The sequence below is a fragment of the Coptis chinensis genome, chromosome 7 (genome assembly GCF_015680905.1).
Source record: "Coptis chinensis isolate HL-2020 chromosome 7, ASM1568090v1, whole genome shotgun sequence".
NCBI lineage: Eukaryota > Viridiplantae > Streptophyta > Magnoliopsida > Ranunculales > Ranunculaceae > Coptis > Coptis chinensis.
The window spans coordinates 77,115,583-77,184,577 of record NC_141462.1 but is presented as its reverse complement, the minus strand read 5'-3'; the positions used below and the strand labels follow the sequence as shown (position 1 = coordinate 77,184,577).

General features: G+C 36.8%; 4 protein-coding genes and 1 pseudogene across 14 annotated transcripts; 1 reads left to right on the top strand and 4 right to left on the bottom strand.

Annotated features, from left to right (window-relative positions):
• Window positions 1-15,298: 15,298 nt before the first annotated feature.
• Window positions 15,299-38,114, bottom strand: LOC147489019 (zinc finger CCCH domain-containing protein 1-like; annotated as a pseudogene).
• LOC147489020 (helicase SEN1-like) lies at window positions 24,817-31,072 on the bottom strand. Of its 11 annotated transcripts, none has more exons than XM_086572195.1 (9): window positions 30,748-31,072; window positions 30,044-30,173; window positions 29,837-29,971; window positions 28,392-28,495; window positions 27,362-27,997; window positions 25,939-27,144; window positions 25,474-25,801; window positions 25,064-25,135; window positions 24,817-25,030 (listed from the first exon to the last, which is right to left on the bottom strand). In XM_086572195.1, coding segments are annotated over exons 6-9 (1,572 nt in total). In that variant the 5' UTR covers window positions 27,109-27,144; window positions 27,362-27,997; window positions 28,392-28,495; window positions 29,837-29,971; window positions 30,044-30,173; window positions 30,748-31,072; the 3' UTR covers window positions 24,817-25,028. The 11 variants fall into 11 exon arrangements, with proteins under 11 accessions (XP_086428321.1, XP_086428322.1, XP_086428311.1 ...); XM_086572196.1 differs by having other exon boundaries at window positions 24,817-25,135; window positions 25,939-26,000; window positions 26,166-27,144; XM_086572185.1 differs by having other exon boundaries at window positions 24,817-25,135; window positions 30,748-31,069.
• Window positions 38,115-46,384: 8,270 nt separating the features above from the next.
• Window positions 46,385-50,124, top strand: LOC147489018 (protein NRT1/ PTR FAMILY 8.3-like). The gene is made up of 5 exons (XM_086570414.1): window positions 46,385-46,698; window positions 47,350-47,455; window positions 47,534-47,751; window positions 48,206-48,762; window positions 49,239-50,124. The coding sequence occupies exons 1-5, from the start codon at window positions 46,645-46,647 to the stop codon at window positions 50,059-50,061; spliced, it is 1,758 nt and encodes a 585-aa protein (XP_086426540.1). The 5' UTR covers window positions 46,385-46,644; the 3' UTR covers window positions 50,062-50,124.
• A 3,462-nt stretch (window positions 50,125-53,586) lies between these two features.
• LOC147489017 (cytochrome oxidase assembly protein) lies at window positions 53,587-54,440 on the bottom strand. Its single transcript, XM_086570415.1, has 2 exons — window positions 54,201-54,440; window positions 53,587-53,976 (listed from the first exon to the last, which is right to left on the bottom strand). The coding sequence occupies exon 2, from the start codon at window positions 53,947-53,949 to the stop codon at window positions 53,752-53,754; it is 198 nt and encodes a 65-aa protein (XP_086426541.1). The 5' UTR covers window positions 53,950-53,976; window positions 54,201-54,440; the 3' UTR covers window positions 53,587-53,751.
• A 570-nt stretch (window positions 54,441-55,010) lies between these two features.
• On the bottom strand, window positions 55,011-55,924 carry LOC147489016 (dehydration-responsive element-binding protein 1F-like). Its single transcript, XM_086570413.1, has one exon. It carries the CDS (start codon window positions 55,903-55,905, stop codon window positions 55,246-55,248), a length of 660 nt encoding a protein of 219 aa, XP_086426539.1. The 5' UTR covers window positions 55,906-55,924; the 3' UTR covers window positions 55,011-55,245.
• Between the last annotated feature and the right edge of the window lie 13,071 nt (window positions 55,925-68,995).

Here is a 68,995-nt window from a genome sequence, read left to right as displayed (position 1 = left end):
AATTCAAAATATCATTCTAATATCCAAAAGACACAAGTTCAAGTCCTACATTCTACTGCTCGATCTAGTTCCCTTACTGTTGAAGCTTTCTCATAAGCCATGCATACTGAAACTGAGGATTACTGATCCCTAAAAAGACCTTCAACAACTGCTCATTCTCTCCCAACAAATCAAAGGCCATTAACATGATATCAGGTTCCATGTTAGGAAGTGCTTCTAAAGCATCAAGTAACAAGGTGGTAGGCTCAATAGGATTGAAGGCACTCGTTAGTTGACGCATTGCCTCCGTCAACTCCTTGAAATCTGGGGGTGGAGGCATGGCCTCAAGACCAAGACGAGACCTCTTGCGCTTCACTAAAGGAGGGGTAGTAATGCGACGACTCCCAGCTTGTGAGGTACAACCAGCTACAAAGCTTTCACCACCTTGTGAACTATCAACATCATTTACATTAGGATGTGGACTTGGAGGCTGACTTGACCCTTTTTCTATATTATCTACCCCTTTATCTCCAACTTCTTCATCTAGAATCACTACTTCCTCATTGTTGTGTCCAGCATTGCCCCCTTCCCTAGTTGCCACATCACTTCCAAATACGACACAAGCTTCCTCAAAATGAGGAAATATCTTCTTTCGTAGGGGCCTTGTTGTAGGATGGGCCTATAACAATAAGCAATTGCTTACAAGATATAATAATAATACCTAGTAATTTAGAGTTACAAGATAGTATAATATATTACCTTGCAATACTCTTCCCATGCCACATGATCAGCATTTATACCTTTGGTTTGTTGGTTGTACGAAAAACCAAAACCACTAGCCTTGACAACCGCCTTAGCAACGAGGTAATCTTTCTTCATTATTTTCAACCGAGAACGTACATTCTCACTCCCGATTGACATATTTAATTGTTGATTCACAGCCTCAGCAACATCTTTTAAAGTCTCGGGCTTCCACCCATTGTCCGTCTTCTTATCTAAACCATTTAGAGTCTTTTCTAACAAGACCTCAATTAAGATCTCATCCATCAAGGGATACCAGTGGACTTGCTTTTGCCTCGCGACAGGTGGTTTGGTCACCTCACACTCAGTCACCACACGTTTACCCTTGGATGAGTTATGACCTTGCCTATCCATAACTGTTGGAAGTATCATTAAAATACAAACAAATAAATTAAAAAAAAAGTAATATCACATTTATTAATAACTAACAACCTCTAATAAATATTCATTAAACAAAATCATAGATAACCATTCAATTTTATCCAGTACAAACCATAATTAATACAAGCACCAATTCACTAATAAAAATTCACATTAAAAAGACAACGTGAACCATTATAAAATATAATTAAAACACCATCACATATTTAATGTGGTCCCATGGTATCTTGCCACATCATTAAAGCCAGAGCATCTCTCCAATTTGTCCAACCGTGGGCAGGTACCATATCAATTTGAACTTGTTGGTCTTCATTACCATTACTGTCATCCTCATTAATGCCTGCATCCCTATTTTCCTCGAGATTAACATACTATCTGGGTTTTTCTCCCTCAAGAAGTTATGGATAGCACAACATGCAAGGATTACTTTCGTGTATACACTCGTATCATAATGAGAAGCATGCCTAAGACATGTAAAACATTTCTTCAACAACCCGATTGTTCTCTCAATAACCATATGCAATGACAAATGCCTAAAATTATACAACTCTTTGTAATCTTGAGAATCCTCTGTGCATATGTCACGGAGATGATATCGTGTGCCACGAAAGTGTGTGAGGAATCCCGGGACTAATACGAAACCAACATCCGCAAGATAGTACTTCGATCCTGGGACGGTGTCATGTTAAGTTTAGTATATGACATTTTCATGTGCTAAGATAGATTACAATTATAAACCTTGACATACCAGTGGGTAGAGTAAGTTTGTACCCAGGGCGAGATACGACACTCCTCAAGACTCGATCATCATGGGTAGAACCCTCCCATCCAGCAAGTACATAAGTAAACTTCATGTCAAACGTACAGGCAATCAACACATTTTGGCTGACGACACCCTTCCTATTATGATATCTACCCTGGTCTTCCACATCTACTTTGGTAACAATGTGAATACCATCAATAGCACCCACAATGTCCTAAAACCAAAAACATTTGTTAACGACAATTTTATAAGTCAAAAGTTTAATAGGATGGACATCTCTCTAACCTGAAAATACTGATGCCATTCTTTTGTTTCCGAGCATTGCTGAGGAGAGTTTGCAAAGGTAACATTATTGCCCACTTCTCTATATAACCTCAAAACCACTTACAATACCACATGGAAATAATGATGAATTGTTTCACATGAGCAGAAGAATTACAACTCAATATTTCGTTGTCGCATGTCATGCTTGATTGTGTACAAGAAATACGCGACTTGCTCCTCGACTGACAGATATTGACTGTCATTTAGACCAAGTCCGCGCAAACGGAGGAAGAAGCAACAAAACATTTCTCTATTCATCCTCAACATGTTATGACAATAGTGGTCACTGTCCATATAAAACCTCCTCAATACAACACTCCGTTGCAGATCCAAATTCCTACGCGGAGCCCTAGGTATGGGTGTAGGTATAGCTCTAACAACCCTACGCCTAGTCATATATATCCTATACCACCAATCGTAGTATGCCATCATAGCTTGAGAAATAATAACAACCACTAAAGTCGCAACTGCCCTACACTCACGTGTAGTTCTCCTCATTCTACACAAACCCATAAAGTGTAATAATAAGTAACAACTAAAATATCCACAAAGTCGAGATACAATTATATATAAAGTAGTAAATTCTCAGTATTGAACTATTGATGAAAACCATTCACTGGATTCCGTATGTGTCATAAGAATGGATCAGATTTTAGAAATTAAAATGAATAGATGAAATTATACAATCTTGATTCCGGCTAACAAATCTTGTCCCAAATACAAAACTACTAATAAAAGAGAAACATATTAACAAAAGTAGATAATTAATTGCCTGAAGTTAGAATAAGAGGGAAGCTCTCCTATTCACAATATATTACTTGTAGAATAAGAATAAGGATTTAAAGGGGGCACTGAAGTAAGAATAAGTGCCTATAGATGTAAGAGGACTTTTTAACCACAATTGTTCTAGGATTCTATCAAGACCCACAATGCAATAAGAAGGAAGCTCTCCTATTCACAATATATATTACTTGTAAGCAACAGCAGAATGTGTACAATGAAATGAATTTTTCCTTCACATATGCAAACCTGGACTCTGTTTCAGACTTTGAGTAATATGGTTGTTGTATTATACTTCACTTCTTCTTTCTTGACAAGTTGCATATAAGTTTGTTCATAGGAAAGCTATAAGACCGATCAATAGAAATTAAGGTGCTAAAAGTCGAATGCAACTTAATCATCATTCATGATTCAACAGAGATGAAAACCAAGTAATAAGCAAATTCAACCCATATACTTGAACAACGACATAGATCAAATTTCATTCTCACCAGTACTAAAATTTAGACAATTTTATTTGGCCTAATAATATTACATACGATGTCATCATATTAGATTCTCAATAACAACTTTCTACAATTCCATGGTGACTTGAAATTATTATTTTTTTAAAGTATTCCCCTTTCATTAATGGTTAAAGTCATCATACAGTTAGCAGTTTCTACCAAAAAAAAAAACTTTTCCAGCAGTTTCATTCCAATGTCTCAAACTCTCAATTATATCAAACTGGATGATATAATTACTATTGGACTTCTGCACAAAATTGAGATAATATTTATCTTCGCGTTGAAGAGAACATCTCACGTTTCACAATTATGCATTAACGAGAAAGTGGACTAAACATTTTGTGTAAATAATATTAGAAAGAAGAGAAAATAGAATAATACAAACATGTTTAACGAGATGAGCATATTTCTCCTCCTCTTGCAGGAACTATCGGTGCTTGAGAGAGAGAGTGTGTGTTTGAGAGAAAGCAATTTTGATTTGCCAAAGTTAGGGTCGAAGCGAGAAAATTTGGGTCATTTTCCTCTAGCAAAATATATCTAGCTCCCACATGGATATATTTTTACCGCATGAAGTGAGAAAATATGGTCACGTGCTTGATTTGCCGGCAAATGTTTTTTTCTTTTTACCGGACCCATGTTTAGCAACAAGCAGCGGTAAATGGGCTTTTAAATGAGAAAATATTGATTTGCCAGTGGGAAAACCTGTTATCAAGTAGGCCCTTAGAGTACAAAAAGGAAAGAAAATGGTTTACTTTTCTCTTGTACATTTATACCCTTCAACTTCTTTGTTAGTCCCACCATTCCGGAATTGATAAATAAGAAATTAGATCCCACACTCTCCCATCCGGAGTTATAAGCCCACTACTCATCCGGAAGAGAAATTCCTTGTACTTGTTGAAGCCTAACTTCATACATCCTTCCCTGAATTCCTTTCCTGTGTCTATTTGGATAGCTCCTTCTAATTGTTAACACTATATAATTCTCTTTTGACGTCCATTACCACATCAGATCTATAGTTTGCCCCATTGACAATTTCTCAAAAAGTAAACTTGATATTATCAAATTTTGAGCGCCCCATCCATTGCAAATATTCTTGCTGCCGTCCACTTAAACTTCAAGGTGTTTACTTCTTGTTTTTGAAAGTAACTCGTTTCTGCACTGTTGATTAATTCCATCGAAGAGAAAACATTGAACTTGAACGTTGGCTCCAACAACTTATTTTGTTTAAAGATTCAATTTCTCTTTCTCTTGGAAACCACCATTAATGGGTTGTTGAAGCCTTTGGTCGTCACTCAACACATCTTGTTTACTAATCAACGCTTTTCTCCTTGCATTAGATCGTCCTTCTTCAAGTTTGAACTAAAGGAAATTGAAGCATTGAGTGACAATAGCCACGCCATCCTCTTCAAGAACTTGAATGTTCAGTTCCGATTTTGACAATTGACTGCACACTACCAATTTCGATGACCTCGCCAATCCATTTTGACTTTTTCAATTGTCGAGGCAGTTTCGGATATGTCAAGTTACAATGCAATTCGGATAGGCCGGGTACTGTAGTTGACAATGTAGTTTCGGATTCTTCCATCCACAAAACAGTTTCAGGTTTGTTACTCGAGAGAGCAGTACCGAACTTAGACTTCATGTGTTCCTTATTAGCTAGGAAGTTGAAATTCTGAACGTGGAGTTCCAAACTTAGACAAGTTCCGAATGTGGAGTTCCTAACTAGCTATTCTAGGAAGTGGAGTTCCGAACTTAGACAAGTTCCGAACGTGGAGTTCTAGGCAAGCTAGGAAGTGGTGTTCTGAACTTGGACAAGTTCCGAACGTGGAGTTCCTGACTAGCTAGGAAGTGAAATTCCAAACGTGGACAACTTTCGAACGTGGAGTTCCAGACTACCTAGGGAGTAGAGTTCTGAACGTGGAGTTCTTGACTAGCTAGGAAGTGGAGTTCCGAACTTAGACAAGTTCCGAACATGAAGTTCCAGACTAGCTAGGAAGTGGTGTTCTTTTCTCCTTATTTGCATAAATATGTATACACAGATGCCCCACTTTTCTCTCCGACGACGGTCGCACATTCGACCGTTGAGGAAAAATGACAAAAGTGTCGAATTATATTTTATACAAATTCATATTACAAAGGTTAGAAAAACAAGGTTTTGTACGAAAATAGGGTTTGCCCCTATGTTAATTCCTATAAATACATTTAGTTTTGTTAAGAAATAAGGCTTTGTAGGAACGTAGGGTATGTCCCTGTATTATTTCATGTAAAGTCCTTAGATGATCTGGTATCTAATGCATAAATCGACACTTAGCTTATAAGCATAAGACATTAGAGCTGCTCTTAGGAGGATAAAATCCAAGCTAAGTTAAACTTTCTCCATCACACAAGGAACAACACATGAGATCTTTCACTCATCTTCTAGATTATCTCTTTTTCTTTTTGATCCAATACTTCTCATTGTTCTTTGATTATTAACAAAATATTTGTATTTATAGATTAGGAAAAATCATCGGGCAATTGGCGCTGAAGACAAAATAGCACATACCCTTTGTCCAAATAGAGTAGTAAGCTCGGAAACGGAAGCAGAATCGATATCGATTAAAGACATGTCCTGTCTTGTTGTCGTCGCTAAAATTACTAGAATAATGACTTTGTATTCACACCTATAAAACCCTATTAAGCTTGCCAATGATTAATGGAGAGAAGAGAGAATGAGCATGGGAATCAAAAAGATAACCAGCATGTGTTGGGTTTTATATTCCCAATATATAGGCATAAAAGGAGATATGGTTGTTGTTTATCCGGATCAAACTTGAATCCTTATCCAACACACATGTGGACGTACAGCCCAAGTCTTACATCTCCCACTCGTCCATGGTGGTACTATTATACCATTCACTTATCTAACTATAACATTGCAAACTTCATACAGAGAGATAAAGCGTGCGACCAACAAAAGCTTGCTTTCCTGAGAGAGTTTCAAATCAAGTCATTCCCCAACTGAAATGGCACATCACATCTCTAACAACTCATAATTGCCCTAGACTTATTTGGTCACATTTGGTTGAATATTTTCTAATCCCTAAAGAGTCTTAACTCAGATTAATATTCAACCCAGTACGCATGTTTGAGTTCCCAAAAAATAAAAATAGATCATATAAATAATTATAGATATGGATATCATACTATAATTAAAAATCATGAAAAAATCAAGTAGTTTTGCCGACAGGAACTCAAAGCCAATGCATACATATTGCCTCCAGAATGTGTTACCAAATAGTCATCCTCAATTCCTCATGTCATTTAGTTTCAGATTAATTGCTTTCCCAGACATGTTCCATAGGCTTAATTATGCTTAGCCATAGTCACAAGATAGAGTAACATACATCAAAATTTACTTCATGACACAGTCATTAGTCACTGAGGGCATAAAACATAAATATGCTCACACAGTAAGTAAACAAGGATCAATTACTTACTCATATTAGGTCGAATAAGCACATGTAGTATAATTACATGCTACGGTGGAGCTCTTAAAGAAGTCGTCAACATCGACACCATACGAATCTTAGTTAAGTCGCTTACCAAGCGCCTCACTTGAGTTTTTCAATCCAATTTCTTACCAAAGGAATTGATTAAAGTCTCACATCTGGCTAACAAGCTTTCGTTATCATTTGAAAAATTAATAACTCATCCCAACTATTTTGAGGCGATAATTTGTATGTACCAAGCTCACCACATCCATTGTGCCATGGGATTATTAAAATCTAATCAAACTTTCTTAGTTAATAGATTTTAACTCATTCATACATATCTCATCTTGCTCACATTCCAAGTGCCAAGGTGGTCTCCGTGTGAGTGAACGACCAAAGCCTTATGACGAATATCCATATAATCTAACAACAAAAAATATAGAAACAATGTGTGCATAGAATAATTTCATGTAATAAAAAAATCCAATGATATCAAAAAACATGAATAACTATCAAAGTCATAAGGTCATTACAAACATAAATTAAAACCTACGAAGTCCTAAGCTCCTAACATGAGCCATAAATGAATCCATTGGGATTGCCTTAGTAAAGGGATCTGCCACCATGTCCTTCGTAGATATATGTTTGAGGACCACCTTTTTACGTATAACCATATCACGAATCTAGTGGTAACGAATGTCTATGTGCTTGGATTTTCCATGGTACTTAGGATCTTTAGCGAATGCTAATGCTACCATGTTATCACAATACACTGTGATAGGGTCTTTGGCATTTTGCACTACATTTAGTCACTTAAAGATTCTTCTTAACCAAACTGCTTCCTGAATAGCAGCACAACAAGCAACATACTCGGACTCCATCGTGGACAATGCAATGCAGGCTTGTTTCTGACTACTTCAAGAAATAGCACCTCCTGAAAGTAAGAATGTATAGCAAGACGTGGATCTACGCTAATCCAAGTCACTAGCCCAATCAGCATCACTATACCCATGAAGGTTTGCTCTTGCTCCTTGATAGCAAGGTATATAGTCTGAAGTCCCACGAAGGTATCTAAGAATCCTTTTCACTGCCTGCCAATGAGAATGTCCAGGATTACTCTGAAAACGGCTCACTAATCCTACTGCAAAGCAAATGTCTGGTCGAGTACACATCATAGCATACATCAGACTCCCAATTGCATATGCATAGGGCACATTAGCCATTTGTTCCTTCTCTTCCTCTATCTTAGGGCAAATACCAAGATGTAAAGTATGACCCTTTTGGACAGGAGTATCAATAGGTTTGCAATTTTGCATTCGGAATCATTCGAGAACTTTCTTAATATAAGTCTCTTGAGATAAGCCAAGTAACCTCTTAGAACGATCTCGGATAATCTTTACCCCCAATACAAAATTTGTCTCGCCCATGTCCTTCATATCAAAATTAGAGGACAACCACTTCTGAGTGGCAATGATAAACTCCTTATCATTTCCAGCCAACAAAATGTCGTCAACATATAATGACAGTACAAGAAAACTCCTATCATATCGTTTGGCATACACACAATGATCCTCCTCAATCATCTCAAACCCATACGAAGTAATGGCTCGATGAAACTTAAGGTACCATTGTCTGGATGACTGCTTTAATCCGTAGATAAACTTTTTGAGCTTGCATACTTTGCACTCTTGTCCTTCTACCTCAAAGCCTTTGGGCTGATCCATATAAATTTTGTCATTTAGACCCCTATTAAGAAAAGTGTCTTAACATCCATCTGATAAAGTTCTAAGTCAAAATGTGCGACAAGTGCTAAAATGAAGCAAATTGAGGTAAATCTCACCACTGGTGAGAAAGTTTCCTCGTAGCCTATACCCTCTATTTGGGTAAAACCTTTCGCTACCAATCGGGCTTTATACTTATCAATAGCTCCATCTGCAGTTCGCGTAACTTTTAGAACCCATTCGTTCTTAATCATTTTGCGCCCTTGAGGAAGATTAACAAGTTCCCAAACTTGGTTCTTCTTCATGGAACTTATCTCATCTTGCATAGCAGCTAACCATTCCTTTGAAGCAGGTGATGACAAAGCCTCTTGGTATGACCTAGGCTCATCATCATCAATAGCAGCACACATGATTGTCTTGATCATCTGAGTCATCTAGCGATACACTCCCACTATCCTCAACGATCATTGGAACGTAGGTGGAGTTACCTCTTCTGTAGCCTCAATTGGTTCTACCATCTCATAGAACTCAGTTGACAATCGAGCTTTCTTCCTGCTTGGAAAATTATTTTCCACAAAATCAACATCGCGTGACTCAATTTCCACCATCCCACCATTATTTTGTTCATGAAGAAAGACATAACCCTTAGAGTGCTTAGAGTATCTAATGAATATACATTTCTTAGCTCTCATGTCTAACTTTCTGGTCTGTGAAGACGGGGTATGAACAAAACCATTAGAACCCCATGGACGCATATGACCTAACTTAGGTTTTCTGCCAGTCCATAGCTCATAAGGGGTTGATGGGACAGACTTAGAGGGCACCCTGTTGAGAATGTAGGCAGCAGTCAGCAAAGCATCACCCCAGAAGGTCGTGGGGAGGTTTGCTTGTGCCATCATCGATCTCACCATATCTAAAAGGGTTATATTCCTTCTTTCAGTAACACCATTTTGTTACGGAGTTGAAGGAATAGTAAACTGTCATCGAATGCCCTTTTGTTCACAGAGCAATCTCACTTGCTTAGACAAATATTCACGCTCTCGGTCAGTTCGGAGAGCCTTAATACATCTCTCCAATTGATTCTCAACTTCAGCCATAAATCTTTTGAAGTAATTAGAAGCATCAGATTTATGCGAAATTAAGTAAACATAACCAAATCGCGTATAATCATCTATGAATGTGATGAAATAAAGTGCACCACGACAGACCCTCACATTAAATGGTCTGCATATGTCGGAATGTATTAACTCTAGTGGAACAGATGCTCTTAGCACCTTTCCAAACAGTTTTCTAGTTGACTTCCCAGCCAGACAGTGTTCGCAGTTCGGGAGATTGACTTTTACAAGAAGACTCAGAAGTCATTCCCTTGCTAGTCTATTCATCCTGTCCTGCCCAATATGTCCTAATCTAATGTGCCATTTCACTGAATTTGAAACGACATCATCATCCATGGAAGTCAAAAAAGAATCAGCTGAATTATAATTACCAAAATTAATATCCAACTCAAATAAACCATTCGAAATAAAACTCGTCCATACAAAATGGAACCTAAAGAAATAGAAACTGCTTCTAAGCTGAAATTAATAGCAAAACCAAGTTTCAAAAGACAAATAACTGAAAGTAAACTGCGTCGAACTCCTGGCGCATAAAGAACATCATGGAGTATCAGCGTGCCACCAGTGTGCATCCGTATATGGTATGTGCCAATACCCAGTATGTCTTCACTAGAACTGTTTCCCATAAAAATTCTTTGATTGCCACTAAGAACCCGACGAAACTCCACAAACCCTACTCTGTCCTTTGCGATGTGTTTGGTTGATCCTGTATCCACAATCCAATTAGGATCACATGAATAATCAACAAGCACCTCAGTGCAAACAAAGTAATCAGAATAGTTAAAAGTGTTTGAGTTTATCTTCTTCAGCTCAGTGCATTCACGAGCGAAGTGTCCAAGTACACCACAGTTGTTATATGCCATCTTAGACTTGTCTTGCTTTTTACCAACTATATTACCACTGCGGCGCTTATTAATGTTCCTTTTAGGCGCAAGTGTGTTGTTTTGAGCCCCTATACCTACTTTACCATTTTGTTTGTGCTTGAACCTTGTCCCACGCTTTCTTGGTTCAACAAAACAAGCAGTGGTAGCACTGCTATTAGTCCTAGCAGCTTGTCGCTCTGCCTCTAACTCCAAATGACGCGATAACTGAGAAAGGTTGGTTATATTCTCATTATGCATCATTATGAGTTTCATCTGTTCCCAACCAAAATTTGTTGCTCATCAGTAAGAACATTTCCAGCAGCTTTTAGCTCACGTATCATCTGGGACATCTTCCTAAGATGTTCAACCATAGTGTCATTCGAAGCCTTCTTATAAGTTTCGAATGTCAAAGTCAACGCACGCAACCTAGTAGTTGTGGTGCCAGCACAACTCAATTTTAAAGCATTCCACATTTCCTTGGCGGTTTTGTAACCCTCGAACTCGCCAATCAGGTTGTTATGCATGTTGCTTAACATAGTAAAGCGCGCACAACGATCCTGTTTTTGCCAGTTCTGGTACACCTCCAAGCTATGATGGTGTTGAGCAGTAGTGCTGATAAGATCCCAAAACTGTAGTTTTAACCCCCTAACAATAATACTTTTAGACCAATTATGCGAGTAATAAATAAGAGTTAATGTTGATTACGTGCTTTTATGTATTTCAGGCATTTGAGTCAATTATGTACAGAAATGTGTTACTTTGACGAGATGAAGGAGCAAGGGTTGGTTACTAAGAAGTTCTGTGATTAAAGGCCAAGATTCAAGGAGAAAAAGCCTTTAAAATGCCCGGTCAAAGCTGAAAAGTCAAAGTCAACGCGGGCAGAAACAACGCATAAAAATCATTAGAACTTCCGAAGGCCATATCTTTGGACTCAGACCTCGGAATTGGGTCTACCTTATGTCAAAACGACCGGCTCGGAAAGAGCTTTCTAATAGTTTAAACCTTGACCCAATCAGAGGAGGATAAGTGGACAAAAAGTCTGCTAAAGTTAAATTTAACTGAAAAGGCCTCTGTGGACTGAAGAAATTGGGCTTTGGGCTCGATTTTCCGGCCCAAAACATGGCTCCTCAGCTCATGCATGAAAATGTGGATCTGGTCTCCTCCATTTTCAACACACAAAAAAACTCTTAAGATTCTAGTTATGAGGTAGCCATTAGAGAATAGTTTTAGATATAGATTTAGACTCCATTAATTAATTAGTTTTTACTATCTTGTTTTAATTTAGTTATTGAATCAATTGTTATTTCTTCATTAGACCCAATACATGGCTCCTCAGTATTCCTCATTAGTTTAACATTGTAAATTTAGACTCCTTATGAAGAACTCATTAGATTCATAATGGAGTTTACTATCGGCCAATCAGAGTATTCCTCAGCTAGTTCTTCATTAGTTTAACATTAGTTATTTAATTTACTATCGGTTTTCATTAGTTCCGGCCCAAAACATGGCTCCTCAGTTTTGGGCTCTTATTTAACTCTCATATTTGCTTGAGGACAAACAAAATGCTGTTTGGGGGTGATTTGATAAGAGCCCAAAACTGTAGTTTTAACCCCCTAACAATAATACTTTTAGACCAATTATGCGAGTAATAAATAAGAGTTAATGTTCATTACGTGCTTTTATGTATTTCAGGCATTGGAGTCAATTATGTGCAGAAATGTGTCACTTTGGTGAGATAAAGGAGCAAGGGTTGGTTTCTAAGAAGTTCTGTGATTAAATGCCAATATTCAAGGAGAAAAAGCCTTTAAAATGCCCAGTCAAAGCTGAGAAGTCAAAGTCAACACGGGCAGAAACAGCGCACAAAAGTCAGCAGAACTTTCGAAGGCCATATCTTTGGACTCAGACTTTGGAATTGGGCTGACCTTATGTCAAAATGACCGGCTCGGAAAGAGTTTTCCAATGGTCCAAACCTTGACCCAATCAGAGGAGCAAAAGTGGACGAAAAGTTTGTTAAAGTCATATTTAGCTGAAAAGGCCTCTGTGGACTGAAGAAATTAGGCTTTGGGCTCGATTTTCCGGCCCAAAACATGACTCCTCAGCCCATGCACGAAAATGTGGATCTGGTCTCCTCCATTTTCAACACACAAAAAAACTCTTAAGATTCTAGTTAGGAGGTAGCCATTAGAGAATAGTTTTAGATATAGATTTAGACTCCATTAATTAATTAGTTTTTACTATCTTGTTTTAATTTAGTTATTGAATCAATTGTTATTTCTTCATTAGATCAATAAAGTTAGTTAGTTCTTCATAATCTAGTTTCATTTTCCATTAATTATTTTAGTTTCAATTCATAGATTTAGTTATTTGTCATTACTAGTTTCAATTAATTCTTGCATTATTAGATTTCCATTTGAATTCAAATAAGCAAATTTAGAAGCTTTATATCATGTCTTATTTAAATTCAATTGGAAATGATAGTTTAATGACTCTAGGCTAAGCCTCCATTAGAAGGGTTTGAGGAAGCCTTGATGAAAGTTTGATTGTTGTTAGAGTAGAATAGTCGTAATTTTCCATTCCAATCTAGAAAGAATTAGTTCACCATGAAAATGGGTTTGATTGCTTCACATGCTAGTTGTTAGTTGGTAGAGATTACCATGAACAATTAGGGATTAGGAACACCCAATTGCTATGCGAAAGTATTGCAATTCGGATTACGACAAAACTTCGCTAGTTAATTAAGTCGAGTTAAGGTCGAATCAATCCCCTAATTCCTTATCATAGTATCAAATTAGTATTTGAATTCCATCATTTCGCTATTTGCATATTGTTTTCTAGTTCCCATCGTAGTATAATTTCGTCCATACTCTGATTGACTTTGATAGACCGACAATCTTAGGAAACGCTAATTTTAAAGAACTTGGAGTGGAACGAACTTTCTACTCTAAACGTATTGCATTGATAAGAGAGTAGAAAACTTTGATAAATTAGACACGAAAATAGTTTTAGTTTTACTTGCGTTTGAGTTTAATCACTTATTCATAGGTAAAACTATCATTTTACATTTATCAAGTGCCTTCCTCAGGCAACTCCATATTATTAGTCAGAGTTTTTAGGACATTTTGCTCCTCTAGGAGGTACTGGATCTTATGGTGCCAAATATCATAATTCAGACAGTCCAGTTTCGATAACAATTCATATTCAATATTACAAAAAAAACATTAAAAACTATTCTACTTTATATCAACAGTATCAATTGTACTGCCGAACTTGTCAATAGTACCTCCTAGTTATATATAATGACAAGTTCTCATATGCATGACAAGTCATATCTAGCAAATATATGCTAGTAATACCATGTGCACAGCAAGTAATACTAATAGAACCCAACCCATAGTACCATGTGCGCCAACAAGAAGGCATAATAGAACCCAACCCAATATACGTACTGAACAACCAAACTGTAAATACACATGATTCATGCAAGATATATTATATGGCTTGAAAACTACTAACAACTGTTATATGAATTAGTCATGATGTTATGTCAAAAACATCACCGAATTGAACACATATGTCAGAAACATCATCGTACCGATAACCAAATTGAGCATGAAATTTAAACCAAGAAAAAATTGCACCTTTTGGATATTCATTCATGCAATTACAAAAAAAACGATCTTTAACCGGCTCTAATACCAATGAAGACAAAATAGCACATATCTTTTGTCCAAGTAGTAAGCTCAGGAGAAGTGGAATTGGTATCGATTAAAGACACGTCCTGTCTCGTTGTCGTCGCTATAATTACTAGAATAATGACTTTGTATTCACACCTATAAAACCTTATTAAGCTTGCTAATGATTAATGGAGAGAAGAGAGAATGAACATGGGAATCAAAAAGATAACCTACGTTGGGTTTTCTATTCCCAATATATAGGCATAAAAGGAGATATGGTTGTTGTTTATCCGGATTAATCTCTCTAAGTGTTTTAGATACACTGGAGACTTGAGTCCAACACGCATGTGGACGTACAACCCAAGTCTTACAAGCGTCGTCTGTGGGGATGTATCCACTCATAAGATACCCTGTCGACCAATTGGTAAGAAAGCAATGTCCAAGAATCATCACTAATGAATGTGCTTGGTATCATGCATACAATTGGAGGGCATATATAGATCAACTATGATATATAAAAAAAGATTCGGACATGTTCTATAACTTGTGGCATTCATAAAGGAAAATTCAAGAAATTGTCACCACTAGTAGCCATATAAATTACTAAGATAGTGGAGGTTTGATAGTGGAAGCTTCTGCCTAAATACATAAATAACCATCAAACTCTGTTCAAACCTAGCATCTTTACTGCAACATTTTGCCTTCCTACTTTTGTGCAATAATCAAAATATACAAGTACAATATTCAAGAAGTGGGGGAGGAATAAAAAGAATATCTTGCTCATATCACGTCATATATTGCTTCTTTGGTCAGGAAATCCTACCATTAAAAAAAATGTATGAATTGTTTCCACATGTAATGCATCCATAAGAAAGATGTGTGACAGTGAAATTACAAGAGATTGAAAGGACTTCATCTTCATTTTCCTTCAGCCGCCATCTTTTTCCTTTTCTTGTGAGCTGTGTTGAAAATGCCCAGAGTAGGTTCGTTGCACACAAAGCACCTCTGCTTGTTCTTTGCATGACGTTGTGGACAGGAAAATTTTAATCAGAGATTCAAAGCAATGAAGTCCAAAGAATATTATGTTGCTACTGTTCATCAGGAAAAAAAAAAAAAGAATATTTTGAGGTTCTATAGAAAAGGGATAACAAAATAACAATATCAAGGCTTGTGTTTAAGCAAGGGCAGACCAACAGAGGCCCCCAATTTCCTTTAAAAAAAAGTATATATAGTAGTAAAAAAAACGAGAAGTTTGACTTATCGATACAAAAGAAGACAGACGAGGATAGCAAAAAAAATACACAGACTTTTCACTTTTTCGGACTTCAAAACCCTGCCTTGTTTCTTCCCTCTCTCTCATTTAGCCATTGAGGCATTGAGCTCGCGGCACACCAACACCAACCTTCTTACCTTCGCACACCAACCTTCTGATTGTCGAATTGCGAAATTGTTGAATTGCGCGCACCAACTCCACATTGTTGATCACTTGATTCATTGATTGTCGAATTGCAGAATTGTTGAAAGCGCTTAGAGGTTAGTTCAATTATGATTTTTATTATTAGTAGGGGTTAAATTTATATTCTTATGACTTAATTGAATAGAAAAAAAAATTGATTTGTGGGGCTGTGGATAACTTTACAACATCATAACACTACTGTCTACTACACGTCTACTGCCTGCACCATTACACCAAGCATCTACTTATTTATACTTGTATGATTTCATGTTTGTTTATTACATTAGAACTCAAACTCGAAGAATAAATTGAAAAAAACAAATAATTTTATGTAAGTCAATCCCTTTTCTTTGAAGTGTATGTATTAATATATAGAACCAATTTATTAATAATGATCTACTATCTTAGGTTACACAACACCAAGCGCCAAAGAAAACAAAAACTCTATTATCGTTTTTTAAGCATAAAGCTGCTACATCGGAAAGTGATGAAACTCTTATGCCTAATTTTGATACTTCAAGAGTTGATGGCAATGAGAAACGTCCTTCCAAAGTCCAAAAGGTTGTGATAGAAGAAAGTGAACCTTCTCTTCAAGTCCAACCGGTCGTGATCAATGAAGTTGAGCATTCCCCTCAAGTCCAAAGTGTTGTGCTTCAAGAAGTTGATGCGACTTCTTCATTTGAACAAGATCCGGGTTTACGTGTTCCAATTTACGAATACCCGGTTGATCAACAAGAAGTGGTTAGAATATATTATCTCTCCAAGGGGCCTACACAACCTCGTCTATAGGAAAAAGAATATCCAAGCACTAAGTTTGGAAAGCAAGGTCGTCAGTTCAAGTATAATTGGTTCTCACAATTTCCTAGGTTATAGTACTCAATAAAGAAGGATAAAGCTTATTGTTTTTCTTGTTTCATTTTTTAAACAAATCCGCCAAAGCGTCCAGAATTTTCTATTGAAGGTCTTACAAACTGGAAGAAGGTTAATGATGGAAAGAAGTGTGCTTTCTTACAACATGAAGGAGTCCATGTTCACCACATAGATCGGCCACCTTGTCTTGTGAGAATTTTATGAATTCTTCTCGACACATTGATAATATGTTTAAAACACATTGTCAAGAAGAGCTTGCTAATAATCGTTTGCTAGTCAAAGTTATTGTTCAATGTATTCAATTGCTTGCGTTATGAGGGATTTCTTTTAGAAGTCATGACGAGTCAACCAAATCAAATAATAGTGGGAATTTCAAGGAAGTGTTGAAGTTTGCGGCGATGTTGAATGAAAAAGTTGTGGAATTAATAGGTGGGACTCGGAGAAATGCCAAATATACCTCACCTAAAATTATAAAAGAACTTTTGAATATATATGCTGAAAAAGTGAGAAAGAGGATTCGTGAAAAAGTTGGTGATGTAAAATGTTGTATCCTTGTTGATGAAGCCCAAGATAGTTCAAACAAAGAACAAATGGCGATTGTCATAAGATTTGTTGATAGTGGTGGTTTTGTTAGAGAGCGGTTTTTGGGCATTGTCGGCGTGAAAAACACTTGTGCATTGATTTTGAAAGAATCTATATCCAATGTCCTTGCTCGTCACAATTTGGTTGTTACAAATCTGAGAGGTCAGGGGTATGATGGTGCTAGCAATATGCATGGTCAATGGAATGGATTGCAAGCATTGTTTCTTAAGGAGTGTCCATATGTGCATTGCTTTGCATATCGTCTACAACTTTCCTTAGTTGCGGTTTCTAAAGATGTGTCGGATGTTTGGTTATTTTTCTCAAAGTTGGCTTCTATAGTTAATCTTCATGTTTCACCAAAGCGTGAAGCTGAGTTATAGGAGGCTCGACAAATTGAGATTGATAAGTTGGTAGCTAGTGGTGAAATCATTAGTGGAAGAGGGGATAATCAAGTGTCCACCTTGCAACGAGCTGGAGATACTCGATGGGGTTCTCATTTTGAATTGGTTAGTAACTTGATAGAGTTGTTTGGTGCAACTTGTACAGTTCTTGAAAGTGTCATGGATAATGGGTCAAGTAACTATATGTGTGGGGAAGCTAAAGGTGCTTTAATTGCAATGAGAAACTTTGAATTTGTCTTTCTCTTGCATTTATTGCACAAGATAATGGGAATCACTAATTTATTGTGTCAAGCTTTGCAAGTAAAGTCTCAAGACATCTTAAATGCTATCAGTTTAGTCTTGAGTACAAAAACACTTCTTCAAGAACTAAGAGAATCAAGTTGGGACACTTTCCTTAGAGATGTGATTTCATTTTGCGAAAGATATGACATTGCTATGCTTGATATGGGTGCTCATTACATGGCCGGTACAGGTCGTTCTTGTCAGCAGAGAGATTACATTACAGTTGAGCATCATTACCACTTCGATATTTTTAAAATTGTAATAGATTACCAGTTACTGGAGTTAAAGAATAGATTCCCCAATGAAGCAACGGAGCTTCTTTCTCTTAGCTCAGCTTTGGATCCAAGTGGTGCTTTCAAGTCTTTCGATATTTATGATATTTGCAAACTCACCGATTATTTTTATTGTGAAGACTTTACTAAGCAGGAGATATATATTTTGAGAAACCAACTGCAACATTACAAGATTGATGTGATTAATCATGCTCTTTTTCAGAAAATGTCTACAATCTCCGAGTTATGTCAAGGATTAGTTGAAACAAAAAAGTCAAAACACTATTTTTTGATTGATAGATTGATTCATCTTATCTTGACACTTCCTGTTGATAGGGTTATATACTAAAAGCATTACTTTTGTATTAACTCTAATTCTTTATATTTTGAATGAAAATCATATGGACAAATATTATGCATATTATATATGTTATTAGTTATATGCATGTGTCTAATACTTTATGTTGTAGATGATATGGTGTGTGGTGACACACAGAAGATCATATCATCAGTACCTTATAAAATATAAGTAAACGTTCACAACCTAGATGGATTTGGACAAACCATTGGTACGATTGTAGTATAATCTGGTATTAGTCTATCTTGACTACAGGATTATACTAATACACTTTGTGTGTATTTAACAGGACCAAGTGAGGTTATTTCTCTTTATACTGACTATATAAGAGAACAAACACCTCTGCTATTATGGATGCTTGTCTTACTTAGTCCGGATATAATAAAGGGCACTTACGTGCATCGTACATTGCTTTAAATCATCAATGAGTGAGATTCATTTGTGAATCAACAAACTCGATGAATTGGGTAATGACATTGTATGTAAGGTGTGTTGTTGATTATAGAAGGAATCTGTGACCCGCAGGAAGTCGGGCTGATGATATCCCCTTGAGGAGCTAATAAGGATTGTCATGTAAACCCTGCAGGTGGATTTCAATCCGACATGACAATAAGGTTGAGTAGTACTACTCAAAGACATAAGAAGTTGATTAATGTAGTTGTCAGTAACTTGACTTGATCAACGGGCATTCAATATCTTAAACACGGGAAGATCAACGAGCATATATTATGGAGCCCATACACGTAATTTGGGATTAGGGCAATAGTGCAACAATGGCCTTTAGTGGAATAAGCTATTTGTTGACGGACTTGGGCCGTGTGTTCTGGGCGAACATGGGAAACCCAAGCCCGTTAGGAGACCTAACCCTAATTTCTCCTCATGGTCCCTGTTGTAGCCTATATAAAGAAACCCCTCTCTTTCTAGCCAAAATACTGATTGATTGCTCAAGCAAGATTAGTTCCAAAAATTCGGTTCTGACCTTGTGAGTGAGAGAGGCCAAGAGATAAAGAAAGGGCTGGAAAATCGTTGCCCACGCAACGTCCATTCTAAAGATAGGAACACAACAGAAGATCAAGAGGTTACTGATTCGTAGAACTTGGATTCTCAGAGATATCACAGCTGATCGAAGGTATGATTCTAACCAAAATCGTGAACACCCTTTATTCCCCTTCGCATGGGTTTTCACGGTTTGTAAATCATTACATGAAACCATAACGGTTCCTACACCTGTTTCCACGACAACTATAGAACGAGCATTTTCAGCTATGAAAATCGTCAAAACACAGCTTCGTAACAAGATGGGGGATGTGTTTCTTGCCGATTGTATGACTGTCTATAATGAACGAGAGTTTGTTGAAGAAGTCAATTTGGATGGGATAGTAGATGAATTTATTAAGAAACCACGTAAGGCAAAATTTCACTAGTGCGATACTTTGTATTTTGTTTAAATGTCTTTGTTATACTTGTTTAGGTTTGTAGTGACGACACTCACTCTTTTGTCCATTTTGAGTATTATAATGAAAATAACGACTCTTTTGTTTACAATGTTAGTTAATTATGATCTCAAAAAGATATTCGCGTGGTTTCGTTTGACACAAGGAGTAGATGGAATGGTTTGATTTGATTGGTTCTCTTAAGAAAAAAAATCATAGAAGTGAACCTCAGACTACTCCCCATATATTAAATCCTGGCTTAAAAATTTTAATTCAAAATACTGGCAGGCAAGCACAATAATAGAAGTAAATTAGTCTACCACTCTACCTAATATGTATAGGTGATGATGGCTCGCATTCTATTTATTTTTATTTTTCCGTGAGTGAAAATGATTTTTCAAAAGAAGACATAAAGTACTACAAAAGGTCCTGAGAGCAATTCCATAGCCAACTTGATCATCAACCATAATTTATTAACTAAGTATACCGAAACCCAACAGCATGGGAAATAGGTAGTGACTTAGTAGGCTGTTACAAAGAGAGCCTAACTTTTGCTAAATGATGTATCCAAAACGGTGTGCTAGCTAACCAAATGACTACCTAATGGTATGCTAATGATGATGTACTGAAGCTGAAGGGCAAGCTATTGCATGTGTGTACTGTAGGTGAGTACAGATACATTACGAGGTAGCAGGTTAGATACTGTAACCCATAGTACAAAATATCGTGATAAATATCGAGATTTTAGTAAAGGATACGTAAATATCGCGATATGTTTAGAGATATATACAATTACAAATATCGATGATATTTCGATAATATTATCGATATTTTGTGTAGATAACAATTTTATTTAATATTTATTATTATATTTCAAATAAATATAAATTATATATCATTATATATTAAGAAATATGTACAATATTCACGATATTTATCGATATTTTAGATATATCAACGATATTTGCATATGAAACAATGTCAAATATCTCCAAAGAGAAGGATATATCCACGATACATATCTATAAATCAGAAATCGATATTTTGCCATATTCTGATATTTTGTACTATGCTATAACCTATGCAAATGCACTCTCACTACGTCAAAGTGTCAAACCAAATCCTTTTCAACCTTCCCCTACCAACTTCTAGCCCACAATCTCCACATTCTTTCTCAAAATGTTATTCTTGGTCTACATAGCAAATGAACAACAGGCTCAATGTCCTTTTATAACCTACATGTGATCCTCTCCATAATCACCATATTTGGTGGTTTATAACGACATTGATTATCACAACCACCTATTAACAAAATACCTTTGGAAAGTCCAACACTCTTATTCATCATAAAAACCCCATGTGCTTGAAGATTGCGTGAACCAGAAATATTGCATCTACATATTCAGCATTAATTTATGTTGTCTTATTGAGCTTGAATGCAGATCAGTTCATTAATCTGTTGCTAGAGGGTGGTGTAAATTAAGAGATTGTCAACTTATAAAACCAGTGATGTAACAACTAATCGTTTCTCAATTAACATGCGCTGAGACATTTTCTTCTAATATGTCTTGGGCCACGTCCTTTACGACCTCTTGGGCCTCTTCTTTCTGGCATAACATTAACAGCCGAATGACTTAAATAGGCAAAAGGAAAACGTACCTTTAATGCACAATGTTCACAAAAGTAATGCTTGCACTTGGTAACAACATGATCAACAGGCACTTCACGGCAAAAATTTTTTTTTTTAAATAAAAGGGAAACACTTCCAAACTAGGAAGTGCTCCCTAGAGAGTGCATACATAATTCAATCAATGTCCTTGCAGTATCAGGGTTTAAACTATAGTGTTGGGGGGGCGCATTCCCCTAGCCGCTAGTGCATCAGCTACAAAGTTTGAGTTTCTACTAATATAATAGAAGGTACAATCATCCAAAACAGAAATACTGGCATAAATGTCATGAGCCACCGAAGTAGCTCCCCAAGATAGGTTTGTCCCTCTACTCTCCAAAATCTCAGCAAGTTTCTGGCAATCCGTCAAAATGGCGATGTTCCGGATCTGCATGCGTTGTAAAAACTCTAGGCCTCCTTTAATGGCTCGAGCCTCTGCCTCTTATGGATCAGCACTTCTGTCTCTGTCATGTCCTGCACCAATGCAATAACCAAAGTTATTCCAAATAGCAAAACCTAAACCTACCTGTTTAGTATTACTATCCCACGAGGCATCTATAGTAAGGTAGCAACAGTTATCAGTTATATGAGGCCAGGCATTTATATGTTTGTTTTTAGCAAACGGCTTCTCAGTGTTAGTGATAAAAGTTGAAGCTTTGGAGATGACGCCAAAAAAATTTGTTTGTTTGTTGTTGAAGATAATATCATTCCTGCTAGTCCATATGGAGTACATGATTGAGGCGAGTTCACTTAGGGTGTCTTTAATATCATTTTTAAAATTTAGCATAGTGGTGATATTTGTGATGATGGAAATTATAGAATCATCACTATTCCAATGATCAGTTCTGATAGAGAGTTTAGAACCATACCATATGTGTCTGAGCATGACACAATGAAAGAGTGTGATGAGTAGATTCCACCTGATTACTGCAGTGTGGGCAAGTAGCTGAGGAGATGATATTCTGATTTATCAGATTTTCTCTTGTGGGCAAGCTGTTTCTGATTGCTTTCCAAAAGAACAATTTGATTATCTCCGCTGTGTTGAGATTCCAGATGCTTTTCTAGAACTGCCGATTTTGGTTTTGATCTGCATTTGTGCTTTCACTGAGGTATTTGTAAATAGACTTCACTGTTAATTCTCCATTTGTTTCCTCTAACCATCTGATAAAGTCATTGTGTTCTTGTCGACAGAGAGGCACTTTCAGAATTTCCTTGACCGTGGTTGGGAGAAATATGGTATCCAAAACATTTCTTTTCCATGAGCGGTTTTTTGGATCAATGAGGTCAGCTACGCACCTATTGGGCCTACAGGTGGCAAGGGTCCCATGGGTTTGTTGTATGGTAGAGTTGGTATCCAAGGATCGAGCCAGATATCAATGTCATTTCCAGTCCCAATATGCCAACATAGCTTAGGGAGGATCTCATCTCTTGCTTTAAGTATACCTTGCCATATCTTGGATGCCCCTCGTCTAGGGCACTTTACTCTCAAGATTGAATTTCCACGAACGTACTTCTTTAGAAGCTTTACCACCCAAGATTTGTCTGGCTCTTTAAGGATTCTTTAGCTTGAAGAGCGATATTGTGATGGGATGCACGCCTTATCCCCAAGCCCCCACTTGATTTTGGTAAGCATATTTTGTTCTAGGAGATATAGTGTACCTTATTTGTATTGTCTTCTTTTCTTCCCCAAAAGAAACTAGCATTTAGAGAATACAACTTGTTGCATGTAGATGTTAGCAGTTGGAAAACTGACATCATGTAAGAGGGGATGGCCGAAGTAACTGCTTTAATGAGCGTTAATTTTTCGGCTTGGGAGAGAAGCTTAGCTCTCCACCCTTCCATTCTATGAAAAACTCTTTCTAACACTTCATCAAAATCAATATGACTCTTGCGCCTGAGGATTAACGGAGCTCCCAAATATTTTTCATGGGTGATTGTTTTCCCAATTTTCAGAATTCTTTTCATAATGCGTTGATGACGATAGTGGGTGTTGTGATTGAAAAAAATACCTGACTTCTGGAAATTGATCTTGACCTGAAACATTTTTAAAGAGCTCCAAAATATCCTTGAGATGATGTGTTTTTGCAATATTTGCTCTGTAAAAAATGAAGTTGTCGTCTACAAAGAGAAGGTGAGACATAGGAGTGTCACTCCTACTGATTTTAACCCCATGGATTTGTTTTTCTTTTTCTGCTTTGGAGAGAAGGCGATAGAAAACTTCCATGCAGATAATGAACAGAAAGGGTGACAAGGGATCTCCTTGTCTGATACCTCGTTCGGGTTTGAGGAAACCCATGGGTGATTCATTTATCTTGAACGAAAGAGAAGTGGTAGAAATGCACTGATTAATCCAATTCCTCTATTTCTCGGAGAAACCAAAGGCTTCCATAGTTTCTAGAAGGAAACTCCATTCTACTTTATCAAAAGCTTTGCTCAAATCTAGCTTGATGGTCATACAACCCGATGCACCTTTTTTTCTTTTCAGAGTACGAACTATCTCATGAGCGAGAACAATGTTGTCAAAGATCTGTCTTCCCTTTACAAAGGCACTCTGGGACGGAGAGATAAAAATGTCAAGAAGAGGTTTTATGCGATTTGCAAGGATTTTGGAGATGATTCTGAGGCTTACGTTACAAAGGCTGATAGATCAAAATTGGTCGAGATTTTTTGTCACTGGCATTGAGGTATTAGAGTGATGTTGGTGTGGTTTAGTTCACTACACCATAACAGGCTATTTGTAACGGCAAAAAAGCGTTGCTAATAATTTTCGCAACGCTTTTTAAGCGTTGCAAATATGGCGTCGGTAAAGTGTTGGAAATATTTGCAACGCTTAAAAAGCGTTGCAAACAGAAATTTCCAACGCTTAAAAAGCGTTGCAAACAGAACTTTCCAACACTTATGATAACTATTTCGTACACATATTTAAAACCTTTGCAACGCTTTTTTATTTCACAAACGCTTTTTAAGCGTTGGTAATTTGTTCAAATTTTTACCAACGGTTTGTAACCGTTGCAAAGTTGTTAGTTAATTTTAAAAAAAATAATTTAAAATTCGTTTGTAACGGTTATAAACCGTTGCTGATGGGTTGCTAATAAAAAAAAAAAAAAAATCTCATATTTTGTAGCGAGACCAGCTAAACCAATTAATTGAACAAGCATATTCAACATAAAATTCTCAAAACATCAAGTCATTCATTTCTCAAAACATCAAGTCATTCATTTCTCAAAACAGACATAAAATTCATTCCCCTCGATTCTAAAACAACTACAAAAACAATACCACATATTGCCACGTTCAATCAATTAAGAAGCAGCAGCAGCTCCCTTACTCCTGGCATGTATATTCCTGTTCTACAAATTGAACACGGCATGTATATTCCTGTTCTACAAATTGAAGACACAAATTTCGAGGATCGTACCCTTTTCCAACAGATACCTGCCAAAAGTAAAAGAAATTAAGTCAGATAACTAGCTTGTTTTCCTTTAACCAAGCATAAAACAATAACTAAATTCCTAAGATTCGAAAACGGGTAAGAATTCTTGGAAACCAAACCCATTTTTTCACTCTGCCTATAACTTAACCGAAAACGTTTTTCGTAAATGGAAAAAAGAATTAAAATTGTTACACCAAGTGATAAAGAAAGGGAAAAAATTAATATAGGGTGTAGTTTGTAATATAGGGTGCAATATGAGCAATATCAACAAAGTAAACTAAAATAGTAACATGGATCCACAATCACGGATGTACGCACTGAAAGGAAAAAAAAAACATACCTTTAAAAAGATTCTGCACTATTGTCAATACAACAGCTACTTCCATCAAGTTTCTCCTGCTGTGACTCATATCATCAAATTCTTCTTTTCCATTGGAAACACTTATGAAGGAATAAGGACCAAACATAGGTCCTGGGAGACAATGTTTTTCATAGTTATGGTCCTTAACGTTAGGAGCATCCAAGATATCACTGAGATAGAATATAGAATTTGGAAAAAAGCTTATTTCAGGGTGCATTCTGAACTGCATATTCAGGAGGTGCTTTGGATGTCCCGCTGCACTCAACCTCTCAAATAGACTTCTGCCAAAACCAGCAATCTCAGAAACCTGATCATATAAGGAGAAGATACAATTATCTTTTAGCAATTAAAGAGATGAGAGTAAACTACAGATATATAATATTCGAAATTGAGGGAGACCTTAAATGCTTCAAACACATATCCAAGTAGTACAACTAACTATACCTCGCTATGTATCATTGCTGGTAACTGGCACTCGTCACCAATTAAAAAAACATGCTGTATGCCTGAAAGTTGCAAAGGTATTGTTGATTCACTCTCTTTCAATTGAGCAGCTTCGTCAATAACCACCAACTGTGGTTGCTTTGTTACCACCGAATGCAACTTAAACGAACTAGAAGCAGTGCAGAAAATAAGAGAAGCGGTACTAAAGCACAAGTCTCTTATCTCACCTGTATCCATATGTCCGGGAAGATTGAGATCATTAGAAAGCGATTTTAGAAGAATGAGGGATTCACATCTGATCTTATAAAAAAGGTCTAAACTATGGCACTTTACTGTTTCATTCCCAGATAGACCCCTGGAGGAAAGTGATGCATTCTTATTTAGAACTTCTTCTGCAAAGAGTTCCTTTAGTTCTTCCTCAACCACGTCATCTCGAGATAACACACATTCAAAAGAATCAAGCAAACCGAGAAGAATGCTCATGTTTTTGTAATTATGCTGTAATAAGAAATCTGCAGTCAGACAGGTGCCTAAAGTAGTGATACACCTTTTCAGTGGTAATGCAGCATCAGTGAAGCGTTCTCTTATGAACTTGAGAAATGAATGACCTGAACACCTTCCACTTCCACTTTCTTTCACGGCTTCACTTTCACTTTTTGACGCATTCTCCATAAAAATATCATACTGTGAAACACAATTTTCAAGAACATCTATCAAACTGATAAAGTAATACTTCCAACTATTTCTACCAAGAAACTCAGCAAGCTTATCCACACGATAATCCAAAAAAATCTCCTTAAGATCCCCATCCAGTTGCAAATATTCATTATTTCCAAATAAGAGCAGATCTCCCAAAGAATAAAGTGAATTTCTCATTCCAGGGTCCAACTCATAAGGCTCTTTTACCAGCTTCAGCACTCGTGTAGATAGTTCAGCAATTGCTACATTTGTTGGGGCACATGCAACTATATTGTAGTTCATTTTGAGGAGGACGCAGAGCAATGTACTCACAGTTTTCGTTTTCCCAGTCCCAGGAGGACCCCTGACAAGTTTTACAGTAGATCTGTGTTCGCACTTCATTGTGGAAATACAGCTAAGAACAGCATCAGCTTGAGAGTCATTCAGAGAGGTTAAGCTTACACCTAACCTCTTGGTCTGAATCTCATCCATCTACATGGAAGAACAGAGTTTGCATGTTTCCTTAATCTGCAAGGTTATTAACACCAACATACAAATTGTCAAGTTATTAATCCTGATCACTTGCATGGAAAGCTTAATATGATAAAGGGAGAAATAAAAACTAAAACTAAATACCATGAAAGGATATTTTAATTTTGTCGTATACATCACAAACATAGAAAGTTTTTGCATTTAAATAGTGAGGCACAGTAACAAAGAAAAGTTTGATAAGCCTATCTCATACCATGGTAACAGGGCTGAAAACCTCCTTGAGAATCTTCATGCTTCCTATCTTGTGCAACGAAATCCATATTCTACTGTTTGTTATTACATTTATCAGAAAAACTATAAAAACGGATGTCCTCATGCCCTCCTCTCCTATAGTAATGGCCTTCGAAGATTTGACATTAAACTTTTTATGATTGGCATTAATGTCATCGACAACATTAGAGTCATACGTACTAAGCTCATCTTCAGGACCTTTAGATTTTTTCCTTGATACATCAAAATCAGGAACTCAAGTAACCAAAGCAAAATTCCATGTCCTTCCATGTTGCTCTAAATCAGAAGCAAGTTCCGGTACTGCATCTGACACTAAATAAATATCGCCAGGTTTAGGTTTATATGGATCTTTCCCACCTTGACCTAACCTATTTCTCCAAAAATCACCTAACCTATTTCTCCAAAAATCAACTTCAACATCATAAAAGTGGGAGTCATATGGCTTAGATCTTTTTGATGAGACTAATTCAGCATAAGGCGCCTTCGAGATAACCTCCAAGCTTGAACTCAATTCGGCACGAGTTTCTTCTAGCAAAGGACAAATATAAGAGCTAAGATATTGATATTCAGACTCAAATGACTCGGGAATTGTTTCCACCTACAAAGAACAAGCAGTAAAGAGAGAGAAAAGAGTGATTAATTTACTCAAATAAATCATAAGACTATTTATCTTATAATATAGTGCAGCGCAATACAGATAGTGTACCTGTATTTCCATTCTAAGAAACCAACAAGTAACATATTTGTTTTGCATTTCATGATTTTTTAATTGAAATGTGTCAATAGTGCATGGCATGCTGAATTGATCAACTATCGGAAAAATATAATGCAAAGTAATTAATGGCATTCCATAGGTTTAAGGTAGGTGTGTCAAGTGAACTCAGTTATAACGGTGAATGCAAAATGTTGCGAAAGGATTAAGGATGCACAAAATCACACTGACACACACAGTGTGTATTTTTAAGAGTAAAGAAGCTAGCAAAGACATGGACCTTATCTCTGTAAAGCTCTTCATTGGATATATCTTTAAGAGTCCAAGAAAACAACTGACGGATCAAACCAGTTTCATGTGTTTTCATCGTTTTTCACTCTGCCTCTGCAAGCATCAACAAGCAAACAAATGAAAAAATGAGTCCCGTTAAAAAAGAAACAGTTTCCATCAAAGTTTGTTTTTATAGTAAACCATCCGAGGGGTATGATACCAATTAACAAAAAAAGAATACCAGCGCATAGTGATAATGCCAAGGGAATGAGAGGTGTTAATGCCAAGGGAATGAGAGGTGTTGTTTATAAGTTGAAGTGAAGATAGAAACGAATAAATCTTTTGACTTAAACAAAAGAATTTGATTCCTCACAACAAAAGCAGCTTTCAAAAAAGTGTTCAGCTATGCATTTATGATAATTCCTTGAGTGTCTAGGGGCATTTCAGTCTTTAGCCTTGTTAATTCCGTTTTTAGCTCTAATTGGAGGGGAAACTTTCCATTTTAAATGGGTTGACTGGCTCTTTTAGCCGTTGACTGAGGCCACCAGGGCTCCTCTCCGTTCTTTTAAGCAAGTCCTTGTGGAGAAAGCCACGCATTTTTGTCCATGGGGTAAGCCTTCATGGATATCTAAATGGAAGGCTTCAACTAGAACATACTTCAGATTTGACTAAGGGGAGAACTGGAGAACGGAGAAGTACTGATGAAGTTATATACTGGAGGCCTACCTAGTAGGGTTGCAAGCTCACTTCGTCGGTATAGATTTTTCATTTTCTTTATGTTTCTTTTATACTTTTCCTATACTTAATAAAATTCACAGCTCACTTAGCAAAAAAAATCCAAGGGGTATGAAAAAAGCTTACATAAAATCAAACATTTGGACAACACAAACATTCACATTACCACATACCATAAAACGCAACACTAAAGAAACCACTCCTTGATCCTCAAAGCAACCAATATAATGTGTGGAGACCTCCTCAGTAAACAATCTTAAAGAGAGAAAACCAGAAGTTTTGCCAATTGTTGATTTGGCAATAATGCTCAGAGGCACTCCCCACACATGCATGCACGAAACATGCAAGGTGATATCAAAACTGAACTATTCCGGCATGACAAAGAAAATGCCCGTGATGTTAAGTATAATAACATGGAAACTAAGAGAGTGAAGCTGCAGTTGTGCAAGAACAAATCCATTCTGAGGTAGAAAGCTTTCAAATTTTGAGTTTCATGTCAGCAGTAGGGCGGGTGATGCAGTGTGTACAAGTGTGTAGTACGTGGTTTTGGGCTGGTTTTTAATGCCATGTCATGACATTTCGACTGCTTTTTCTGGAATTTTATAAATGTTTTTGCTCTATAGTCGGACCGTGCACCAAATTCAGTTGTTTTAAGGTTTTTTTCGATACTACGCCTTACTTTCATCTGTACTTACTTATAATTAAGCTTCTGACTGTTACCTTATTTCATGACTCGTGTTCGTTTGAGTCGGTTTTGTTTGATAGTGTCTTAAACTCTTAATATGCTTGATTGCTGTCCTAATTAACAGCAGATGATCAAACAAATCAGACTCCGAAGGTGTGGCCTCAACATAACTGCACATAAGTCATTAAGACAAAAATGCATTCAATTTGTAAACAAACTAAATTTTAAAATGAAATTCTAACCTAAAAGCTTTCCGCAGTTCCTCCCAGACAGACTTTCCCGCTATCTCTGGATTCTTCTTTACAAAATGGAGACAGTGCAAGGTAATAAAGATTGTCCTGACAGCTTGTTTGTAAGCAGACCTAAAGAAGCCTAAAGATATTTGGTATCAAAATTTAGTATATTTTTTGATAATACTGATATTTGGTATTATCAGAGATATTTGAAAAGCAAGAGCCTAAAGAAGCAATGTTAACAACCCCAGCTAGTATTGGGATTCAGAGCCATCAATTATACCAACAAGATTGAATATTTTGGGAAAAGGAATGAAAACTGAGTTCCATAAGATGTAGTTTTCTCTATTCAACTTAACTGTAACAAAGTTAGAGATGTTCTGTATAGCTAATGAAGGATTTTGAGTGAAAGAAGTTGATGTTGAGTAATCTGTGTTATTCATCATTGAAGATGGAGGTTGAAAAGGAGCTGAAGGATTTAATGGAGTTTGATTAAATGGATTCAATGGATTTCGAGTCGAGGGATTTTGATTTTGATTACTACGAGCCATTTACTCGTTTTAAGTGTAGAACAACAAGTATCAAAGATAACAGATAACAAGATCAAGAATTGATAACAAGAAATAATGATTTTTTACCTAGATTGATAACAGATGAGTAGTAATTGAATCAACTGAATGAAAAATTGAAAGATTTGATGAAATTAGATTGACCTGATATTGCTTTTAGCAAGGTTTAATATCAAACTGCAAGAAATGGATTCTTCTTCTTCTTCTTCTTTCTTTGAGAGATTCGATTGAGAAGAAGAACAATTGTTTGTGATCGTTGGTTTTGAGAGAATTGATTGAATGGCGGGTGTGTCACTTCAATGCGGAGACTTCAATTGAAAATCAGTAGAAGAAGCACAAGAACTCACTTCCCATTCCAATTTTACTGAATCTGAAACTTAGGTTTTGAGGAGTGCGAAAATAATGCGGCTGTGAGAGAGAGAGGAGAGAAAAAAAAAGTTATGTTTTATATTTCGATTTTTTTCGTTTCTCTCTGTTCTCGAAATTTTTAAGTTTGTAACACTTCTCCAACGCTTTTTAAGCGTTAGCAATTAATTCCGGAAATTCACCCAAATAAAGCAACGCTTTACAACATTGCCAACGCTAAATAAGCGTTGGAAACTTACTAACGCTAAATAAGCGTTGCAAATCAAAAAAGGTGCGTGTTGCAAATATCCTATTATGGTGTAGTGGTTCTGCCAAGATGTGATCGGAGTTCATGAAGCTTTTGATGGTGTTAAGGAGGTCAAAAGAAATGATATCCCAATACTTCTGGTAGAAAAGAGGGTAAAACCATCGGGACCTGGAGCTTTATGGGGTTCCATAGAGAAAAGAGCTTCCTTGACTTCTTCTAAAGTGACCTCTCTGGTGATCAGGTCATTATTTTGCTCATCAGTGATGACAGTGTCAAGAATGTTAAGGTCTCTAACATGAGTTTGGGGATTTGAAGAGGTAAAAAGGGTTTTGAAGTGCTCCACAACTGTATCTCCAGTAGCACTTCGCTCTTCAACCCAAGACCCATCCACTTTTCTAATCTTATTGATCTCGATACGATTTCGTCGAACAACAGTGGAAAGATGGAAATAGCGGGAGTTGGTCCCATCACAGTGGAGCATTGTATCTCTAGATTTGTCTCTCCATAATTTTTCTTCAAGATGGGAAGCTTGATTAAGATCCTGTATCAAATTGTTTTCGACAGTTGGGTTTGTCTTTGGATTGAGCTGGCACTTTTTAATCTCCTCTCGAATGCTCTGGATGCGGAGCTAAATATTTCCAAACACATATTTGTTCCATTTTTTAAAGTCATTCTTGACTTTCTTGAGCTTATTGCAAAAGCGATATGATTGTGAACCTCGGTATCTGGTATTCCAGACTTTAGATATTTCATTTTTGCATTCTGGTTCATTTACCCACATCGATAGGAAATAGAATTGCTTCTGTGTCGGGGCAGGAGGAGGCTTCAAGTACACCATTATGGGTCCATGATCAGATTTAATAATAGGGAGATTTATAGTCCTTGCATTCGGAAATAAAGTCATCCATTCTGTATTCACGATATGATAGCTCTGTCTAAATGCTTCTTTATGAGGTCAGCTCCATTATTTTTGAATCTCTTATTTGTCCATGTGAAAGGAACATTTTTATATCCTAAATCCACAAAATCTGTAATGAACATAAAGTCCAGAAAGTGGGCTGCTTGAGAAAAGCTTAAAGGAGTTCCGCCACTTTTTTCCGCTTGACATGTGGTCTCATTTAGATCTCCAACAATGAGCCACGGAAAATTATGGTTTGTGGCAAGATCCACGAAAGATTCACAATTCCGGCCTTTGGCTTTTTTCCGAGTGGCCATAACTAAAGGTGCATAGCCATTCCGTGTCAACCGGATTGTTTTTTACAATGGCCACAATATAACGCTCGCAAGAATAAATAATCTCGAGGTCTATGTTGTTGTTCCATCCGAGACATAGACCCCCACTTTGTCCATTTGCAGGAAAGTTCGCTGAGTTTTAAAAACCAAGATAGGAGAATCTCTGCAGACTGGTAGACGCATCTACCCTTATCTCAGAAAGAAAGCAAATATCTGATTTAAGGGTGGTTATGTGGGGTTTAACCTCTCGAATTGTCGCGGATGTACGTGGCACTTCCACGACAATTCCAAGCAAAGATACTCATTGCGATCGGTAGGGAGCCATCCTTTGGCCGGCCGCCGATACAAAGTAACAAGTCTGTGAGGAATGGGATAGACTCCAAACCATCACACCAGACAAAAGAGGATGCATATATTGAGTGTGGTGGAAAGCGAATTGTGTGTGCACGGGGTGCAGAGACAAAAAGGTGCAAAGGTGAGGTGAGGCAAAAATGTGAAACCCGAAGCTTATACCTCTAGGAGAAAGATAAGAAAAAAAGACCGACATCTTGAAAGGTTCCTCGCATTTAGGGCTAAGCGAAACACATACTTGAAAAAACATTTTAGATTTCAAAGAACGAACAACATAAATTACACAGCATAACAGGTTGTAACTATAATAAAAGATGTATACAAAATTATAAGAGCACATACAAATAAACGAGGAATTATACATATAATAGATATGATAATGAAAGCAAGAGGTGTATGAGTTACAACTTTGATAAAAAGCTTCAAGTAAGCTTTTGCATATAAAAGAAAAATGGCAGCATGCAAACACGACAAATTGACCATTAATATGCTTATTTACAAAGTCACATGTTAGCACCAGAGTAAACTAGGTTGTAGAAATGGGATACCTTAAAGAATTGAGAAACAAAAGGACAACATATAAACAAACCATAAACCAGACAAAGACAATGTAATTCTTCTTTAAAAAAACATTGGTGGCATCTTTGAGTAGAGAGGACCATAACTTTTTAATATGAGGCCCAGGGTCAAAAGTGAGTCTATTATGAGCGTTTATTAACATAAGCCACAACATATTCATGTCCCAAAAGCATATGGACGAACTCAAAAAAGATGTAGAATTGCATGCATTAAAATGGAAGGACATAAAATATGGAATTAAGGGCAAGCAAACCTGAGGTCCCAGCTTTAATTTTAAGTAGGTTCGTTTCTCTCCTACCCCCACAATGATGTCAGCTCCAATATGCTCCTCATGTGTATCTCCATTATTCATATGTCCCCTCACAATTGGCAAAAGATAATTATAACGGCTTGGACTGCCCACTATTCCAGTGTGAGCCATATCTATTGGACACGCAAGTGGGGTGATTTCCCATGTGTTGTTCTTTCCCGGTGTAACAAGGAATCTAGGGGGTCCTGATGATGGTGTCTTAAGAGTTTGATGGAGATGATGCGAGTCAAAAGGTGAGAATGGTGGAGATTTTTTAGATTCGATGGGTTGTGCTAGAGATGTGGAGAAAGAGTTTGAGTCCAAACTTGAGAAAGATAAAGGGCTTACCTGATTATTTGGGTTGTGCTCAGGGATATGTCCCATCTTTATTAGGTTTTGGTACCATTTGGGCCCAGGGCCCTTAGTCTTGATTTTAAGAGTCTTGGTATTGTTGGACTCTGCAGAGAAGAAAATTAAAGCAACTGTTCTCCTTAGTTTTTGGCATACATTACCTTTTCCTTGGTCAAAGCACCATTTGTCAAGGAGACGTTGTGAGAAGTCTCTGTTAAGTCAACTACCTTTTCTCTCACTTTTTCCGTGTTGAATCCCACTTTGCCATGTGTCCCTTTAGCAAGTACTAATTCACATGTGACTCTTTGACTATCCTAATTCTGCACAGCATCCTTAACAGACGCCTCTGTTTCCTTAACATGCGCATATGCCTTCAACGTCTCTTTTGACAAGGGTGCTATCTGGTGCTCCACATCTATTCTTGCTATCTTGCTACCTTCGTTGTTAGCTGCCTCATCTAGATCTATCAGAAGAATTCTGACCACTAATTGGGTTGTTGGCGACCCCTTTCCGTTGCCATTCTGCTGGTCATGCATCTTTTTCCAGCGAAATGCATCGACTTGTGGAGATTGGATCAAGTTTGTGGGTTCTCCTGTTAGGAACCTCAAACATCCCTTTGGGTTGTTTGCTGCCTCTAGTTTTTTGCAATCAGCTTCATAGTGTCCTAGCATGGCGCACTTGAAACATATAGGTCCAGCTTTTTCGTAGCGAAAAACCACCATTTTTTCCTCGCCATTTGGAAGTTTGGAGTTATTTCCAAGAACAAGAGGTGCAAGAGGGTTCATCATAACCTTTATCCTTGCATAACCAATGCAAGCTTGGTAGATTTCTTGGAGGATTTGTCTGGCTTTGGCAGCGATTGCAGTGACCATTTTTTTACTCCCAACAAGAGCTGGGGGAAGTTGATGGAGTTGGACCCAAACTGTGGCAGTATCGAATTTGATCTTCTCTACATCAGTGAGAAGATCAAAATAATTCTTTAATAGAAGGAGATGACCCATAACCGACCAAGGTTGTTTTTTGACGACCTCAGAGAGTGTTGCTTCATCTTGGAATTGTGCGAGAAAGAGAAGATCTTTTTTGTCATAATGACCTAAAAACTGCAACCTCAAACCTTTTGGGATTTCCCAAAAATTTCTTATGAGTTCCATAACCTTCTTTGGTTGCGCCTTGCTATTTCCTAGTAGTCTAACAGCCATGGTGTTTCTACCATGCTCTACTACCTCTTCCCAAACATCTTTTGGGAACTCAGTTTCGGCGACTTTTGCTCCTGGGAGAGAGAGCACTCTCTTAAAAGATTCCTCAAGATCGACAAGTTGATCATGGTGTTGTGCCATGGCTTGAGTTGGAGGAATTTTCAAAAAAAAGAAAAGATGGAGAGGATTAGGAGGAAGATGGTAGCAAGAAGAAAATAAAATGTAAAAACCTGTAGAAAAGAACTTGGAGGGACGGTGAGTTTTGAGATGAAAGGGACAAATATGTCTCTTGTTTAGGTGATGTTTAGAAAAAAGATGAGTTTTACTTTGATTCTCTATAACATTTTAGTTGAGATTCCACAAGATGAAATGAGTTATTGGTTTGATTCCATAATCTGACGTGGCAGAGAAGAGACTTTGCTCACCCATGAAACTAACTATTGCGACAGTCACAGATATCCACTTCACGGCAAATAAAACACGCAAATGGCAACTTATCATCGTCACTTCCTCCACCCGCTCCACCTTCCTCGTCTTCATCCTCCACTATCCCCATAGCTAAATTCCTCATCCTAACCTTCTTCACTTCATTCCATTCCCTCCCCATTTTCCACCCTGACTTGTAATCCCCTCTATCATGCATAAACTTATTACACGCATCACAAAACCCACAAAACCCACAATACCCAGTCTCTTTAAAATCCTTACAAATATCTGGTTGGTAATCAAAACTCATCGAAGGTCTAATATTAGTTGAAACTCTAAGAGTACCATGAGACCCACCAACTTTCTCACTAGCAATCGTTTGTTCTCTTGAAACCCCAGGCTTTATAATCTGTATACCCATGAATACCTTTATATCAGCTTTGGGTAAGTTGATATAATAATCTGTATACGCCAAAAACGTTCCCAACTTCAAATTACTCACTTCATTTTCAAAAATATATCAACTTACCCAAGGGAATGTGAGTAATTTGAAAGTTTGATATGTGATTGTAATTGTATGTACTCGAATTCAAGATTCAAACCTCAAACAATATAGGGTTTTATAGATCTGCACCCCTATTTAAAAACAAAATTAGACTTGCCCCCCCCAAACTCACACACCATCTCAGTCAAAGCATTTTGACCGTTATCTCGTGATGAAATGTCCCAAATGTTTTTAATCTCATTATGAAGTCATGATATTAAAAAGAGTAGTTGGGACATGTGTGATGATTTTTCTAATCTAGAAACACAAATATTTTGTTGATGATCAAAGAACAGTGAAAAGTATCATACGTATCTTAGCTGTGAGTATCCTACACTTTAAGTTTAACGCTCGGGTATTTTTTCACTTGAGCTTCTTCACAATAAGAGTATCCTTATATAAATATCCTGGCTGTGAGTATCCTACACTGTAGGATACTTAAAGTGTGTTCTGGTACTTCTTACCCACACTAAGACCATACCCGAGCGTTAAGAAAATGTTGTCACGTGTCACATATTTATTTGTTAAAATATGTACACACATAACATTTCACCACGAGATAACGCATTGGGGGGGGGGGTGCGGCAAGTCTAATTTTCCTGAATTTGGGGGGCAAGTCTAATTTTGTTTTCAAATAAGAATGCAGATCTATAAAACCCAACAATATATATATGCACATTGGAAAACTGGGCAGCTGAGCTTGGGAGTGTAACTGTTTAAAGCCCAAACATTTGTCTTGTGGACCCAACTTCTTTAATATGGGCCTTGTCGTGGGCAAATATCGTGTACTCTAATATTCCAGCCCAAATATCATTGTTAATAAGAAATATTGATGTGATTGTTGATATTTCGATCTTTAGTTTGTATATTGCAGGTTTAAGGCGGGAAAAGGAGGAAAGAGAAGAGAATGGACATGTGGCATTTAATGATTGGATAAAGCTGTGATCAGAACACTATATAAAGACTAGAAGAAGGAAGAAAGAAGGATGCTAAATTCATTAAGGGTGTGTTTGGAAGTTTTCATGTGGAATTGGAGTTGAAAATATAATTCCAAGACTTACAATTTCAAGTAGTTAAAATTCCTCAAATTGGAATTCATATGTTTGGTTGCATAACGGAATTCATTTCCAAATTCCACAGAATCTCAAATCAAATGTTTGGCCACTCAAAATTTCCAAACCAAAGTTGATATATTCAAAAAAAAAATGTACTCTAAACCAACAGGTCTACAGACCAAATTTATTATAAACTTTATTTTTGAATGTTTAAACCTCCTCTTAAAAGTAGTATTCTAAACATTGAGATGCATCATCAGCCATTCTTTCTTAAAATCATCCGGAAGCCCATAAAAGACGTGTTCCCTAGTCTTATCAGCTGCAAGCAAATCAACAACTCGTAGTGTTAGAGAACGATCAAAATCCGAAACTTTATTAACTTCTTGGCATAACTTATTCACATCAACAGTGGGAAGACGTGCACGTGAGTTGGTCTCTACCATAGACTTCAATGTATCAGTCATAGAAGTCACAGCTGCGGCAATAGCATCACCTGTGCGAACTTTTTTATTTGCTGATTGTTTCTCATCCAAACCTCTTTTCAATTGCTTGTCACTTTCTTCATTTTTGCCATTAATGTCCTCATGACCATCATTCTCATTGCTGCCATTGTTTTCAACTTCTTCTCTTGCTTTATCAAGTTCTCCTCCTGTGTTAGCGCCAACTCCTTTTGCATTATTCTTCCCAACAATAATTGCTAACTCATCATAGTTTGTGAGAGGCTTATACCTAAACCCTTTGGCATCGAGATGTGACTGCAAATTATTTAACCAATATTTAAGAAAAAACACCTTGACAATAAAAGACAAATTTATATTACTAAAAAAATTACCTTAACATAGTTCTCCCAAACATCATCCCTCACCACAATCATCTTGCGATTGTCATCCCACCCGAATCCTGATTGGTCTCAAAGCTCAGTCACGATATTAAAATTCTTAGTCCAAGTCTTTAAGCGAGCTTGAACATTATCCTTTGTCACTACTTTTCCACATTTTTCTTTGATGGCATCAACAGTTACAGTCCAAACAACAGGCTTCCAACTTTGTTCAGATTTGTTTCCCTTTTGAACTTGGTCAAGAAACATCTCAGTTAATTCACGATCCATCTCAATTGTCCAAACCACATAGTTTTCTTTTGCTTTAGTGCTTTTTGGTTGTTTAGGTGATTGATTGTTCTCCATTTCTAACAGTTTAGAAGTTACATACAAAAATTATCATTGATGTCACACCCCGAATTTCGACACAATTCTGAAAAACATTATTTGTTCCCGACTCTTCGATTTCCGAGGTGTGATGCACTCTCCACTTCCAAAAACCCATAAACAGTTTAAATATGCGGATAATTAAAACCAATAAAAATTTTAACTTAAACAAAAGTCCTCTTCATTACAGAAATTTACAAATGAAAATACAAAAACATTGTCTAGACTGAAAATCTATATCACCTCATGGGAAAACAAAACATATCCTGAGATGCAACGCTAACGCAAACCACAAGCAGCAACCAATCTTCTTCAACACTAAACCTGTCAAGACTTATCAACTATGTTCATTTAATGAACACACCCGATAAGCAAACATGCAAATCGGTCAAGATTATAAAAATCTTTGGTGTGATTAGCTCTAAAATACAATATATACTTATACATATACATACACAATCCATAAGGCAGTTAGTTCCTCCACCGAGGCGCCTTAACTTTCAACAACTAATACAACATTCTTAACTACAATAGGTAAGGCAGGTAGTTCCTCCACTGAGGCGCCTTAACTTCCAACAACTAATACAACATACCATACACATAATAAAAAGGCATTTAGTTCCTCCACGAGTCGCCTTAGGTTCTAACTAAACTACTAACCAGCCAAACATATACAATCCTCTATCTAAAGATATATCATTTACCAACATATTACCATAATTATATTAGTTAAAGCTTTCTTTGTGTGTCCCTAAAATTCACGTCGTATCTATGTCTTACCTAGTTTCCCTGGCTACCACAATCGCTTCCCAACGCCGAACATATACATCCACATGCCTCTCCTTACATAATGAACCACTCCGTGCGTAACTACCCTGAGCGGGATACCGCACACCAGGTAACCCTCACACGAAAGTCATTATGTAAGTACTGCCACTATTCGGCATAAAATATCGCGCGTCTCGTTCTATTTTGTGAACGGAATAATCAAGCCATTATTCGGCTATGCCAGAAGGGTCATTCAGATTCACTGAAACGCCAGAAGGGCCAATCACATTACTTACGCCCGAAGGCCATTCAGATTCACTGAAACGCCAGAAGAGCCAAATCACATGAGTTGTGGTAGCTAGGTTCTAGGATTTTCGTTACGTAATTTATTCAAGTGTCATCCATTTATAACTCATAAAAATTCCACTATATCACGTGCAGGTCAAATACCTTATTGCACTAAACCACAATATTTAGAAATATCTCAATTATATCTCATAACCATTTTCATTCTTTCACGTGCCAATATATTATTGCACTACGCCACACTCCCGTGGAAAATATTCACAAATACTATACTACCTCATAGTAGCATCTCACATATATAATAATAGAGTGTTTATACATTTATTTCTCCAAAACTATTGCATTTAATATATATATATCCCAACATATTATATAATGTCACAATATCAACGTCAAATCTTAATTAGATAATGACAACCAAATTTAAACAAGCTTCCACAGCATTTTAGCATTTGATTTGTCCATACAATTTACAATGTAAAACGTAGCACAATTAAACAGTCCACAATCAAATCCCAAACATCTAAAGTCAATAAATCTAAGCCCGTATATAATTTAATACTCATAAAAACATATATATCAAATTCTTATTATCAGAATTCCCCTCTAGTTACGTGCCAATATTATATTGCACTACTCATGTCAAAACTTAATTAGATAATGACAAACAAGGTTATACAATGTTAGACAATATTTTATTATTACAATAGTCCATAAAATCAAATATGTGAAAAATTGGAAAAAGTCAACATTCCACAGTCAACGGTCAAAGGTCAAAGTCAACGGTCAACTGTCAAAGTCAACACGTCATGGTCAAAGTCAACACATCATGGTCGAAGTCAAACTGTCATTTTCATGTTCAACAGGTTCAGAGTCATAGCCATGGTTCATGGCTAAGGTCAAAGGTGCATGGCTCAAAGGCTCATGACTAAGGAAATGGTTCGGACCCAACTGGCCAAGCCCAAACCTTAGAACCCAAAAGTCTACATGTTGAAAGACCCATTTGGATCTCTATTAAGTCCTATGGACTGGCCCCGAACGATATTAGAAACTGTCCCAAAAACTTTGAACTGAAACCGGCCCAAAAACTAAAACAAAACCGGGCCCAAACAAAACAAACTAAAATCGGGCCCAAAACCAACTAAGGCCCAAGACAAAACCAACTTGTTTTAGCCCAAACAACTTAACCTAAATTGGGCCCAAACTAAACCAAATAAAATCGGGCCCAACAACTAAAATAGAATCGGGCCTAAACCAAAACCGACCCACTTGGTCCCGACCCAAGCCCAAGCCCAAGTCGTCATCTCCTTCCTCCAGCAACTCCACCAGCCACCAAAATTTTCCGACCACCAACTCTCCTCTTCATCAAATCGGTTTTGACCCAAATCAAAAACCCTATAACTTTAATGAAAGCTAAAAACTCAATTCTTAAATTTAAAATCCTCAACCAAAACTGGATCTGGACTCTTCATGCCGCCATTAACAATTTCTCCAAGCTCCAGTAGCACCTCCGTCCAGCCCACAACCACCACCAAACAATCCATTCAAGCCGACACATTAAAAACAAAACATCAAGAGTTCAACCAACGTCCTAACAGGCGACGCCATTGATGAACAGTGCAAGCTTTACAGCCACACCCAATATCCATCCCGACATTTTAACCACCGATTTCAAACAACCCATCCCAATCACAGTTTAACAGTTTCAACCGCATATACCCAACACAACACATACTAGTTCATAATAAACATGCAGGACTGATTTCTAATGGGGCTCGCCTCCATTAACGACTTCTCCGAGTCTTCCAGCAGCCCCGACGCCAATCAACACATAACACAACACCAAAGTTCAAATAACAAAAAAAACACACCACCAGAGTATCACAGTTCGACCGGATAAAGAGACTATTTCTTTGTTCCTTGCGCCACCATTACCGAACTCTTCCGAGTTCCAACAGTCTAAGACTATAACCGGTTTTACCAATACAAAGCAGAAGAATCCCGGACGAGGAAAAACAGGGAAAATAACAGAAACATTGTACCCCCGTAAAACTGTTATCTCAGTATAGACTGTATAGGCTATACACGTGAAAGGGAAAAAGAAAACTAAACTACTCACCTGTATTAAAACCCGACGAATCCTTCATCGTCCGAACCGTCGCGCTCCACCCTCCAGCAATCCAGCTTTTATCTCTGCCTCCATTTTTATTATTTTTATTCTCCAAGAACCCTATTCTCTAGAACAATGTGATTATATACTTGGGTCTGAAACCCAAGCCCAACACAGACTCGGGCCCATAAACCAGGCCCACATATCCAAATCCAATCCAGCGAATTTTTAAATAAATAATTTAATTAATAAATTAATAACTAAATACATATTTTAAATACGGGCGTTACAATTGAGTTCCCATGCAACATGATACAAATGATTATTAATTAGAAATATAAATAATAACATAAATTCAATCCAAGAAACATTGCAACAGACCAAACATAGACTAGAAAATAAAACATTCTCAAGTAGAAAAACTATAAGACTAAGTCATTTAACAATTTCAATTCTCAAGTAGAAAAGCTATAAGACTAAGTCATCTAACGATTTCTCGATGCCATATAGTCAGCAAACATTTGTTGTGCCATCTGATCCCTTATTACATTCCAGTCATCATTGCCATAACTAATTTCAGTGATCAACTCATTTGTCTCTGGCCCTAAGATTTCCAACTCAATATCAACCTCAGCTAATAAAGGATCATCTGGATCTATGGTCATTATATAATTGTGAACAGCACAACAAGCAAGCACAATCTTCACTTGCATCTCAAAACTATAAAATGGATCACTTCTTAGTATCACCCATCGTTTTTTTATCAATCCAAATGTCCCTTCGATCACATTGCGTAGCGATGAATGCCTATGATTGAATAGTTCCTTTAAATTTTGTGGTCTTCTGCCTCCCCTCCATTCATTGAGATGGTAGCGAACACCACGATACGGGGAAAGAAATACAGGGGCATTGGCATATCCCGCATCCACAAGGTAATAGTTACCTATTTAAAATGACAACACTTCATTAGTCGATCTATTTCTAATCAATATGTATATCGTCCTTTAATAGCAATTGGTAAAGATCATACCAATTGGAACAGGGAGTGGATCCTGCCTCCATAATGCAGATTATAGTACTTTACTATCTACCGCAGATCCTTCACAACCGGCTAAAACGTATGTGAACTTCATGTCCATTGTACATGCACCTAAGACATTTTGTAAAATTTGTTTCTTCCTATTACGATAAGCTTCTTGTTCTGCAAGTGGGACTTTTGCAGGGACATAAGTTCCATCTAGTGCTCACATGCAATCCTAATATCCCGTGTTGAAAAGTTTTAGATGAATAAGAACAAAACTTTTTGTTCCCACAAACAACACATATTTAAAAAAATATAAATTTACCTTAAAATATGTAAATCTTGGATTCTCAGCAATTTGTGGATATGGAAGTCCCCCAGGTCGTCTAACAAGATACTTATACACATGTATTATTGCATTCAAAACTCGCTTAAAATGACGATGAACAATTTCCCCAGAACGATTAAAACCAAATTTCACTACTCGATTTCTTACATCATGTGCAATGGTATGTAAAAAATATGCAATATGTTCCTCTAGAGAGACAAACTTTGAATCTTGTATTCCTCCTTTTCGACGCAAAAAATCACACAAACTAAGAAATTGGATTTTATTCATCCGTAACATGTTACGACAATCGTTATCATTCCCATTAGTCAGCCTATTCATAAACTTCTCTCTTTCAATATCAAGATTGGATGCAGGAAATTTATCTATATATGTATCGTGGTACCATCCTACAGCACACAACATTGTAGCCACACATGTAGCTACAACAACATCCATACTCTCATCGTCAGTATCGTATGTATGATCTTCCATCTATATTATACGCATCAAATTATTCATCAATACATACATGCAAAGAAAATGCATAAAAACATTTACTTAATAAGCATTGCAACAGTAAGCAATCGACTATGCTAGCTGTGAAGTTAGATGTAGTAGGTAAATGGACTGCAGCATGCAAACTATGCAATATTCGATCGTCTCGATAGAAAATTTATTTTGATCTTCTCCCGAGGAAACTAGGACCGAGAGCCAGGACCTACCGCATTCGGTTTACCCCTGGAATTGATACTGTAAAAGGAATAGGCAATCTAACCCACTCATCTTCCATTAACTATCCTAGAAAAACTGCAAACAACTGAACATAATAACATCAACACCTTAGGACTACCTCCAAACTCCAATATTACCCTGCTTAAACATCTTTGATGTCTCCTGAAGGTATCTTCTAGTACACGATACTCTCAAAACTCTCAAATTCTTTATATCTTAAAAACCATGCTAAGGATAAGAAGCGATTCCTCATTTTTTTTTTCCCGCCAATTTACTCAAGACAACAATTAAGCCAGTGAATGGCCTTTGGTGTAATAATATAAAACAAAATAAACCAAAATAAAATGAGAAAATGTGTGCCCACGCAGATGCACTGGGAGAAGAGAAAAGTAGAATACCAAAGAATAAGTTCTAATACGTGTTGCGATTCAGCAATCCTTGGAATGATAAGTAAAGATCTTTGTTATCCACACCAAATATCTCATCTGCCTTCCTTAACGTCTCTTGATTGGAATATATGTAATCATTTTTGTCATCAATAATCATAAAAAGCAAAGCAGTCGCACTGGTAATTTTAAAGGTTAATTTTGATTACCTCCCGAGATTGCTTTTGAGCATTCAGCTCCTTGATGTTTGCTAAAAATGGACGAGTTTTCGACTAGTGTTGGTAGAGAGATCGAGTGGGATGTACGAGATGTGAGGTTTTAAAGAAGTAGAAAATATATCTTACCCGATAATTTTTTGCCCGCAAGGAATTGTGGAATACGGAAATCTCAAGTTTCTGCCCCCTATAGAAACTTGCGATTCCTTTATTTTGGGGTTTTGGAGTTTCCATTCTAGCGCACAAAAGGTTGCCAAATGAGGTAACTCCTAATTCTTGGAAATATATTCTGAATTCTCCCCTCAAATCCAGCATTGTTATTATCATGGTGCAACTTCTTATTGTTTACTGTTTAGATTCTTGAGTGCGGATCTTAGTGCAACTTCTTTGCGAACTACAGGCCTTAAGTGGACTTTATCCTTGAACGTATTCTCTGTCCCTGCACATCAGGATTTATACGAACTTTGTTTGGCATACAGCAACGATAGAACAGAAGATGAGGGGTTCGTTTTCATGGAGAAGAATTGAAAACTTGCCTTTCAAGCCAGAAGCTCCTTTCACTGGCCGACGCGTGGAAATTTCGTCTATATACAAGTATTGTCGTATTGGTACCTTAAGACTTGGGAGTGGTGAGGTTTGGATAATGAAGCATTTTGGAGTGAAAGAGTTTTAGACTAAACAATAAGTGATCCTAAAAATGGGCAACAGACAAAAAGTTGGTTGATGTAATTGCTTACCATGGTGCCCTTTGTTCCACATGTCGGACACAAGGCACAATTTGAATTATATATTACTAGCATTTTGGGCGCGCTCGATGAGTGTTAAATTTACCGTGTGCTGTATGTTCATACGTACAAAAATTGTGACTTATAATTATCTACTATAAAATTTCACCATTTTGCATATGAACACATGTAAAGAAGATATAAAGGTCGAACTATAGACTTATTCCAGTAGAATGATGCGAAAATGAGAGCTCAATTCAATTAAAAGTTCGGCTGAAATATAGAATCACCTCAATAGACTGATGTGTAGATGAAAGTTCAATTTAAAAAAAAAAAAAAATATTTGACCCAAATCAGCATCAATACCATGAGAATATAAACGATAGTAGAGGTAGACATAGGGTGTTTTAAATAAACAATTGCATATAAATTTTTGTGTATGCTTAATGTACTCAACACATATCTTTTATCTTATTTGGTTACATGGTGTTGGTGGGAAGAAATTGACTTTTCTTACTATTATCGGTCCAAATTTAGTACATAATGGGAAGTTTCCAATTCAATTAATAATAAAGCCCCTAAACCTCCTAAACAAAACAAATCCATAAAGCCCCACAATTTTGCCAACTTTATAAGAAAGAAAAAATTACATATTAAATGACATATATACTCCTCTTACTTACAACAATCCACATATTAGATTTGGTTTGGGTGTTGTAATTAGCAAATATCAATGAGGACAATTTGGAAAAGAAAAAATTATTTCCATGGACATGGATTAATATATATATATATATATAATTATGTTAAACATAATTTTATTTAATTTATTTGCATATATAAAAGTATTACACAACCTACATATATAAATAATTCAAATTAAGCCTTTTTTTTCTTTAAATTTCATTAAAAAAATATTAAAAATTAAGCCTTTTCTCTTTTAAATTTCATTAAAAAAGATTAAAAATTAAGTCTTTTCTCTTTTAAATTTTATTAAAATAATAATAATAATAAAATGAGATAGATAAAATGGAGGAGTCTGGCGTGCAAAATGTGGGAACCTAATAGATGTACATGTACTATTTTTATTAGCCGTAACTTGTGTGTGTGTGTGTGTGTTTTTTTTTTTTTTTTTTTTAAACTTTGGGCCCATATGTATTAAAATTGTGCAAATGAAAAGGGTTTGGCACAATGGGTAATTATGATAGTGAATTAGGATAGTTTGATAGACACAAAAATCAATAGTCCCAGGGTAGAAGTTGTGAGTTTCTGAGTCTGATTTCTTGGGCCCACTCCAATAATAATTACTTAACATATATCAAATGACATATATTTCCCTATTAAATATAACAATTTACGTATTGTATTTTGTCTGGTTGATGTTATTAGATAAGAGCAACGGGGACAAATTAGAAAATGAAAAAATCCGGTCGATGGAAACGGAACTGTTAGGCGGAGAGTTTTCTTTATAGGTGAAAGAAATAATCAAAACAAACGACGTAGGATTTTTCATTTGGCGCAAGAATCTGTTTCCATCTCAAACTATGTCAAGTTGTCAACGCCCTTTGTCTAAGAGGGATATCCCAACGACCATACAATTTGTTAAATGGATTCTCATGAGGATAGATTATTGCTTCTGGAAGATGAACTCTTATTACAGGTTATTTACAATCATCTCTTCTACTTTTTTGCCCTGTCAATTTGTGGCTTTGTTTGTTATGGGGAACGTTTCTTTCATGTTCTTCTGCTCATCTAAGCTCCACTGAAGCAGTACTTATTCGAGAGAGAAATTTTCATCTGTTTCAGACTTCCAGTAAACATTGTGGCTTAATACATAAGCTTATTTTTCCATGAGAGTCTATACAAAATACAATTGACGTCATAGCTTGCAAATGCGTATATTTGAGTCTTATAGATGCCTATGCTCATTACTAATAACAAAACAAGTTTACACATCCAGACTATCAATGGGGATTGCATATTGTAGCGTAAGCTATAAACTCTTAAAAGTACTTACTGAATGCAGTAATGCCAAATACCGCTCAAGTCAAGCTTAAAAATAATGCCTTCTAAGGCCTTCTAAGACTATCTTTATTTTATTCTCTATATAGAGAGTAAAATAAAGATAGAGAGTAGAATCCTTTGTATATATATACCGAGAAAATTAATGATAGAGAGTAAAATCTGTTGATTTTAGCTCTATTTTTAAGGGGATAGGGAGCCATTGGACTCAGCCTAAGGAGATTTTTCCAACTTAACGTATCTTATAAATTTGCAGTTATACTAAATGTTCTTTTCTATTCAATTATAGAATACAAACGGTAGAGGATCCACAGGAGATGGACATCTTGACTTTGATGTGAAACCTGACGTGGAGGAGAACACTGGAGGCTGGAGAGCATGTCCCTTCATTCTAGGTTTGCGAACAGGAACCGCAGAGTATTCACATATCAGCCAAAGTACATTTATATCTGACATTGGCTAATTAAATTCAGGTACAGAGTGCTGTGAACGTTTGGCCTACTATGGAATTGCCAAAAACCTTGTTACTTATCTTACCAAAAAACTAAATGATGGAAATGTGTCTGCTGCTAGAAACGTCTCCACTTGGCAAGGCGCTTGCTATGTTTCACCTTTAATTGGTGCTGTTCTAGCAGATGTATATTGGGGGCGATACTATACTATTGCCGTTTTCTCCTCAATTTACTTCGTCGTAAGTACAATACCTAGTCACACATCCTTTTACGTAGCTGATTCTCAAATTGTTAGTTATAAGACGTTAGAATTTTTACAGAGAATTGTGCTAGATAGATCAAATGTTAATCATCACTGAAAAACCAGCAAGGACTGAAAACCTAAAGGTCAGTCTTCCTGATTGAGGAAGATAACTTTTCTTTTTTAAGTTGGTGTCTACATGTTACCTGTATTGGTTAGTCAGTGAGACTGCTGCTTCTAACTAGTCGCTTCCTGCATCTCAGTATCACAGTCCACATCCTCCATCTCTTCATGCATATAAGAGTATCAAGGTTCTTTGAATAGCCTGTAGGTTAGCTATGAGACCAGTTCTAGTCCTCGTAGTAGTGCCAAAGACTCGCATGTTATTTATGCACTTTTTTCCTTGTTTATATTCTTGATGAACTATTCAACATCACATTGTACTTATGCAGGGAATGTGTATTTTGACTCTCTCAGCCTCTGTTCCTGCCTTCAGGACTCCACCTTGTCAGGATTCCATTTGCAGGCCGGCAACTCCACCTGAACGGGCTATATTCTTTTTGGGTCTCTATGTGATTGCACTGGGTACTGGTGGGATAAAACCATGCGTGTCATCTTTTGGAGCAGATCAGTTTGATGACTCCATTCCTGTGGAGAGAGTGAAAAGGGGCTCCTTTTTCAATTGGTTTTATCTTTGTATCAATATTGGTGCTCTCGTGTCAAGCATTTTTCTTGTATGGATTCAAGATAATCTTGGGTGGAGCTTGGGTTTTGCCATTCCTACTGTCTTTATGGGCATTGCCATTGGAAGCTTCTATCTGGGCACACCCCTATATAGGTTTCAAAAACCAGGTGGAAGCCCTCTGACAAGAATTTGCCAGGTCATTGTTGCTTCTTTTCGCAAATTGAATATTGAAGTCCCACAAAACTGCTCTCTTCTATACGAACTGCCAGATAATTCTTTTGTGATTAAAGGAAGCCGAAAATTGGAGCACAGCGATGAATGCAGGTTTATTATTTTCCTGCCTTACCTGCTGAAATGCTGAATTAACATTTAGTTACAAGCCACAGTCATATGGCCAGTATTTGTTGATAATTACACAAAACTTATTGACAAATTATTTAATACTCAATTTTCTCCAAACTTGCATGAATTATTAGACCAGATGCAGACAAAGTGATGCATAGAGTGAATTTGGGTGTTTTTATGGTCTAGAGCAAGTTCTGAGCAATATCATGTCAATGTCCACAGTGAAACACACAGTACAGATTGTAGTACTTCGTAACTAAGCTGATTATCTCATTTGGTTTATCTGAAGATATCTTAGTATTGCAGGTATTATTAAGAAAAATTACTGCTACATATAAATGTATATATTAGGCCGATACTTCAATATGCTCGCTCTCTGTTGGCATAATATCAGGTGTTGCGTGTTCATTACTGACAAAAGGCTGCTACTCTTAACATTTTGTTGTCTGTTACAGGTTCCTCGATAAAGCTGCTGTGGTTTCTGATCTTGAGATTAAAAGTGGTGACTTCTCAAATTCGTGGAGGCTATGCACTGTGACCCAAGTGGAGGAACTTAAGATACTAATAAGAATAATTCCTATCTGGGCTACCACCATAGTATTCTTTGCTGTTTATGCCCAGATGTCTACTATGTTTGTGGAACAGGGACTGGTTATGGATACCACAATTGGTTCCTTCACTATTCCTGCAGCATCTCTCTCATCTTTCGATGTTATCAGTGTAATTGTGTGGGTGCCAATCTATGACAGAGTCCTTGTTCCCGTTGTTAGGAAGTTGACTGGAGAAGAGAGAGGCTTATCATTGTTGCAACGTATGGGCGTCGGACTTTTCTTATGTATATTATCTATGATAGCAGCCGCAATAGTAGAGATAAAGCGCTTGGAGGTTGCAAGAACCCTTGACTTGGTAGACCATAAGGTCGCAATTCCTGTTAGTATCTTTTGGCAGATACCTCAGTATTTCTTGGTTGGGGCTGCAGAAGTATTTACCTCCATTGGACAGCTTGAGTTCTTTTATGATCAGTCGCCAGATGCCATGAGAACACTCTGTAGTGCCTTGGCACTTCTCACCACAGCACTGGGGAATTTTCTCAACTCTTTTATTCTTACGGTTGTCACAGCCATGACAGCCAAAGGAGGACAGCCAGGGTGGATACCAAATAACTTGAATGAGGGACATCTTGATTACTTCTTCTGGCTCTTGGCTGGTCTCAGCTTCTTGAACTTGCTATTATTTGCCTTTTGCTCCACTAGATACAGATACAAGAGGCCTTCTTAAGATTATTGGACACGAATTATGCTCTCTTAAGCATTCTTAATAAAAGTAACCATATTTTGTACACATATTGGTGTCATTTCAAATTTTATAGGTAAGGTTGTATTGGTGTTCAAGGTCTAACAGCATTGATCTTGATTCGCAAGTGGTTTGGGACAAGACATCGTGAGTACTTTTGATGTACGGTTCAGCTAGCACAATATTCATGTCCAGCTGTAATTAGTATCTGTATCAATTTGATGCTTAGCCGCCAACTAAAGAAAAAGAATTAAGAATATCCAAGATTGATTGAATGCGTTTTAGACGTACACAATAGATCGTGAATATGTGAAATTATCGAAAAAAAAAATAGATCGTGATTGAAACATTCTTGTTTTTACTCTTCTTGTTGGTAACTTGGTATCCCTGACAATTAAGAAGCATCATTAAACTGCAGGTAATACAGTTGCATAACTTTTGTGCGTGGAATGGTAATTTTACTCACAAGCAGAACAAGCTCTGGGAATAGGCTCGTCATACTTCCACCGTATTCTTAAATTCTTGACCTTTTTGCTCAAACTTGCAAAACTCAACCTTCCGCGAGTTATGGTGGCATCTCGTCAACCAGAAACTCTCAAAACTTCAATTTTCTTGCTTGCCATCCTGCCTTTGCTGGCTCCTACTGGCAACTTGGCATCCTATAAAGACAGCTCACAGTGGTCCGATTATTGAGCATTTTCACAATAAACTCAAACAGATGGAAAAGAAAGCTTGCAACTAAAAGAGGGAGGCCTGCTTTGATCACTATTACTGCTGATTTGCTCAACTCTCTCTCTCGTTGTTAGTCGTTACCTTACCAATGAGCGCAGCTAAGAAGTTGGGAAACCTGGTGATTGACATTCTATGGGGCTCGTTTGGACAAAAGAAAACCCACTCGGTTGCATTTGGTATGGTACGCTCTCCCAAAGAAGAGGCCGAAATCACCTTGCAATCTCACTCTAATGGGGTGTTGGCTTTAGTGTGGTCAAGGAGAGCAAACTGGGTAGCCCAGACAAGTCACTTGATCAGCTGATCCCATGCTTGTGGATAGTGGAAAGAGATTTATTGCTGTTTGTCCCGAATTTGGAAAAGGCATTGCAGGTGTAAGGAACAAACTATATTCTGGCACCGACTTTTGGTCTGGTCACAATACTCTTGCAAATGGTTTTCCCTTCATCTGATTTGCTTTTAAGAAACAAGTAATTGTTTCTGAGCACTTGCACCAAACTGTGAACTGGTGAAATGGGACTTTACTTAAGAAGTGTTAGAAGAATGGGACATCCCAGATATGAAGCCTTCATAGTTAAAATTTTCTGAGAAGCATTCAGTGTCTTTTCTTTCCCTTGCAAGCTAATTTGGTTAGTTCCTCTGCTGTGGAAGGTTGAGTTTCTTCTTTTTTCGTGTGCGTTGTGGGGTAAGTTGCAGCCTGCAATGAATTTAATGAAACAACCGGGCTCACTTCTTGATAAACAGTTCAGACACAATGACAGGTTTTGCACTGATGGCAGAAGCTGCCAGTCAGTGCTCTATGCTGGGTAAAGGAGACTTAGTTTTGTTCTTTCCTAAGACCATGAAAACATTCACACTACCGGTTTTTTACATTTAACTCGAGTGAGAGCCATCCTCACATCTTTGTAATGTAACTAATAATGAGGATCTTTTTACAAAATGTACGTGAGACCATTAAATAATTCATCTATTTATTAGATCTTCCAGGGGATTTCACCAGAACCCTACCTTCACGGCTGGAGCTGAATCAGAGTCCACCACTCCACCCACAACTTTGTCCATCCCTTTTGATATAGCCAGTTCTACCACTTCTAGCACTACCAAACACTCTGCCTGTTAGCTAGTAGTGATCCACACCAATGCCCCTTGCTGAAGACAAACTAAGAAATTACATGTGTATTTACTAAAAAGTAGAAACTGCACCTATTCCAGGAATTCCTGCAGCACCAGGACTACCTTTCGAAGCTTCATCTGTACTGATGTTCACCATCCCCTCCCCCAGGTGCAGGCCATCTACGCTCTAACTCATGGTTCTCTACCATATTTTTACTTGTGCCTCCCAATTCTCTAATATGATCAGCTCGTTTAAGCTGTCATTTGTACACTGCTTGAAAGATGGACTGCAATAATCACTTGACTATGTACATAATACTTGCAGAACTTCTCTAAAGATGCTGCCCCATCAAACCATATCATGTTTCTGTGTTTCCATGAGGCCAACAACTATCCTATTGTTAAGTTCCATGTTTGTGCTATCAAGGAACTGTTCCCTTCAAACCATTTTTTTACTTCAGCTACACTGCTAAAGTGACTTAGTTGCACTACAACCCCATAGCAGATGCTCAATATCCTCACTCGTTTTTTGCAGACACAGCATCTACTTGCTAGCTAAATTCTTTTCTATCGTAAATAGCTTCGGGTTGCTGCAGACTTGTGACAAAGTTTCCATGCTATGCCATATGTTCTAGGGTGGATATAGGGTCTCCAAACCCATCTATGACATTCCTCTACTTGTCTTTGGTTCTAATTAATACAGATGGGGATTCTACAGGCAATCCTGTATTTAATGGGAAGGCCCTGAGTCAGTTTATCTTATTTAATATCTGATGGTCTTAGGACACAGTATCCTTGTATTATCTATCGAAATAAAAATAAAAAATAACCTCATTGTAAGCAATGGAGCTGAGAATTTCCCTCTCCGTGTCTGGACAACAGACCTTAATATCCTCCATGCTAACATTTGGTAAATGAGAGCTAACTTGATTTAAAGATAGATTACGAAACTAATCCTAAAGCTTAGTTATCCCTCAAAAAATAAGAATGAACAAATAAACATGTCGTGCTCAGTGTGAGATGAGAATTGGGTAGTTCCAACACTCGAACCAAGACACTCAGCAGCAGCAGCAAAACCAAAAACCAAAACATATAGGTTGCCAACTTGTCATATATCAAACTTGGCCCAAGTTTGAATAGAACTTCAAACTAGACATAAACTTAACTCTTAAGCTAGATCTAGGATTAGCAATCTGAACCAAAATAAAGTACTTCAAAGGTATGGAATATGAGCCAGAAACTCTATGTGACCCATCCATAACCAATGAATCAAATAGCTTCTTTCTGATACTTATTCTAGTTTTTTTTTTTTTGGTAATACTTATTCTAGTTATTGACAAAATAACATTGGTATTCCTCTACTCTGACCAATATTACCATCCACATGGTACAAGCATTGGCAGTAGAAGGAATCATTGATACTTGTTTAGTATCTACACAAGTTTTACAACTTGACACTTCTCTTCCTTAATAACTGATTTCTCTATAAGGAGTCTTTGATACTTTAGCGTGTAATGTCTTTCTAGCTCACACATTCATAGCAGATTGGCAGTAGAAGACCAAACTTACTTCTACATCCTTTTAGAAAAAGTAAAATGATTGACACAGAATTCTACAACCCTAGTCCTATTTTCTTAGTAATCAATCTAATAAAGCATTCTTCTAAAATTCCACAAACACGTAGCCAAGTTTTTCTATTTTCGGGTAAACCTATCAGTTACATGAACCAATACCTAATACAATAAGAAGGTAATATTCTGTTCCAACTCAACAAAACCCTGTCTACTTTATTACATGCTTTAACATAAGTAAAATGACAAAGAGTAAAGGAAATCAAGACCTTGATGGCAAGCTCTCGGTCTTGCTTTTCTGGTCCTCAAACTTGTCAATAGCAATTTGAAGTTCATCTGTACCCCCCACAGCTCTCATTGTGTAGAAATAAACCCCAAAAACAAACGAAGTGAGAGCACCAGCTACGACGATATTTTTTGTCTTGGGTGCAAGACTAGCGAAACTCAAAAACGTTGACATTCTCGAAACAGTTGAAGACACCTTTTCCTGCAAAGACAAACATGTTCAAGAAATCAAAACATGGTAATAATGAAATGAGACTACGAAAATCAGATCAAATAAATAGACCTATAAAGCAAAGGGATTAAATATGGGTTTTATAGCAATAAAAAGAATACTATATACGAAAAATAAATGATGCTACAAAAATCAGTGGAAGAAAACAATAATATTCAAGAATTTCAAAAGGGAAGTTGTGGAAGAGGTCGAACCTTGAATTTTGCGAGTTTGTGCTCACCCAAGTGATATGTTGCTACTGTGCTACAGCCTAATTTCTGGTTTTGTACTCAGCCAGGTCTTTCGGATCGGTAACCCGGTCCAGCCCACAATCAAACTGGGCTATGTTGGTGGGTTTATTGATAAGATAAGGCTTACTATAAAAAACAGAACGTAAAAAAGATGAGACAAGGCCTTTGAATCAGCTGATTCTACAGTAGCTAACTTTTAAGGGGATTGTGTCTGTCTAACGGTCATTTACAATCCGCTATATATCCTACCTATATTAATATCCATTTCTCCCAAGATACTCATAGTGAGCTACATCAGCAAAGTTTTTAAAATAGTCCCTATTTGAAAAATAATTACTTGTTGTTGCCTGTTCTCTAATTTAATATAAATTAAAATTGTCCTTTCATGTGTTATGGTAAAACAAAAAACAAAGCTACGCATTATTTCATTATTTCAATTGTACGCATGGGATAAAAAAAAACAAATTTTAAAAAATAATGAATTAGTTAATTGATATGTATTAGTTATTGGATATGGATATGGATATGTATTAGTTAATAGATATGGATATGTATTAGTTATTAGATATGGATATGTTAAACTTCCAAGTGCTTCCCTTAAATATAGGCCAGACATAATAGGTTTAAGAATAACAGGCGCCCCTCTAGATTCAAACATGCTTTAATCAAGCCATTTGGGGTCCTAAGCATAGTTCGAAAAACAATCTTAATTACACTCATTGTTTACAGGAAAAATTAAAAGTTTTCTGTTGGAGTAATGAGGGAAACGGCGGATTTGTTTTAGAATGTAATTGCATTTTCTTGTCTTTAATTCAATTACTGTTTTTTCAAATGTTATTATATAAATTTTTAACTATTATAAAAATAATAATAATAAAAATGAAATCCAAACTAGTGGGGGCTTTGGAATGTTGGGCCCTAAGCAGCTGCCTTCGGCACTGATTACACCTTCGATAAGGTAAAATATAAGCAATACGTAATAATACAATATATGTTGGCTGCTTAGTCGTCACTCGTCACTCCAGAGAGAGAATTCCATGTTACAATCATCATCGTTCCAATTGAATCCTTTTTTTAAAGCTGGCAGGGTAATCAGCATTCCCTCTGCCATATTAGAAAGTAGACCTGGCATGTTAAACAATGCCTCTTCATCCAAAAACATTGGAGAATCTTCTAGAAGCCTCACTGAGCTCTCAACAGAATGTGTCTCTTGGTTCTCAACATTTGGCAGTCGAAATGTTGAAGGCGGTCGAAATGCTTCGGCGGCCTCAAGAGCTGCTGACTGAATATCGCCAGGTGAAGTTGACTTAGGTTGTGGTAAGACGGAAGCTGAGTCAGGGAAATTAAGCGCAGTCGAGCTTCCTAATTTAAGAGCCAATGCAGCTACATCGTAGGCTCTAGCAGCCATTTCAGGTGTTGGAAAAGTTCCAAGCCATATTCTCGACTTTTTATTTGGCTCGCGCACGTCACACACCCATCTTCCATTCTTTCTTTCTCTAACACCTCTGTAAATGGGGTGCCTAGTTTCTCGAAACTTCTTTCGACCGGCTTTTCGCTTTTTCCACACGTGGGAATTAGGAGACTGATCGCTTGTTGGAGAAGAAGAAGCTGATGATTCAGCATTATTAGAATCCATTTGAGAGTTGGGCTTTTTTGTTACAAGAGACATACGAAGTGCACGAAAGCTTTTAGTCTTTAAAAATTATTCAATACCTCTTTTAAATATGAAGATTCCCGCGAGTTTTACAGCGAGAGACACACGGAAAAGAGGAGCACGTTTTTAATACCGTTTTTAAAGTACGCTTTTTCCAACGTGGGGAAATACCGAAATAGCGATTAAAAATCACGTTTCCCATTCGACAGGAAAAATGTGGGTTATCGATGTGTAACAGTGAGTGGTGAATGTCAACGTTGTTCTCACACTTTTCTATAACAGATGTCGACTTGGAAGCTTCGATTTCATAGCAAACAAATCTCTAGTAATTATAGCATTTGCAATGCAAGGAAATAAGGGGGTTTTGTGAAAACTTTCACCTAGTTGGGTCCAAAAGCGCTGTGTAATGCAGGGTGATAAACTCAGTGACTATTTTCCCCAGTTCAAAACAAGGTGAAACTTTCTATCGAGTTTTTCACTGACTTGTTAATTTCGGACGGGATGTTGGATTCCGTCTGGATTACAAAACTCACCAGACGGAATCCAACATCCCGTCCGAGTCCTAACTAGCTAGTTTACCACCAATCAAAAAAAGTCGAACGGTAAAAACGGTCAAAATAAAAAACTTTGGTATATATACAACATTTGTTTCATTTCAACTCACACTTCCAACAATCATATATCATATTTCTTCTTCTTTAAAATCAGTTCTTAAAAAAAACCAAATATCAAATGACATCAACTCAAGCATCTCAAGCAAGTAGTAGCACTCAAGCAAAAGCGAAAACTCACTTTAGCATGTCCGATGATCAAGCTCTATGTCTTGCTTGGATAAAAATTAGTGAAGACTCCATTGTTGGTGCTTTCCAAAATGCAAAAGGATTTTGGAATCATGTAACAAACGAGTTCAATCAAGCACGTGGGTCGGATAGGTCTCCCGATTCAATTAGCGGTAGGTGGAAATATATTTCAAAAATGATGAACAAGTTTGTTGCAATTGTGAATCTTGATGGAGGCTCGACATGCAAGTGGTACAACAATACAAAGCCAGGTAATTACAACGTTGTCAATTTGGAATTTATTGATTATCTTAGTCTTAGTCTAATTATTTCCGTCTTAGTCTAATTATCTTAGTATATTTATTATTTCCATTTTAGTCTTAGTCTAATTATTATCTTAGTCTAATTATTATTTTAGTTTAATTATCTTAGTCCTAGTGATTATTTTAGTCTAATTACCACCATTTTATTTTTTAGTTGTCCGAGGCAAGGATGACGCACCAACTACAAGAAAAAATCGGCTTTTTTTTCTTGATCATTATTACGTTATACTCAAGGATAATCCAAAGTGGAGTAACGTTTTTGAGGCAAGGTCAAAGCCGCCCACAAAGGGAAAATGTCGCAAAAATGATGGTGAAGATTCAACATCTAATTCACCAAGTGTTGGTGGAGTTGAATTGGAGGGTTCTCAAGAAATAGAGCGTCCAAAAGAAATGGAGCGTCCTCTTGGATCGAAGAAAGCCAAGTCCAAAATGAACCAAGAAAAAAATCAGTTGGTATGTTGGAGGGTTACTTTACACGCGTTTAGAGGATACATTTTCACAGGGATGCAAATGAAACACAAAAATGCTTAGAACTTAGGGAAAAGGAACTTGCATATGGTCAAAGAACCTGTGATGGCAAGAGAAGAAAAAAATCGGATTCAAGCAGAAAAAAATCAGGGTTCAATTGGAAAAAATCGGCTTCAAAAAGGCAATAATATGAAGCTAAGATTTTAGCGACCGATACAAGTGTCCTCCATCCCGATACCGCTTTTATAATCGAGCAACAACAAGCTGAAATATGTGCTGAATGGGCAAGGGCTAGAGGTGGTTCTAGCTCTAACTAAGCTTATGTAATATCTAGTATTTTATTTTAATTAAAGCACTATGTATTTTAATTAATGCACTATGTATTTTAATTTCACTGTCTTTTTAATTAATGCACTATGTATTTTAATTTCATTGTATTTTTAATTAATGAACTATGTATTTTTATCTAACTGTTTTTTTTAATTAATGCACTATGTATGTTCTATCCAATATAATTATTTTCATAGAAATACAATTACCAATAAAATTAAAATACATAGTGCATTTAGTTCATTAAAACACAACTCATTAAACACATAAGAACTTATAGGAATTACATAGAAAATACATAGGAAATACGTTGGAACTTAATAGTTAACGTTAGGAAATACATAGGAAATACACTTTCATTTCCATTTTAATTTTTGCCTCCTTCTCCCTCATCTGGATCCGACCAATTTGGATCATAAATTGGTACCGGATTTGCTGTTTCTTCAATACCAGTCCAATTAAAAACATGTTCAACTAAGTCCTTTTGAAGATTAGTATGTGTACGTAACTTCATTTCTGATCTTATTTCTTGCTTCAATCATCTGATAGACAAAATGAAAACCATCATCTTCTTGAAAGAGCGCAAGTATTGTTTCTTTCCTCTGACCTTTCTAATTCCAAACTCCACTTTCACGTTCATTCTCAACAATCGTATTATGCATTATAATGCATGCCTTCATTATGTCTCCAAGAACAACAACATTATGACAACGCGCAGAAGCCTTAACAATATGTCATCGTGCCTGCAAAACTCTAAACGTCCTTTCAACATCCTTTCTTGCAGCTTCTTGACGTTGAGTAAAGATCTTTTCATGCTTATTTCTTGGCCTGGATAACGAATGGCTTGAACAAATGTGCCCCATTTTGGGTAAATACCATCAGCAAGATAATATCCTATATCATAGTCATTACCATTCACATTAAATGCAACAGCAGGAGCCTCACCTTGCTCTAATGATTCAAAAACATGAGAACGATGAAGCATGTTAATGTCATTATGCGAACCTAGTAAGCCGAAGAAGCAATGCCAGATCCAACAATGTTTGTCTGCAACGGCTTCAAGTATCAAAGTTGGTTCCTTCTTGTACCCTACATGTGTTCCATCCCATCCACTTGGACAATTCTTCCACACCCAGTGCATACAGTCGATTGATCCAAGCATTCCTGGAAAACCCCTTGCCGCATTTTCAGCTAATATCCTAGCAGTGTCTACCTCAGTTGGTCGTCTCAAGTACTCTTCCTCAAACGCCGTGATAATTGCCTTGCACCAACGATTCATAGATACATTTGTTGTGGAATCTCCAATTTGTAAATACTCATCCGTTGAATCAGAAGAACAACCAGTTGATAATTGTGCAACTGCAGCTAGTCCCTTCTATAACCCAGAAATTGCTTGCCGACCCAATCCATCCACCTTGTCTTTAAAGTAATCGTCGAATGATGCAACAGTATGCAACATATACATAAAAAGCTCTCTTGTCATCCTGTACCTTCGTCTAAACTTATGAGGAGGCCACTTACAAGGTGTTGTGAAGTAATCTCTCATTATCTTTTGTTTACTGAAATCACCACCATCTCTAAACGTGTACTCTCTGCCCTTCATAGATCCACCGCGTTTGTCTGTATCCACATCTTTAATTTCAATGGCTGCTTGAGTCATTAATGCCCCAGTAGTGGATAATAACTGCAACCTCCTCCTCCTCCTTCGCCTCATCATATCATTATGCTCATCTCTTACTTTTTCCATGTAGTCATCTTCAGTAGAAGTACCAGAAGACGAACTATTACTACTAGATCCTCCCCATAACCTTTGATTATATGCAATTCTTTCTTCTCTAGACATTTTTCCTATTTTTAGCTTGGTTGTGGGGAAGAAGATGGTTGTTTGTTTGTTTGATCTAAAAGAAAGAAGAGTAAAACGAAATATGAAAGGTAAGGTCACATGTGATACTTCGATTTTGGTCCACTTACCAATTGACAACACATTTTATCAGATTTGTGTTCACTCTCTAAGTGACAACACATTGTATCCAAATGTATCCAAATGTACCCTCAATAATTCCAATGGGCCACCATCCCCATCCATAATTCCAATGTTTAGAATAGTAAAAGGTGCAGTGAGAAGGACTTAAAAACCAGATGGGATGTTACATTCCGTCTCGGTCTAAAAAAACCAAACGGGATGTTACATTCCGTCTCGGTATCCCCATACACTATTCCTGTCAGAACCTGTCAGAACCAAACAACCTGCAAAAATGAATGATATTCCATCAAAATTTTCTGTTTCAACAAAGACAGGAAATGAGTGAAACGAATGGGAAATTTTTGGAAACATACGAACTTATAAATTTTTAATTTTTTTTTCCATAACCTCATTTGTTTTATTGACATATTCATATCCAAAACCTGCTAATATACTTTGAAAATAATAAATAAGACAAACAATAATCATGAACAACACCCAAGTCTAACACAGAAACTCGATAAAAAAACTAACTTATAATTTCTAAAAAAATGGACATAACCTCCTTTGTTTAATGACATATTCATATCCAAAACTCATCAAAGAAAAACCTACTAATCAAAAATTCATTACAAACAACAATCCCAAACGCCATAAGACAAGTAATGGCGCACAGTTATTACAAATTACAAAAAAATATCTACTGAGACCTCCTCCCCCTACGAGAAGGCTCGGTCGAAGAGCTCTCCCCCCTACGTCGTTGTCGCCTCTCTGGTTAAGGTTGAGCTTGAGGTACTCCACTTCTAGCATTCTCCAACTCTTGCACACGTCTCTGAAGCTGCAAAGTTCGATTTCACTCTTCTTGTAAGTACTCAAAACTACGACGAGAGGACTCCATGAAGGACTCACGCATGGTATAACTGAGAGAGTTGTAGTTAAGGAGCTCCGACCTTACTTCATCCTGTTTAACAAAACAAATGCATGTTAGGGGTTATAGTGAATACTAATAATAACAAATCATGAATAAATTTAAATCATACTAACCTCGCTAACTGCTTCAAACTGTCTCGACAAATTTGCTACCATCATGGCATCTCTATGGTGGAATAGGTATTCTCATATCTTGCCCCTGGGAAGTAATCATGCCCCAGTGCCAAAGGTCATCATCATCAAATATCTGTGGAGTTCTTTGCGGCATCTGAATATCATGAAACACCCTGCGCTGTGACTGTGGCAACTCCACTCCTCCTAGGAAATGAATGTCGGGCATCAATGCTCCAGAAGTAACCCCTTCAAAATTGGTGCCCCGGTATAACTCACCTAGCAAGAGACCTCGACCAACCCTCTTCCAATATAAGTCATAGTTGCCCGTAAAAATGAAAGTTGATGCGCCTGGCCACTCATTTGGGTTTGCTCTATAGTGTGAAAGAACAGCAGGAAGAATATCAGAGGCTATCATATCTATGGGTGGTGGGTAAGGTATAACAATCTCTCCAGATACTTGCTGCTAACATCTGTCCCCAAGATACCATGCAGTGACTAACCCTATAAGTATCATTCGCCGCTGAGAAAGAAACCTTGCTCTATGACACATACATGATAGTCTACGATACTCAGTGTTCTCTGGAACATCTGGAATATCCGCGATAAGGGTCCGAAGATGAAGGACTCGGCCCGGGTTGCCACTTTCGGTCGGGTAGCTCCTAAAAGCTCAATCTGTTGGACGAAAGTTATGAATATTATGTGATAGGTCCCCATACCCCCTCTGCCTACGATGAATCCCCCATGCTTGAATACGTGGAATCAAGTCATGAGTCTCATCCTCTTCCAACCTCTTCAACACAGGATGCATCACACGAAAATGTTCGTACCACCAATACTGCCATCAATAGATAAAATACAATATCAATATATATATAAACATATAAACATTAATAATTAGATAAATAAATGAAATGAAACAATAACTTAATAAATAAGACTTACCGGTATAATCCAAACAAAGCCGCACAAATTGCCTTTAGCGGCTTTCGTCTCAACTACGAGGTCTAGCCAGCGGTAAAGGTATGCCAAGATGGACAGTCATAATCCCACATCCTCTCTATGTTTGAGACTGCGGCCATCCACCCGATACGTAAATAACTATCAGCATCTCCAAATAATATCGCACCAACAAAGTAGAAGAGGAAGGCACGTAATACTCGTGGATCGACTCCTCACCAATATAATAGTCTTTCTGCTTCTCCTTGAGTCTATTCAAATATCTCGAAGTAAACCAACTCATATTTATAGCTCCTCCCTTAAACTACTCAGCCGATAATCTCAAAAACCCGTCTTGCTCATCATCTTCAACCAAATCAAAACTTTCAAAGAAACTCATCGCCGTAGTAAAAACATCTAAAGTTTCATCAAAAGGAACGACATCTCCATAACCAATTGGGATACCCGTGATCATTGTGAAATCAGGAGGGGTAATCCCAAGCTCACCCCATGGGAAATGGAATGTGTGGGTAGTTTGCCACCACCGCTCAACTGTCCCAAACAACAACGCCTGATCATTTTGTCCCAAATTACAATTCAAAAAGTTTTCAAATGGTGTGGCGGATATAATGTCGGTAACCGTGACAAAATTAGGATCCGTTTTTTATTTCATACAACGCCACCACGACACAACATTTGAAAGTGCACAACGCACTTTCCATAGGTGTACTTCCTACATTCAACCAACACGCAATACGATATAATTACAACTATTTTTTTTAAAACAATGCGACAAATTCAAACTAATTACACAACAACAAACTTGATATAAACTAACATAAATAATAATAATTAACAAAAAAAAAATCAAAAACTTACTTGAGACTCCGCCACTCGATTTGCTACGTGTCGGACCGATGTTGATGCTAATGGTGGGTGTTCCTCGATTTCATTAACGCTGTGGAAAATTGAAAAATTTTCGTCCCTCCCACATTACGCCGTTCTCGGCAACGATCCTTTTGCCATTTTTTTGGAAATTTTAACATTTTCAAACCATCGGGAATGCTCTTCATGTGGTGAGGTTGGTGGGGATGCATTGGGGGGTGGAGAAGTCATTATGAATGGAAGTTTGTGTCAAAATGTTGTTAATGGAGGCTAGAAAATCACAATTTTGGCTGGAAAGGAAGTGAAAATGGAGCATGTTTGCGTCTGTTCATATTGAGTAATCAGACAGGATGTTACATCCCATCTCATTATAAAATACCAGACGGGATGTTACATTCCGTCTCGTATCAAAAACCTCCAGACGGAATCTAACATCCCGTCCGAGATATTTTTATCACATTTGCATTGCACAGCTTCACCTTGTTTTTCACCGGGTTGGTAAAAAGGGGGTGAATAAGTGATGAGGTGGTGGTGAATAGGGGGGGGGGGGGGGAACTATCACCTGCATTGCAAATGCTGTTAGAATGGGCGTGGGCGAGTGAGCCGTTTGAGCTGTAACTCCGTCCTAACAAGTTTTATTAACATGTGTCTAATATTAGTTATCTGAGACGGAATTTTGATTTTTTGTGAGATAAAAATGGTTACCCACCCCCATCTCAATACACACAAAAAAAAACACGATCAACCCAAGTTGATTTTTCAGAGAGGAGACCCTAATTTTTCCATCTTGTGGGGGAGGAGAAATCCTAATTTGGCTCATCTAGTGGGGAGGTAATACTAGTTAACCCGACAAAAATTTATTCCATCTGTTATGTTTTTTGGGTTATGAGTGTCTAATTTTCTAACATTTTACTTTTTATTTGGGCCCCACCACAAAACTATCATAAAAATAAAGCAAAATTAGACAAAGTCAAACAAATGTAAATAACAATGCAAAACATGCGAATAATTTCTAGTTTACATAATGCCATCAGATAGTTTTTGTTCTATTTTTAAGCTAGATGCATAATAGTATAACACTAATTATACACAAAGTTAATCAAGAATTAATTTAATTTGAAATCTAGAAAAAGACATTCCAATAATTTTTTTTATAGTACATTCAAATAATTATGAAGTTTATTGAAATTAAAGAGAGAGAGAGAGAGAGAGAAAATGCTGAAAAATCAGCTTAGTTTCAGTTGCATTTCTAGAGTTGAAGTGGAAAAAAATATTCGTTTTCATTTTTTTCATTTATAGTACAATTCTTTTCTTTTTTTCAATATATTGACAAACAAGAACATGACATGATTGGCGAGTGACTCCAAGTAATTGAGCATAGTATCTAGTATCTCATAAGTATAATTACTCGGGCAATAGACGTAATTCTCAATGCAAAGGTAATAAAGTTTTCAGCTTCTACATAGGTGCCAAATAGGATTAATTTACACCAAAGTTGTTATGTTTTCTCAGCATCGAGATGCAAAAGTAACAATATAACAATATAAATCGGATGGAATCTAATTAAGATATTGTTTGTCTTCGACAAAAAATCATGCGAGATGGAATGAAACATGTGAAAACACTACGGGAAATGTTTATGAGAATAAGCAAAAACTAGCAAGACGATATAAAACATTCTGTCAGTTATTAACAACATGTGAAATGTCAATGAGTGTAGATGGTGTGAAACCATCTTGCCAACTAAGCTACTACTTGGCACTAATGGAAAGATTTGGGCTACCACGAGAATATCCCTATAGGGATGCGGGTTCCGAGACCGTTGGATCCGAAATCCAACGGTCTGAAAATCAAAAACAAAAAGGAAGAGAGAGAATGTGAATATGTTTTTGATTTTCGACCATTGATTTCGATCCAAACGGATGGCGCCCCTATGAGGATCCCTGTGGTACGGAAAGATTTCTAAACCGTGTATTTAAATGAGTGAATTTATGTAGAGAATACAAATCAAAATTTGGGTCTAAAAAAAATATATTACTAAAATATCCCTATTTGGAAATTTCTATTCCCCATTCCTCTTCATTAGTTTGATCCAAAAATGATTGAAAAAATGTTTAGTCCTAATGTGGAGCAATATCCCTAATGGAAATTAAATTCACTTTGCCAGCCAAGTTTCACATAAAGTGCTAGAGCATAGCCAAATGTACAAGCTCAGCTGGCACCTTAGCCAAATCACTGCAAATGGGGGGTTTCTTATTAAGTTTAAGGTTTTAAGGCCAAAAGCAATTGCACCAAAAGGATTCCTCTTGGCTAAACTACATACTTTTGGCAGTTTTAGCAAACAAATACGTACGGACAATAGGAGAACCTTGAGACAAAGGTTGTTTAATTTGTTTAATGAGTTGTTTCCAGCTGGCTCACTAACCAATATTTGGCATTAGCCAATGAGAGGCCAACACCTAGAAGCACCTATGGCTGCCACGCATTAGCTAGAGGACCACAAGCTACGCCTATAAAGCATCACTTAGGGGAAACCCTAGGCAGATTTCTTTCTCTCTCAGTTTTCTTCTCCTCTCAAGCTCTTTCTTCCTCGATCTTATCTCCAGCTCACCCTTCTCTCCAAGCCTAAGCCCTAGCTCCTCCTCCATTTTAGTAACTTGATCATTCCACCTCATTTTAGAAAAAAAGTCTTTGTCCACAATGAGAAATAACAAAAACCAATCGAGACGGATCTTTGGTTTCGTCTGGTGTACGTGTTTACGAAGTTAGGTTTTTAGATTTCGGCCAGGGTTCCCAACAATGTAACAATCCTGATAGTTATTGCTACATTGGAAGTAAGTAGGGATGTCCAAACAGCTGATACCCAGCCCTAACCAGACCTGAATCTTTGGTTTTTACACAAGTTTCGATTAACACAAGACCGAAGTCACCTAACCAATTATGACTAGGTCGGGTTCAGATATGGGTAATTTGAGAAAAGTGCAACCAAGCCATACCCTAAGCCTAAACTTCAAGAACCGTCAGTCTCGAGTTCAGGTGTGGTAAAAAAAACCTTATTTAATAAAAGGAGACAAAAAAAAACCTAAGTGGGTGTTTGGTTCTTATTTTTTCAAAAAATCATTTTTTCTTAAAAAAACATTTTTATGAAAAAGTATTTATTCTAAAAACAGTTTTTCAATAAATATGTTTGGTTGTGATTTTTTTAAAAACTATTTTATGAAAAAGATTTTTTATGTTTCCGATATATTTTGGCATATCGTGGCATAAAATCAAAAAATCTAAAACATCCTGAGAGTTCATTTGCCTTTGCACCCAAAGTGTTTTAGTTCAAAAGAAAAATAGTTTTTAACTTGAAAAACAAGTTTTAGATGTTTGGATCCTATTTATTTATTGCTAAAAGTGTTTATTAGTGAAAAAACATTTTTGAAAAAATAAATGTGTTTGGTTTCTATTTAAAAAAAAAATAGTTTTTCATCCAAAAAACACTTGGTCTCAAAAACTGTTTTATGATAATTAGGTAAAACTTGTTTTTAAGTTAAAAACTATTTTTCTTTGAAGGAAACACTTTTGGAGCTAAAGGCAAATGAACTCCCCGGATGTTTTAGACTTTAGTGATTTTATGTCCACATGCCAAAATATATCGAAACATAGTGTAAATCTGATTTGATAAAATACCGAAAAAAAGTCAACCAAACATGTTTATTGAAAAACTGTTTTTAGAATAAATACTTTTTCATAAAAGTGTTTTTTAAGAAAAAATACTTTTTTGAAAAAATGAGAACCAAACACCCACTTACCTAATTATCATAAAACAACTTTTTGGGATCAAAAAGTGTTTTTTGGATGAAAAACTTTTTTTTTTTTAAATAGAAACCAAACACATTTATTTTTTCAAAAAATATTTTTTCACTAATAAACACTTTTTGGCAATAAATAAATAGGATCCAAACACCCCCTAACTCTTCCCATCATATTTCACCAACTTCTTCACCATTTGATTAAACATGCATCTTCATCAAAATCCCAAATAATCCTTGATTCTCAATGGATGTATCCTTCTCTTGAATCATCCATAGAAAATTCAGAAAATCAAACTCAATTTCTTGAAGTTGAAACAAAAATGAGAAGAATAATGGGTGAAATCACTACAAGAAACGAGGTCTTTGGCGACAAAACAAAAAAAAGTGCCACTAATTATATTTTGCGACGTTTTTTGGAATGTCCCGCCGTCGTAGGTAATGATATAGTCGACAAAGATACAAAGCGACGATTTTACAACGTCGCCAAATATGAGACCTTCACCGATGATGCAAATTGTCGCTATTGCTTCCATTTCATCGCTAAAATTGTCGTTATTGCTTCCATTTCGTAACTAACTCATTTTCGTGTTCTCAATACAATAACATTGCAAAAGATGTATTTTTTGCGACGTTTCCAAAATCGCCGCCATTAAGACCTTAGTAGCAGCATATCTATCGTCGGTAAAGGTTCATTTTTTTTTGAAAACTTAAGCATTATTAGCGTCGTTATAATCGTCACTACAAGTCTAATTTTTTTTTTAAAAAAATTATGTTATTAGCAACATTTTTAGTGTCACTAAAACAACATTCTAATCATCATCTATAATTGCGTTTTGTGATCTTTAACGACGATAAAAGTGTCACCAAAAGTGGACACTTTTGGATATTTGTTGTTCCCCTATTTCCACAAAGCTTCCCTATTTGTTTTGTATTTTCCACATTAATGTACAAGAATTAATAATAAACTTAAATAAACGAGAGACGCAAAACATGAATAGTATATAATAACCAAGCAAGTTTCCCATTAATATTAGCGAGTTTACAGACTTCAATAAAAACAAATACATTAATAATCCACGTCTTCCATAGATCAATCCAAATACTTGAAAAAAAAAATGTCAAGTCTTTATACATGGCGAAAATAACAAAAGAAATTTAACGAACATCCCCATGCATGTATCCATCTACACCACATCCCATATATATCCATCTAAACATAGACTTGACTTGCCAATAAAACAAGTTCACCGGTGGGGAGAAAGACAATACTCATTACCTATCTACAAACAAACATCTGTAGACAAATATGACAAACATCTGCAAAAAGGAATATTATCGATTTGACCATCAAAAAGTAATCAAAAGTAAAATCCATTATGGTAGGGCACTACCTTTAAGGACAAAAATACTACCATTTAGGAATTGATATACTCTGTCCAACAAAAAAATCTATGGCCACCATAGTAATATACTAGTTAGTTAGTACCTCCTGATGCAAAGTTAGTACAAAAATCCCTGACCTGGCATAAATGAATAAAAATGTAAGGCTTCTAGCATACTTGGATGTACATGTACTTAAACAGATTTATTTCCAATCCCTATGCTTAAACGATCATTATCATAGTCCCAACTTACTGCAACAACAATAAACACAAGATACAAAGTGTATTACTGCCAGGAGACTTTCATCATGAATGTCACTCCACCCTCCATCACCTATAAAGCTACTTCCAAACAGCAAACATAGATGTCTTCCACTACACCTAAAAAACGGGTAGAATTTAACAATTTAATAAAAGCAACCCAATTGAATGGAATGAAATTTCCCAGAAGAAATAACATAATGGTAACAGACACGCCGGGGGACAAAACTTGAATATACATGGGTCTTTACAAGATAACAAAGCAAGATATGAGTATATCACCTTTGCTAATGTGTTGATCTTCTTCCCCGCTATGTTCTTCTGGATCTTCTGAGATTCAAATAACCTGTGTTTTGCATTAATCTCTTCCATAACAGGTGAGGATTCCATATTAGGTATGGGTGACTCTTTCAGATCATCGGTATTATCCTGTTAGAGACGTTAAGAAAGACAGTAGGTCAAAAGGAACTGGATACAAATCAGTTGATGATTAAAAAAGAAAGTTGTTAGCAAAGAAACCATGCTAAAGGATACAGAGGAATATGTTCACGCATTCACACAAGAAGAACCTCATTTGGATATTTGCAGAGTCCTCAAGTTGTAAAAACGTTTTGTTACAAATCTTCTCTCAAGTTCTCTTATCAATTCCCATAAGAACCTACAATCACATACAACACATCAAAATTGAAGCATCAAATCTCAATTAGAAGAAACCCACCATGAATTTAGAACTGAAAATTTATAAATTGACACAAAGAATCTGACCCATTTAATGTAAGTGTGAACAGAGAAACCCCTTGACTTGATAAGCCCCTAAAAGAGAAGCCCCTGAAAGAACAGAACACTCAAATCCGTAATGAGAGTAAATAAAAGTAAGTATCAATGGCAAGAGTACTCAAAAGGATTTGCATATACATAGTAAAGTTATCAACAA

Coding starts and splice junctions, on each gene's coding strand:
- LOC147489018 (XM_086570414.1), top strand. CDS start 46,645: ATGGATTCTCATGAGGATAGATTATTGCTTCTGGAAGATGAACTCTTA. Junction 46,699..47,349: donor AAGATGAACTCTTATTACAG/GTTATTTACAAT, acceptor ATTCAATTATAG/AATACAAACGGTAGAGGATC. Junction 47,456..47,533: donor AGCATGTCCCTTCATTCTAG/GTTTGCGAACAG, acceptor AATTAAATTCAG/GTACAGAGTGCTGTGAACGT.
- LOC147489016 (XM_086570413.1), bottom strand. CDS start 55,905: ATGTCTCTTGTAACAAAAAAGCCCAACTCTCAAATGGATTCTAATAAT.
- LOC147489020 (XM_086572185.1), bottom strand. CDS start 27,108: ATGGATGAGATTCAGACCAAGAGGTTAGGTGTAAGCTTAACCTCTCTG. Junction 25,802..25,938: donor CAGCAATGATACATAGCGAG/GTATAGTTAGTT, acceptor TTATATGATCAG/GTTTCTGAGATTGCTGGTTT. Junction 25,136..25,473: donor AGTGCAGAATCTTTTTAAAG/GTATGTTTTTTT, acceptor TACTTTTGGCAG/GTATCTGTTGGAAAAGGGTA.
- LOC147489017 (XM_086570415.1), bottom strand. CDS start 53,949: ATGTCAACGTTTTTGAGTTTCGCTAGTCTTGCACCCAAGACAAAAAAT.